At 38.7% G+C, this 72089-nt stretch overlaps 1 protein-coding gene across 1 annotated transcript; it reads right to left on the bottom strand.

The window, feature by feature from the left end:
- Positions 1 to 46718: 46718 nt before the first annotated feature.
- Positions 46719 to 47066, bottom strand: LOC137726778 (uncharacterized). Its single transcript, XM_068465740.1, has one exon. The coding sequence runs from the start codon at positions 47064 to 47066 to the stop codon at positions 46719 to 46721; it is 348 nt and encodes a 115-aa protein (XP_068321841.1).
- Between the last annotated feature and the right edge of the window lie 25023 nt (positions 47067 to 72089).

Below are 72089 nucleotides of genomic sequence, written 5' to 3'. Positions count from 1 at the left end.
TTTTGCTCCTTTAGCCCTTTTGGCCTACAAACACACGAAAATAGCTTAAAGTACTAAAATAACTAAAGAAACATAACGTAAATGCACGAGAACAAGCCATTTAAGTCGCATGAATATGCTCCTATCATCAGGAATTGTCAGGCCTAAATTTAGGGCTTTACTTATAGTGAGATGATTTACAGAATTCAAAATGCTACTTTTACCACTTATTTGTACTATCTCTCTAATAAGATAGATCCCAAAAGTGTTGGCAGACCCTACATCTATTAGAGAGAAGGTACAAATAGGTTGTAAGTGTAGCATTACTCTTACTAGTTTGCAATCCTTTAGAAACCATAGGCCACTGAGGATAAGAATCTAGAAACCATAGGCCACTGAGTCCACATACTATATGACACAAGTAAAAGTAAGAAAGAGTATCCCAAACCAAAATAGTCCACACATGAATGTGGTGTTTCCATTTCAGGTTTCTGCCTCAATTAATATATGAGATGGTACTTTGTCTGTGAAGACTTTGAAATTTCTTACACTGTGTTGAAGTCTTTGTCTCTTATCTTCAAAATTGAAATTGGAAAGCTTGTAGTATTATTTTTACTGTCAAACAAACTTGAAGTATAGCCAGGTATTGAAAGCAATTGGTAAGGTGTATTTAGAATTTTCCAAAATGATAATGGAGGTATCAATGGTCTATTTATCTCATCCTCATTAATTAAAAGTATTTGGTCTTAACGATGAAAAAGAAGAAATTAGAAATAAAATAGAGAAAATAGAGAATAGATAAACTGAACCCTAAACCCTAAACCTAAACCTTTTAGACCTTCTGAACACATGCACCCATACATCGAGAACCCCATTATGATGCTAGATTGTGGTCCTTGGGGTAGTGCTTTTGGTTAAGTTGTGTGTATTTGGTGGTGTACTTGTGACTTAAAGGACACCATCAAATACAAAACTTAACCAAAAGCACAACCCCAAGGACCACAATACAGTGTTCTAAAAATCGGTCTAGGCGGCGCCTAGACGCTAGGCAAAGGAGTACCGTCGTGATTTAGGCCAAATCATCTAGCAAAATCGGGTTGTTGTTAGGCGCCCACCTAGACACTCTCTAAGCGGTGATCCAGGTGGCCTAGGCGGCGATCCAGCGGCCTTCCAGACGGTTATATTTTTTCTTTCTTTCATACTGTTATGTTTAGTCTCCGTCGTCTCACATCTTCGCTAGCTACCAATTTGATGAGAAGAGGGGGGTGGAAAAGAGAGAGAACAATGATGTCGTCGATCGATGAGAACGGTGGATTTGCGAAGCAAACAAAGAGGTTACAATTTTGTTGATGTGCTCTCAAATTGGTGTGAACGACGACTTGATTTCTAAGAAAAGAAAGTGAAACGGTAGAGGCGAGAGAGAGTGAGAGACCGATAAAGTGGGGGTTTGAATGAGAGAGGAAAAAATGGTTCAAAGAAAGAGTAGAAAAATTAATAAAATACCAAGGAAGTAATAAAGCCAAGACCCAAGGCACATAGAAAGAGTGGAAAAATAAATAATATATTAAAAGAATTGATAAAACAAAAAGTAATTTGAGGGTTATATTTTTTTTTATACATAAAACCAGGACAATCCACCCACTATCTTTTGAGAGTCACGGTCAGGTTACGTTTTCTAAACTAGATAGTACAATTTCATCTTTATTTTTTATTGATAAACCAAGACTTGACTATTTATATTTATAAATTATTAGTTTTTTGAACAATGTTTTATTTTTTTATTTTATTTTTTATTAAGTCCAACTTATTTATATAATAAAGATATACAATAAATTACTTAAAAATAGCTAGGCCGCCTAGGCCCTAGCCCACTGCCCGATTATCACCTATCGTTTTTTAGAACCTTTGAGAGACACAAGAGAGAAAGTGGATAGAAATCAAGGTATCTTTCCTTCTTATTATAGTGCCTAGTTATAGGCCTAAGATTTACATAGAAACGATCTCAACTATTGAAATATTACATATTGATCCAGAATGTGAACAACCACATAATAAATATATTACACTACTCCTTGGATTTTCACCAATCAGTGGTGGTATTGCCTCATTAAAATCTTGCTTGGAAAACCCAGTGGGAAAAAACCTAAGTGAAGGAGAAAAATCAAGCATTACGATTATGAAATATTGATATGGGGTTGGACGCACATAATGCTGCCTCGTTTAAACCTTGATAGGAAAATCCACCAGGATAAAAAACAGATCGAAGGGAAAAGAGCACAATGCGCTTATTGCAATATATCATATTGTCAAGACTCCTCATGATGAATAACTCAACTAAATAAGGATTTTTTTTTGGCTTGAAAATCTAGGCCCACTACCTCTCACCCTAAGCCCAAATAACACTAGCTCGTGGGGCTTTGGTGTCCCTGTGCCTGTGATACACTGGATCCCAGCTTAGGTTGGTGCGTCCATGCTCCACCCGTACACGATCGCAGCCTGGTGCGACATACTATGCTGCACAAGATCCATGCCCACTTGGGCCTCTAATCTCTTGCGCCTGTAGCCTACCCCTCTCTGCAATTGGGCCTACACACCAGCCCAGCTTGTTTTCAACCCAATTTTTGGGCTTCGGCCTCACAACATAAATTTGCTCAACCCACCCGTGGGCTTTGGTCCAATTTTTGGGCCACCTAGTTTTAATTGCCTATTTTTTAGGCCTATTTGGGTTTAAAATTTTTCTCCCAAACTTTACTTTTGGCCTGAAGTCTAAATATTTAATTCACTTATAATCATAGGCCCCGAAGACTTATTTGCATGTATTTGTTGCATATATCTGTATACATTTGTGTTTGATTGTAGGAACTTATGAACCTAAAGTTCATGATTCTTTCGAAACTCGAAGTTTTCAAAATACGCCTTGTTGAAAACCTAAAGTTTGTAGAATCCGATCACTTCTCAGGTCTTGTAACGAGGACTTGACCAAAGAGGATCTTTTGGAGAAGACCTATTCGACATTCTCTGCCATCAATATTGTCCTACAGTAACAATATATGGCTTAGAAGTTCACTTAGTTTTCAGATTTGATATCTGTTTTACTTCTTGCTGAAAAGCAGAATCCGCGGTTGATGAAAAATCATCAAGTTTGACCAGTGTGCAATTACTGTGCCTGAAGCATATCATAGCGAGAATTGACCCCCGAAAGGCCATCCTAGGTATGGTAGGGACGGCCAAAATCCACCCTGTCAAGGTCAATAGAGCCAAGGCCCATCTAAGGAGGAAATCGAACCCATAAGCGTTCTAACCTCGCTCTTTTAAGAATAAGAGCAAAGTACCTAACACCATGGATGTGGATATATGATATAGTTGTGGTTCAAATGACCATTGGTCCCGTGTTTGCCGTGCTCCCCTGAAGGTTATAGCTGAATATCATTCTCGTCGTAAGAAGTTTGAATCAAAACTTTATGCAAGTGGATAAACTAGTGGATACAAAGATGGAGGTTTCTAATTTTCAGGAGGCCGTTACCCCTATGGAAGATTAGAATCTTAGACATAGGCCACTTTTAGTTGAATTTTAAACCTTGGGGCCGAATTCCACTAGTGTGGTCAAATCCGCCCTTCTTTGTTTGTTTGGTTTAAGTTTGAAACAAATTTCCTTTATGTTTGGATTATTTGTTGGTGTTTTGTTTTAATTTTGGATATTAATTTTATGAATTACCATCCTTGAATAATTAAATTATTTTGAATGGATATATGTTTTTAGAACTTTTATGCATGTGACCAATTCAAATTAATTTTATTTCTATGTATGACTAGTGGGAAAGTTATTTGTTTAGCAGATAGTACAACCATGCACACCGTTTTGCATCAACGCATTTATTTCACTAACTTCGTACCCAATAAAGCACTTCTGGCAACCCTCTTAGTTCTATCCAATCTGATCGAAGAATATGGTAAGGCCCATGTAATGTTGTCTAATGGCACTATTTTGACCATTCAAGGGGCACTTTATTCTGCACGTTTCGGAAGAATATTGTTGAGGTTTAAAGATGTTCAAGACAATAATTATCACGCTAAAACCTATGTAGAAAACATAGTTGAATTTCTGTGCATCACTTCCTACGAATATGGCCAGAAACGTATTCTAAAGATGATGAAGCATATGCCGAGTGGTCTGTATACTACAACCATACGTTCTATTGAGAGCCACTATGTGGCAGACCCTACTTCTGGGATTGCGCACGAATTTACACTTTGGCATGATTTTTTGGGACAACTTGGACGAATAGTGATGTGCTGTATCCTCAAATCTTCACATAGGCATCCTTTAACCCAAAGTTTAGGTTTGATTCAAGAAGATATCGCATGCCAAAGTTGCTCCATGGGAAAGCTTATCATTAAGCCTTCTTATGATAAGATTCATTCAAATCCTTATATTTCTTTTCTACAAAGAATTCAGGGGGATATATGTGGACCAATTCAACCTTCATGCGGCGCATTTAGATATTTTATGGTATTAGTTGATGAAGAAAGTTGAGGTTCTGCCATAAAACCAATTGGCAATATGGTGAGTAGCCCAATTTACTTATAAGCCCATGCAAGGTCTTTCCTCCTATCAATGTGGGACTCATTCTCAACACACCCCCTTACGTGTGGTGAATTTTCAAGCCTAACATGTGGACAACTCAACGGGGTGATGTGGAGCGCGTGTGGCCATTTAGCATCACATTTAGGACAACCTGGCTCTGATACCATGAAGAAAGTTGAGGTTCCACCATAAAACCAATTGGCAATATGGTGAGTAGCCCAACTTACTTATAAGCCCATGAAAGGTCCTTCATCCCATCAATGTGGGACTCATTCTCAACAATTGATGCCTCACATGTTGGTTACATGTGTGCTTGTTGTCCACGAGGAACGCTGCATTCTCCAAACTGTTGGCTCAGGTTATCAAGCTCAGGGCTCAGCACCGATCAAATCTATTCAATTGAATAATGCTGGAGAATTCACATCGAACACTTTTGATGACTATTGCATGACGGTTGGGATTGAAGTTGAACATCCATGTGCATACCCAAAATAGCCTAGTAGAGGCATTCATTAAGCGCTTACAAATGATTGCTCGATCATTGGTCATACGTACTAAGCTCTTGATCACTGCTTAGGGACATGCAATATTGCATGTAACCATGTTGGTCCGCTTGAGGACCGTTGCAACCCAACCGTATAACGTCCTTTAGTTGATTACTGGATACGAACCCGACATATTGCATCTGTGCATTTTTTATTGAGCTGTTTATGTGTTGATTACGATGCCCTTATGTACAAAAATGGGTCATCAGAGAAGGATGAGAATCTATTTCAGTCTATTTACCAACCGTTTAACGGATTGACACTTCTATGAAACAGTCTTCTGGTCGTTAGGGGGGATAAGAAAGTCCCCATTCCTGAAGAATGATGTGAAGTGACAAGTGCCTCACTTCCTACGAATATGGCTAGAAACATATTCTAAAGAACGTGGTGCATATGCCAAGTGGTCTTTATCCTACAACCATATGCCCTATTGAGAGCCAGTATGTTGTCGATCTTACCATAGGGATTGCGCATGAAATTACACTTTGGCATGATCGTTTGGGATAACCTGGTTGAATAGTGATGCGCCGTATTCTCAAATCTTCATACGGGCATCCTATAACCTAAAGTTCAGGTTTGATTCAGGAAGACATCGCATGCCAAACTTGCTCAATGGGAAAGCTTATCATTAAGCCTTCTTATGACGAGATTCGTTCGAATCCTTATATTTCTTTTCTACAGAGAATTCAGGGGGACATATGTGGACCGATTTAACCTCCCTGCGAACCATTTAGATACTTTATGGTATTAGTTGACGCTGCACACATTAGCTACATGTGTGCTTGCTGTCCACGAGGAACACTACCTTCTCTAAACTGTTGGCTCAGGTTATCAAGCTCAGGACTCACCACCGATCAAATTTATTTGATTGGATAATGCTGGAGAATTCACATCGAAAAATTTGATGACTATTGCATGACGGTTGGGATTGAAGTTGAACATCCAGTAGTACTCTATGTGCATACCCAAAACAGCTTGGTAGAGACATTCATGAAGTGCTTACAAGTGATTGCTCAATCGTTGGTCATACATACCAAGCTCTTGATCACTGCTTGGGGCCATGCAATATTGCACGCAACCATGTTGGTCCGCCTAAGGCCCGTCGCAACCCAATCATATAGCGCCCTTCAATTGATTACCAGATACGAACCCGACATTTCACATTTATGCATTTTTTATTGTGCTGTTTATGTGTCGATTACGCTACCCTTACGTACAAAAATAGGTCTTCAAAGAATGATGAGAATCTATGCTTATGGATTGACTATGATGAAACTTATTCACCCGCTATGGATGTGATTACTTTTCGCTACCTTATCAGTTTAGTACTTTTCACTACCTTATCTTTATAGGGATCTTGATACAAAAATCTATATGAAAATTCTCAAAGGACTTACATTGACTGGTTCAAATAGTTCTAAACCACGGAACGTGCTCTCCATTTGGCTGAAGCGTTCACTCTACGGATTAAAGCAATCAGGGTAGATGTGGTATAACCGTTCGTCTGAGTGAGTATTTGACAAGTCAGGGATAATGTGAACAACGAACTATGCCCATGGATGTTCATTAACAAGTCATATTCATAGATAATTGGAGTTTGAATCGAATGATCTTCAGCTCCGAGAACTCCTGGACCAATCTGCGTCTTTTGCGATTGTTGCAATTTATGTCGACGACATAAATCTCATCGGAACTCTTGAAGAGCTTGAGAAATCTGTCGTACACCTAAAGTCAAATTTTGAAATGAAAGATCTTGGGAAAACCTAATATTGTCTCCGTCTTGAGATAGAGCATTGTTCGGATAGAATCCTAGTACATCAATCGAACTACACCCAGAATATGTTGCATCATTTTAATGAGGATAAATAGAAGAAGAGATTTTGGAGCCCAAAGTTCCTTATCTAAGTGCGATAGGTGCTTTATTGTACTTAGCTCATTGCACTAGACTTGACATCTCATTTGCTGTTAATCTTTTGGCAAGACATAGTAATGCACTGACATGCTGACACTGGATCGATGTTAAAGACATCTTCTGCTTAATCTCATGAGATAGAAATGATTGAGATAACGGTCAAGTATAGATTCATGTTGTGTTGTAATCTTCATCTTTTAGGGAAGTGAACCTTATGAATCGAGTGATCTGTCGTGCTTCAGCCGAGACGGATTGACTGGATATCCATCGATGTACCAGACCATCCAATATGGGTAGCACACCCTTTGGGGATGTTGACTCGACGTCCATTAAGTACGTTTATCCTCACAGGCATGTTTGCAGCTGGTATATGATCTCGTCACTTTAGCTAGATTAGAGGAATGCATCTAGAGTAACATTCTAAAAGCTAGAATACATCACACTTACTTAACACACTTGTGAGGTACGAAGATCAAGATGAGACATAGTGGGCAACGTCTATGCAAATTCACGCCATTCTACAGGAACGTTGACGTTCTTATCTCCCCCTGACGACATGAAGACTATCTCATTAAAGTGACAATCCGTAAAATGAGTGGTAAAAAGATTGCTTGCAAGGGCTCTAAGAGAGTTAGTGCAAAGGAGAATCATAATCGAGAAAGATTCACATCCTTCTTTGAGGACCCATATTGGTACGTTATGGCGGTGCAACTTAGCACATGGAAAGCACATCCAAAATGCATAAGTACAAAATGTCAGGTTCGTACCCAGTAACCAATTGTAACGTCGAAAATGGTTAGGTAGCAATGGGTCTTAAGACAAACCAACATAGCTGCATTGCATGGTGTGTTCACCAACACTTCTTAGCTACTGATGATCTTCTCTGCTACATGTCTGCAATGACAATGATGAACTTTCATTATTAACTACTTACCAACTTACCAATCATATACAGATGCTAATCAACCAACGATTTATTGAGAGAGAGAGAGAGATAGAGTAACTGTGCTTTGGATTTTTAGAACCATTGACAAAGACTAATTTGGATGAGAACGATAACAGTACAGTGATGGAAATCATATAAACAACGTTGGCCTTGTGAACCATATTATATCAGCTTGAGGTACAAGTTTGGCTACTTCGTTCCCATAACTCCTTTATATATAATGCAATGTCTAAACGCTTTAACTTTTTTTTTTTTTTTTGGAAAAATTACAATCCTCTACATTTTTCTAGTACTCTTTAGATTAAACATTGGTTCTATTTTGAAATTTAATTAGGACGCCTAAACAATTTGAAATTTAATTAGGACGCCTAAACAATAACCATGTCAACATTTTTATATTTATTTAGATTACATGTAATTATTGTGTTTTTTTTAGTTTTTTTTTAATTTAAAATGTTAATTATTAAATTTCATATATATCATTTTAAGTTGATATATTTCTGTACGTGGCCTTTTTTTTAGGAAGCCAGTTTCTTCTCCCACGTTTGAGCCATATTGTTTCTTTTCCCACATTAGAATTCTGTGATCCTCATTTTTTATCTTTGAATGGACTTATCCATTTCAATTAGTGGTTGTTTTCACTATTTTATATTGATATCATGTGAGATAATTAGATGTATTCTCTATTTTCGGAGGCTTGAAGCTGGTACGTTCAGATAATATATTTAAACGTACTGAATATGTACCAAGAAGATATATAAAGTAACGTACCAAATATGTTTTTTTTAAATAAATATAAATGTACCAAAATAATATATAAATGTACCAAATACATACAAAAAAGAAATATGAACGTACCAAATACGTACCAAGAAGATATATAAAGTAACGTACCAAATGTGTACCAAGGAGAAATATATGTACCAAATATGTTTTTTTTTAAATAAATATAAACGTACCAAATACATACAAAAAAGAAAACAAACATACCAAATATGTACCAAGAAGATATATTAAGTAACATATCAAATATGTACCAAGAAGAAATCAACGTTTCATGTGTAATTTGAAAGATTTTTTTATTAAAATTGAATACTACAATATTTATCTAGAAGGTCTAAGGAGTTTTGAGATATTATCTAAGAAAATTAAAAGGTATATTAAATATAACGGCAAGTTGCATTTATGTGTATTTTGAAAGACTTTTTATTGGAATTAAATACTACAATATTTATCAACAAGATTTTAGGAGTTTTGATGTATTATCTAGGAATTAAAAGGTATATTTATATAATGGCAAATTGGGTAATTTAAATTATAAAAAAGGCTACTCTAATCCATGTGGCACCTAAATTGTGGGAAGATGTTTAATTAAAACTCTAAAAGGCATAAATGTTTAACCCCCCCCCCCCCCTTTTTTCCTTAGATAATATTAGGGAGACCAAATTTTTTAAACCAAATTTGTAAATTAAATGATGTGGTTATAGATGATTGGATGATTAATTAAGTGTCAATTAATGTGCTTTTTTATTGGTGACACATCATTTGGTTTACAATTTGATTTAAAAAATTTGATCTCTGTTGTAGGCCTATTTGATTGAACGATCTAGGGTTTAGAGAGAGAGAGAGGGGAGCCGGCCACAATAAGAGAGAAGAGAGATTGATTTAATTGTGAGGTGTCTTTGATTCACACCATTTTGCCTTTATTTATAGTAGTAGGATAAGTAAAAACCTTTCCCTTTAGGATTACAACATTTACTAGGTAATCTAATCCTAATAGGAATATAAGATACTTTCCCATATCTCTTAGGATTTACACAATCACATTCCTATTCTAAATATGATTGCAACACTCCCCATTGAGTGTGTAAATACTCAACAAACCATCACATCAGATTTTCAGCAGATAAGGTAGAATAGTTGATGAAGTTATCAGCACAATAGGTGATCGCGAGTCTCAAATTTAAGCAAAGTATGCACTTATAGTAAAACTCACAAAACCTCTCTATGGTAAAACCCAAGGCATGTGAAAACCCACAGACTAAGGAAAAAAGTGAGAAGTATGCATAATGTCTTTAAACAAACGTCAAACTGGACAAAGGTAGAGAAGTCAACGGAATATGATCATCCCATGATGGGTGCCTCATTAAAACCTCGTTAGGTAGCAAAAAACCAGTGGGAAAAAATGCTCTTAATCGTAGGAAAAAGAATACATTAAGATCATGTAGACCCGGCAGTTTCTGACACGACACGATGACACGACACGAAAACGACACAAAAATAACGGGTTTCGGGTCAACACGATAACTTATCGGGTCATTATCGGGTGACCGGTTAAGAACCCGTTAATAACGGGTTCTTAACGAGTATACACGCGGGTAACACGTGGGTAACCTGTTTCGACCCATTAAGAAAAAAATTATTTTGATAATTTTAAAGTTTAATTACTAAAAGATTTATTATAAAATACAATAGCCGTATTAATATATTATATGTACAATATATTTTATATTAAATTTATAGTTTTGTATTATTATTCTATATAAGTTAAAAAATAAAAAAGTTTTTGTCATTATTTATTTTTATTATGAGAGTTCCTTATTATCATTACTAGGATATCATATGGGAGCTCTCCTTCCTTGAAGGAGGAAATTCTAACCCATAGGTTGTCAAGCAAAGGCCAAAGGGTTAGGAGTCCTAACATGCTGCTTCATTTGATTTTATAAAACCATGCGCATTTGATTTTAGGGAGAGAGAGAGAGTCCAACTTATAAAATCAAATATGTTTCCCTAAAAGGCTTAAACCATGCTACTAGAAGGAAACCGTGGGCCAGACCCACCTCAATACCCTTGAAAAGCTTAGGATAATAAATTTTACTTCATATGTTGTTGTCCAAAATTAAAATAAACTAAGAAGACATACATACAAGTATGAAAAATGTGAAAGAATATATAACCACTTGTGCTTCATCATTATTCCTCTACCAGTATATAATGGTTACACTTACATTATCGTTTAGATTTTTAAAATCCTCCAAATCCTCATAAATAATGTTTTTTATTTGAGGGAAAAATTAATAAAGTTAATAATAATTATTGTAGAAGTGTAAAAAATGTAAAAAAAATATACAATCACTCATAATGACAAGCTTTACAACTTTCATGAAGAGGTCAACTTTGAAATCCAACACTATAATCCATAAACTTTAAATTTATATTTAACCGTTGATTGTCATTTACGCCTTATTCTTGTTACTGAATTTCATTTTTAAAATTTTGTTTTTTGAAAACATGATCATCTGGCGGATGTAAGAAGATGAGCGGTTTAGATCTTTAATATCATGTTTCGATATTTACGGTTAATTGAAATATGAGTCGATATCATATAGTTTGTAGAAACTTTATAAACATCAAGCAATATTTTCACTAACCATAAAACTCTGAACATAATATCAACGATCCAAACCGTTCATCTTCTGGCATCCTCTAATAGATCATGTTTTCAAAAAAAAAAAAATCTGAAAAAATAAAATTTGATGAGAAAAATGAAGCGTAAATGTAAACAACAATTAACAGTTAAATTTTGATCTACGATTTATATGATTATAGTGGCGAATTTCAAAGTTAAGCTCTTCACGAAAGTTGTAAAGCTTGTTATTACGAGCGTTTATATATTTTTTCTATATTTTTTATACTTCTACATTAATTAAAAAACTATTAAAGACTTTACTTAAATAACAGCCGTAAGATAAATGAGAGTAAATCTGTACCGTTGGATTATATTTCACTTATATTATTAAAACTTTTTTGGACAAAAAACCCCTTATATTTTCCATTATTTCCATATGACTCCAACTCTGAGTCCCTGACTCACAGTCACTGATCTAGTGATTTGATCAAATCAAAACAAAAGGAAAGCTACTAGACTACTAGTAGTCTTCAAACAAAAAAAACAAAAAAAACAAAAGCCACTGACAAAGCCAGCCCATTGACTTTGAGCCCAGGCTGCCCACTGCTCAAATGCAAATGCCCAGCCCTAAATAATAAATCTAATCCCTTTCTCTAGTGACCTAGTCTCTCGGCTCTCTCCCCTCCCCTCCCGTAAGCCTTAACCCTATCTGTCTCTCCCACTTTAGGGTTATTAGTTTGGGCGTGCAACCTTTTTTTCACGCAAAAAAGTATTATGTTTTTTTATTTAATTATTTATTAGTTTAAAATATATTTTTTTTAACGGGTAACGGGTCGTGTCATATTACCCGTTAATATTATCGGGTCAATTTCGGGTCGGGTCATTTTACCCGTTTATTTTAACGGGTGTTACACGACACGACCCGTTAAGATATCGGGTATGACACGAAAACAACAGGAACACGGGCAACACGACACGAATGCCAGGTCTAAGATCATGTGAGTGTGCTTCTAGATACTCCCCCTGAGTTAGACATAGCTTCTAAATAAGAGAACTATAAGCGATTCAACTTAGATAATTTACGCATATCAATTCCTTGGACAAGCTTCTGAAAAGTAGACTTGGGCAACGACTTGGTGAAAAGATCGGCCATGTTGTCTTGGGAACAGATTTGCTTGACTTCAATGTTCTGTTGCTGCTGCTGGTGGTGTGAGTAAAAGAACTTCGGTGCTATGTGCTTTATGTTGTCTCCCTTGATGTATCCATTCTTTAATTGCTCGATACATACTGCATTGTCTTCAAAGATCGTCGAAGGAAGGTCAACGACTGATGTAAGACCACTAGTGCTTCGAATGTGTCCCATAACTTCTCTCAGCCAAAAACACTCACACGATGCTTCACGTAGGGCGACAATCTCAACATGGTTAGACAAAGTTGCAACTAGCGTTTGTTTGGTAGACTTCCAAGATATAGTAGTGTCTCCAACGGTAAAGACATAACCCGTTTGAGAATGTGCTCTATATGGGTCAGACAGATATCCAGCATCTGTGTAACCAACAAGGCGAGAATCAATCTGAGTACCATAGGGGGCGGCAACATTTGGAGATTCGCAGGTATAGAACAAGCCCAAATCCGTTGTACCTTTGAGATAGCGGAAAATGTCTTTAACACCATTCCAATGCTTGCATGTGGGCGCATTGTTGTATCTAGCCAATAAATTCACAGCAAAGGAGATGTCAGGTCTAGTGCACTGAGCCAAGTACAATAAAGCCCCAATTGCACTTAGGTAAGGAACTTCGGGTTCCAAAATCTCTTCTTCATCCTCCTTTGGATGGAAGGGATCTTATTGAGCTTCTAGAGTCCAAACGATCATGGGAGTACTCGAAGGCTTCACTTTATCCTCATTAAAATGACGCAACACCTTTTGGGTGTAGTTCAATTGATGTACTAGGATTCCATCCGAACAATCCTCGATCTCCAGGCTGAGGCAATATCGAGTTTTCCCAAGATCCTTCATCTTAAATTTCGATTTCAAGTGTGCAGCAATTTCCTCAAGCTCTGCAGGAGTCCCATTGAGATTCATGTCATCGACATAAACTGCAACGATTGCAAATTCGGAATGTGACTTCTTTATGAACACGTATGGGCATAGTTCGTTGTTCACATAACCCTGAGTTGTCAAATATTCATTCAGACGGTTATACCACATCCGCCCGGATTGTTTCAATCCACAGAGTGACCTCCTCAACCTAATTGAGAGAGTGTTCGGTAGTCTAGAACTATTTGAGCCAGTCAATGGAAGTCTTTCTGGAACTTTCATGTATATTTCCGTATCTAAATGCCTATAGAGATACGCGGTTACCACCTCCATAAGCTGCATATTCAATTTTTCGGAATTACCAAATTGATTAGGTAGCGGAACATTATAACGTCTATTATAGGGGAATACGTCTCCTCGTAATCAATCCCAGGGCGCTGAGAGAAGCCTTGCGCTACGAGGCGTGCTTTATATCGCACTATTTCATTCTTCTAATTACGGTTCCTCACGAAAACCCACTTGTAGCTAACAGGCTTCACGTGTGGTGGTGTAGGAATGATAGGTCTAAATACCTTACGTTTCATGAGCAAATCGAGTTCGACCTGGATTGCTTGTTTCCAATTTGACCAATTGGTTCTATGTTGGCATTCATTAATGGAACGTGGTTCAATGTCATCGCTAAGCATGATGTTAGTAGCTATTGAGTACGAGAATGCATTGCTGACGATCATCTCATTCCTATTCCAAACCTCATCCAATACTGTGTAGTGGACCAAAATCACACGATTTTCAGGAGGCCAACATGTTTCATCTGAAGCACCACCGTAATCTAGAATAACCTCATGTGTTGGAACGGATGAGTGAGCGATGGTCGGATTCAAACTAGGGTTACTAGTTGGTGCCATTTTCCCCTTCTGGGGTTGTGAATCCTTTGAACCAAGGGGTCTGCCGCACTTTAGGGTCGAAGCAGGTGATTGGCTAGCCATCAATGTACCTTAACGCATGGAGGGTGCAGCCTCCCCACCTTCAGGGACGGTTCGGCCTTCCCAGGTAGGTTGTTGACGTACGCAGGGTACATCTATCCTTGCAGGTATGTTTGTATCTTGTCACCTTTGCTAGATCATTAAAAGCATCAGACATGCTTTGAGCAATGCTATGAAGATCTATAATTCGTCGCACCTTAGTTTCAAACTGGGCAGTACGGGGATGTAAATGAGACATAATGGGAGCATACCACGACAATTCGTGGCATTCTACGGGAATGTTAGCATGCTTATCTCCCCCTAACGACGGGAAGATTGTCTCATCAAAGTGACAATCCGCAAAATGTACGGTAAAGAGATCTCTTGTCAAGGGTTCTAAGTATCGAACAATTTATGACGAATCATAACCGACATAGATTTCCATTTTTCTCTGAGGACCCATTTTGGTACGTATCGATGGCGTTATTAGCACATAAGTGGCGCACGCAAACACCTGTAAATGCGAGACGTTAGGCTCGTATCCAGTGACCAACTATTGTTGGAAATGTGCCCTAAAACCAATCATATGATGATACTTTACGGACATTTCACAAAGTTAAACTAATGTAGTTTAAATGTAAAGGGCAAAGATTATTGTTTGAGCCATCTCATATAAATGTTATATGCTTAAACGATAAGTCCAAGGAATATGTGATTGGAAGAATGCGATCTAAAGAAGTTAGATTCATGAGACCATTCTTTCGTTGACACATCCTAAATGTTCCTGATCATAGGATTGTCAATTGGGCATTGACAGTTCGTTAAGATCAGTACGTGCTTGATGCGAGAATTATACGCGCACAAATTAAACCCTCTTTTTGACAATTGTAGTATAAGTATAAGTAGGGATCGTTCTTAACCGGGGATTAGGAGGGATTGTTAACCACTTGGATTTGACTCAAAAACGTAAAATAACAATATGAAACACTATACTAGACTCAAAGAATGCAAAACTAAACTTTAAAACACTAAGACAAACCAAAAGACTCAAAACAACACACACACACTCAAATCTGCCTAAAAACCACTTTCTGGGCAGATTTGAGCACAAACACAAATTTGGACGAAATTAAGTAATAACTTGACTCAAGAACGTAAAAACACAATATAAAACACTAAACTAACTCAAAGAATGTAAAACTAAACACTTAAAACATTAAAACAAACCAAAAGACTCAAACATCACCCAAAACACTCAAAACTGCCTTAAAAACACTTTCTGGGCAGTTTTGAGCACTTTGGTGAATTTGGACGAATTTATGTAATAAATTGAATCATAACACTTATAAACACAAACTAAAACACTTTCTAACTAAATTGGACATTAAAGTAGAGGGGGAATTAGATTTGACGAAAATTGAAATAATGAAACAAATTAATAAACTAGACAGAATGTAAATATGGATTTGTGATAGAATAGAATGGATGGATGCTAGCTAAGGGGTTCATCTCCACACATGTTATACTTGCATAATAAAATGATTTCCAATTGCATTTCAATAAACCATGAATTCTCAACACCCCAAGTTAACCGTGATGCACTAATTAACCTTCAAATCTTCCTAACGTTATTGAATTGGATGGGTTAGCGCATACGACAATTCAAAACATTCCCCACAAGTCCTCAACATGAATGCATAGAAGAGGTACAAGCAAGAATCATTACGCTCTATGAAAATTATAAGTGTTGATGAGGCATTCGTTACTATGGATTGCATGAAATTTATGCCAAGAATTTGTTTAACGTGATTGTTTATAAGCAACCTCCACTACTTGTGAATATAAGTTCGTAACTATTAGGTGAAACTCACTTATATTCTAGCGTCATATTCATGCATGAAAATTAAGCGTGCACTCTCAATAAACATACATAAATAAGTTATCAATCAAACTGTTAAACAAATTGAATCCACAACTTATGAAACGCAATTAGAAGTAATCAAATCAAAATGCAAGCATAAACATATATTTCGAATCACCCCTAACCAAGGGGGGTTTAGTTCCTCATAACTTTGAAATCAAAGAAACACCTAAACATTCCAACAACTCAAACTTGAATTGTATGAACGTTTAGGCACTCTTTTCTTCCATTCCTCATACGTACAAAACAAAGAGTATTGAAATTAAACATAGAAATCAAAGAAACACCTAAACATTCCAACAACTCAAACTTGAATTGTATGAACGTTTAGGCACTCTTATCTTCCTCTTCGTTGTAGCACAAGGTCTAAGGATAGTTTGATGGTGTGAATGGTTTGGGGAGTGGTGAAAATGGAAGGATGGTGTTTGGATTTGTAGGGAGACTCACGGCACAAAGGGGGAAGTGTTGGTGGTATGTACAATGGAATGGAAGTGTTTGTGGAATGGGTGAATTTCTGGCACAAAGGCCTTATTTCTGTGGTGAATGGATCCCCCCTTTGTGGCTGCAATGAAGGTTTATTTATAGGTGAAATGGGGGGAACATGACAGCTAGGAGGGTGGTGGAAATCTGGAATGGTGATGGGAGATGCATGTGGCTGATTTAATTGAAGATGCATGTGCAATGAAGTGGAATGACAGCTAGGTTATGATGATGAGTGCATGTGCAATGTTTTAAAGGATGGAATGCATGTGAATATTCTGGAAATCTGATGGGAATGCATGTGGCTGAAATGAATTAAAGAGTGGGAAGTGCATGTGCATGGCAAAGGATGTATTTTCTGAATGAATGAATGTGCATGTGAATTAAAGCTAAAGTGGAATGACAATGGCATGTGGAATGGCTGAAATGATGAAAGAATAAAGGGTGCATGTGGGTTAATTAATTAAGTGTATGATATGATAAGTGAATGATATGATAAGTGGTGAATGATATGTGGTGAATGATATGTGGTGAATGATATGTAATGATATATGGGAGTGTGGCTGAAATGAAGGAGTGGAATGTTGGAATGTTATGCACGGCTAAGGATAAAGGAAAGGTTTAAATGTCCTAAAACTAAAGGGAACAAGGTTCCAACACTTTGGTCTTCAATTTCGTCCAACACTTTGGCTCCAAGCATAAGCTATTCATCCTTAGCCCAAAAGTGCTCCAAAAGTCTCCAAAATGCATCTTTTTGCTCCTTTAGCCCTTTGGACCTACAAACACACGAAAATAGCTTAAAGTACTAAAATAACTAAAGAAACATAACGTAAATGCACGAGAACAAGCCATTTAAGTCGCATGAATATGCTCCTATCAGTGCTATGTCTTCTCTCAGGGAGAGTGACTAGTCTCGAGTCATTGGTGTGTGTGACATCAAGACAAGTACGTAGGTGCTCAATAGAGAATGAGTTCATTGAACACGATCAACGAAGAGTCCTCATATTCATGTCACATGAAAACTCATGGTTGGGATAATGCAAATTAGTCTTTTGACCTGAGGCATCACAGTTGTCTTGTGGTTAGGTCCTTAATCTTTGATTATGTCAAAGTCACTCCATCAGGAGGGTGTCCACGGCATCGTTGGGGTTAAGCCACTTAGCCATGGAGGCAAGTGAATGCGCAACAAGGGATCTTTAACCTTCAAACTGTTTGAGGGAGAATACTCTATGATATGGTTAAGAATCTTTGGCCAAAGTATGAATGAGATTTAGGAATGTGTTCCAAATCACATTCAAGGTAATCATATAAGCACAAGACTCACATTGGATAGTAGACATGAATAAACTATCAAACCAAACAATGTGGTCAAGAGTATTGTATTAGAGAAAGACCGTATTGCATTTGTAATCCTAAAACTGAATAGGTTCTCCACCTCTTCTGATTAGCTTGGGTAACCATGACATGCTGCTAGGCGTCAATCATGGTTTGTGGAAGCCCTAAAAGTGTATTATCACTAACGGGAGAATTGAAAGTAAGTTTCAATTCACAATCGATTAGAAAGAGTTTTAATCGCCCACTGCCTCGCTAAAAGGAACCTAATGGATCGTTCACCGAGTAAGGTAGAGTTTGAAGAAACAACGGAGATGAGTAAGAATAATTAAATGGTTTAATTATTTATCTAAGGCTAGGATTAATTAATATGTTAATTAATCAAACGAATAAGTTCGTTAAAGACCTCGGGTTAGTTTTGGGCCGCAAGGCCCAATGGGATTTGAATGTCAAGCCCATTAACTCAAGTTGTATGACAACTTGAATAAACAAAGGGCTTGAAAGCCCAATAAACCCTATAGGCCGGCCATGTTAGAAGAATAGGGCTTTTGGTTCATTAGGTCACTTATTTGAAGGGACTATATAAAGGACTTTATAGCCTAAAATTCATTAAGGGTTGTTTTTGGGGAAAGGATGAGAACACACGCTCTCCTTTCTCTCTAAAATTTCGGCCACCTTGGAGGGATCATCTAGCAATCAAACTCCTCCAAGGTCACTCATTTCTTCTTCATTATGCCTTGGTGATGAATCATTAGAGGTTCTCAATTTTGGGAACTTTGGAGAAACCTTTTTCATCTATCCAAATCCATAGATCTAAGATGCAAGGAATGAAGGCCCTCTCTTTGGGTGATTAGCCTTTGTTTAAATACAAAGAGGAATCTACAAAGGTATATATTTCAACTCACTTTGTTTTGAGTTGATTATTGGTTCACCATTTTACTAGGCTTTGAACATTCATGGATAATGTTTTGTTTTTAAGTGCATGCTAGCATGATTTCGCCTTTAATTTGTTAATTGCATGCTAATGATGTTGCTTAAATGAACATGTCATCTTCCAAAATAATCCTTCAAGTGGTATCAGAGCCTAGGCCTAGTTTATGGTGGATCCTTTTGGGTTTTGTGATTTTTCATATTTTGTGATTTAAGTGTTGTAAATGTTACAAACTTTGTTCTTGCTTTGAATATAAATTTTGCTTGAAAATTTAGCATCTCAAATGTTGTAGATGTATTTCATTAAAGCATGAATATTGGAACTAAAAGTTGGTGCCAAGTGTTTTGGGATTTTCGGCCAAATCCAAAGGGTGATTTTTTGGGTTCTTGTTAGTCTTGTTAAAATGGTTTTAAAGTGCTTTTTGGAACCCCTAAGTACCCTAGGATATTAACCCTCTTTTGAGTTGTGAAATTTTGAGTTTTTTGGTGAAAGAAAACATCCATGGAGCTATTATGAGTTTTCATGTATGTTCTTCATATTTCTTGAAGTTCTTGCCAAGAACAAAAAGGTTTTGAAGTTTTGATTCAAAAGTTTTATGTTTTTCATAAAGTTTTGTTTTTCAAATGGTGGGTAATAGTTATTGGTGAGATGTGACTAAAAGAATTTTAAAGTTTTATAAAAAACATTTTCTTACAAACCATCAAAGTCACCTTTGTCTCACCTACCAAAAACCACTTTCAAAACTTTAGATTTTTTCAAATTTTCAACAATATGGCCGGCCACCTTTGGAAAAGGTGTTGGAGTGCAATTATATAAAGTTTTGATACTTTTGTGTATTTGCATTTTGACCCCAAAAGTTTTTTTTGTTTTAACAAAGTGACCCAAATTGTTGTGGTCATTGTTTTTGGCCCAAAACAAAATGAGAACAAAATTGTTTTGTCTCTTTAATGAGAATTTGATTTTCATTATATTTAGTTCCATTTAAATCAATTCTATGGATCCAAAAACCAAATGATAATTGTTGCATTCAATTTAATTAGTTAAAGTGTTAATTAATTAAAGGGTGATTATGAACCTTAGCCTACGATAATTGAGCTATGTGAATGGCCGTTTCAAATTTGTTTGAACCATGGGAATGAGTAGATTAGATTTTGGTTGTAATTTGATTTGATCAAATGTTGTAAAAGGGCATAAGCTCTTCTTTACTTTAAAGTAATTAGTTATATTCAATTGTTGTAAAGAGCATAAGCTCATATTTACTTTGAAGTACTTCTTTCTTGCTTTATTTGATATGCATGAAATGAAGTAGTTGGGTCCAACGCCCTAAGACAACACGCCTTAATGTGATTAAACGCGTAACTAAAATCAATCTCCATCCCTAGTCCGAGATTCAACACAAGGCTCGTGTTGGATCTAATCAAAGGTTCATAGTCATCCTAAGGCCCTAAGGCAACTATATAGTCCATCAATGAATGCAAACCTTATGTTAGTAGTATCATATACTCTTGCTTTAAAAACCGTTTTAAAAGCTTAGTGGGAGTATTATATACAACTAAATCAATCATATGGACCAATAGTTGTAATAGGACCAAAATTGTTTTAATTATGATTAAAATGAATATATATATGTGATGAGACCTAAAACCCTCAACAAACCATTATTAAGTTGATAAGCGAGAGATGCTTTGAATATCTCTTCGTGGCCTTCCACCGTGGTGGGCTCCAATCGTTTGTGACTTGTACACCGGCTTCACCCTATCATGGGGGAGTACAAAGTGCATGCTTACACTCAGGAGGAGTCCATAAACATATGATGAGGTAAGTGTAGGCAACGAGGATGGCCGATATCATATCATTGTGAGGCTATTCTTGAACCCCTTCATGAACTAAGCATGGTGGGAATAACTTAACTAAGTGCAATGGTGCTGATATCGTATCATCGTGAGGCCACATTCTCTAGAGGCCAAACTAGATGGGTAATTACAAGAGTTGTAAATGAGTAAAGTGTTATTCTCTCATGATTATTTTTGCTAACCGATATCGTATCATCGTGAGGTGGGCTTGGTAATGGTGAGTCTCCCATACCCCGCTAAGAGTTCAACAAAACTCTCGAATTCCGATGAGGGATATGGAATTTGCCAAAAATAGTGGGTGGTGCTATTTGATTTAAAGACCTGAATCAAATGGCTTAAAATCAATCAATTTATATTCGTTATGTATTTGTTTACCAATATATTTGCAAACGCTATCCAAAAAGAAAAGCCGAATGCTTTAATTTCCGGACTTAGTTCTACAATCCCATAGATTGTCTTTAATGGCTTGTAGATGTAACTAAGTAGTCTCATCCTCACAATCTTCCTATTGATAATGTATCATTGGAAGAATATGTTAGATAAGTCTAACATGAGAAGGACAACACTTTTAATGTCATAATTCTTCAAATACAAATTGTTGTATGAAGAAATAAGAGTTGCTTTGAACAAACCTTAATCAACACAAACTTTAGTGCTTGTTTCTTTGTTACATAAACAGGGAACTTTTGAAGTAAGCACAAGGGCATGGACGCTTTATGTGCCATGATTCTTCACTTACAAATTGTTGTATGAAGAAATGAGAGTTGCCTTGAACAACTCTTGAAAGTTTGTAATTATGTTTAGAACATAATGGTTGGTTGACAAAAATAGTCCATCAACATGGACTTATGATGATTTTGAATCATTGAGTGTTGAAGTGTTAAACCACTTAACGAGACGGAAATTAGGCAAGGACTTCACTTTTGTGTCCCTATCCTAATGGTTCACTAAGTTTATTGTAAACTATATAGTGAACAATAACCACACACTCTCCAAATTGTTTGATTTGTATAACACAATTGAAATAAGTTTCAAGAGAGATAGTGGGAGTTTAGGGACCATGACTATTGTAGTCAAAGGAGAAGTCAAATGAAGAAGGCAAAATAACTCCAAGGGAACAAACTTTCTTTATGAAAGGATGGACATTGGAAGGGGTATTTGCAAGAAATGTCTTGCAAGTGTCAAGAACACACCTTTCGAAGGTGTTGTAATATGTTCTTGAAATAGTTCAAAACAGTTGGTTCTTCTACTTGAATGCTTGATTCCGTATTAGTAACTATGTTTTACAATTGTTGTAAAAGTGTGCTAATAAAAAGTAGAAGATTAATGAGAGAAGAGAAAGTACTTCACATTCGGAAAGTGAATAAAATATAGATCTCTGCGAAAGCGGATTGTACTTACTTCCTCATATGAACTACCAAAGAAATTGGAAAATACTAAAGATTGTCTTTACATTCCAATTTTAAGGAACTTAAATCCGTCACTATAGTAGAGATGGATAAATGTTTTGTTTGGCAAAACATCGTTCTTTATTAATCAATAATTAGATTATTGTAATTTAATTGGTTGTCTCTACAGTAGAGATGATGTGGTAGTTTAACTGTTTAGAATACGATGATGCTTAAAACCCAAAAGGTTGCAAGGTAGTGACTAATCCCAACTGAGTTGTGATACCTCTAAAACATAAGTTACGAGTTGGTCATAGATGGATGCTTTGGATCATTAGATCCGGATCCAATACCTTCTTGTTAAAATTGTATAGAGGCGAAATGTTCGAATCTTTATTCTTTTGGAAAGAAGAAAGAATCACAAAGTTGTTGAGGTTAATTCACTTAGATGTTAGTGGCACTTGTCCACAACATAATACTACTCATGTTGTATGACATTCACCGAAGATCACTCTCGGTTGGACTATAGTTTATTTTGAATAAACACAAGTCTGAATACTTTGCAAAAGGTTTCAAAGAATTCAAGAAATGTAAGTAGATGAGTAAGACGTCTAAAGTATTTACCTCCTTAGATTTGATCCAAGGAAAAAGTAACACTTTAGATTAATTTCCTTGAAAAATATCAAGGAAAGTAGCATCGTAAGATAATGAATTTCTCCATTAGGAGAAGAATGAACATGAATAAGATTTAGTTCGTTGGACATTATCAATTACCCATATATATATGATATATACTTCTAAGACAACCTAGTTCCTATACCACAAGCTCCAAGGTAGTCCAGAAGGATTTATAAACCGTCTCAGTTGAATGGTTTGAACTTTATGACTATGTCATAGAGTTGCACCTCTTAATTCGAAAGAAATAAGAACAAAAATCCTTATGACTACATTGAGTGTATATACGATATATACTCAAGGAAATGGTAAAGTACCATTTGACCCGAAATAATGAAACCTTCATAGCTAATTGGTAGCTTAAGGTGACTACACTCAAAGAGAATGGTTGACTTTGAAGAAACCATCTTTGACGTAGTCTTGGTTTCAATTAATTCGAAGATTGCTAGCTACAACTAAATGGTGATTTAATGTTTTGATAGGAGCATATTCATGTGACTTAATTAGCTTGTTCTCGTGCATTTATGTTGTGTTTACTTAGCTATTTTAGTGTTTAAGGCCACTTTTGTGTATTTTCAGATTATAAGGCCAAAGTGTGCAAGAAGATGCAAATTGGAGTATTTTGGAGCGAAAGAGGAATGAATGAGTTGAAGACTTGAAGAAACGACGAATTCCTACTCCAACGATGAATTCTTACTAAAACGAGGAATCCTACTCAAACAAGGTTTCCTACTTGAAGTAGGAAAGTTAACCCTAAGTTTCCCATTTTGGTAACCTTTCCTAAACTTAAACGTCCGTATTTTCTAGCCACTTTGACGGCCTTGTATGCATTTTAGGACACAAAACCATGGCCCTAGCCCACTTTAAAGCCCAAGTCGTGCCCTTGCACTTTCTTTTCCTTCCCTTGCCGTGCAAGGGGGGGGTATTTAAGTCCATTGTCATTCACTTAAACCCTATTTCCCTCTCCTAACCTAACCCTAGCCTCACCTTGCAGCCATCCCTTTTAATTTCTGATTTTATTTCCTAATTCTAGAAGCTTTTAACTTAATTCTAATTCACCAAAATAAATTAGGGTTTGATTTTCTTAAACCCTAGGTTTTCCACCACCTAGCCGCACCTTAGGGACCTCTCATTATTACTTTTCATATTTTTCAGCCACCAAATAACCTAGCAGCCGCAAGAATCTATCCCATTTTTCCACTAGAAGCCGTGGCCCCCATTTTATCAAAGAACATAAAATCATGCAGCCACCATCCCATTTATTGGGCTCCCAAAACCGTATCCACCCTAATTCTATTCCAGCCGCATTTTGTTCTCCACACCAATTCCAGCATCCCATCCCCCATTTTTACGCAGCCACCATCACCTTTTCTCTCGAATTCTTTCCCTAGCCTCCACCATCACCCACCACTCTAATTATTCACCCTTTTTCTTAAACAGCCGCAGCACCATATCCCATTTTTCTGAACAGCCGCACCTTCCTCCACCTTCACAGCCACCTTCCACACCTTCACACACCATCTACCAACCTTGCCGCACCACCCAACCTCCCTAAATCCATCCCTAACCCAGAAAACCATCCAGAAATTCCCTAAACACTCTCTGCCGCAGCAAGGAGAAGAGGAAAGAGGAGCTTCGACGCGCAGAAATTCAAGTGGATTCGTTGTGCATTCTAGGTGTAATCAATCTTTTGTTCTTTATGTTTAAATTCAATTGTATTTCTCTTTCTGTGAACATGAGAGGCTAAACCCCCTAGTTAGCTAGGGGGTGATTCGAAACCATGATTATATATGTGAAATAAGTTGATTACTTCCAATTATCGTTGCATAAGTTTTGAATACAATTTGCTTAACCGTTTGATTTAAAACTTATTCTTGTATGTTGATTGAGAGTGCACGCTTAATTTGCATGCTTGAATTTGGTGCTAGGATATAAGTTTGTTTCACCTAATCGTTATGAATTTATATTCACAAGTAGTGAAGGTTGCTAGTCACAATCATGTTAAGTAGATTCCTGGCAAGCGTATCATGCTTTTCATAGTTACAAATGCCTTGTCGATGCTTATGATTTCCAAAGAACGTAATGATTCTAACTTATGTCTTTATCATGCTGTTCATATAGAGAATTTGTTAGGAATAATTTGTTTGCGATGCATATTCATCCATTTCAATGATTCTAGGGAAATCTGAAGGTTAATTTAAGCGGACCTAATTAACTTGGAGTATCGAGGTTCATAACTTATTGGATTGATAATTGGAAATTGATTTACGTTGCATATATTTCATGTGTGGAGAAGAACCCCTTAGCTATCCCATCATCCATTGATTCATCCAAATTTTGTCTTAAAATCTACTTTCTTTACAATCTGCCAATTTAGTTTAAATTCGTCCAACCACTATCCCCCCATATTTTGTTGAGTCTTAATCATTCAAATTTGTTTTATTTTGTGTTTTTAAGCATTTGGAGTCATAAACACTTTCAAATTCGTCCAAATTAAGTTCTAGTTTCTGTTTGAGTCAGTTTGATTGTTTTAGGCAGATTTGAGTGTCTCAAATCTGTTTTGAGTCATAGTAGTCTTGTTAAGAGTCTTTAAGCTTAGTTTTTGTGTTTTTAAGTCAATTCAAATTAGATTAGCACCCCTAGTTAATCCCCGGTTAGAACGATCCCTACTTACTTCATTACTACAATTGTCACAAATAGGGTTTAATTTGTGTGTCAACATAATTTTCACACCAAATTTTGGCGCCGTTGCCGGGGATTAGCAAAGTTGCTAATCCCTTGTCTTGAGTCTTGTTTAAATTGTTTAGTTTCTGTTTTGTTTTAATTTTTTTTTTGCACCGTGTGTGTGTGTTTTGTTTTTGTGTCGTGTGTGGCACCTTATTTCCTTACTTGTGCCGAGTCTATTAGGTTGATTGCTAACCTTGTTTGCTCTTGTGTGCAGGTACTAGTTTATGACCCGTGGCTCACAACCTGTTCGTGAGCATATCTCCGACTTTGACGGTGATTTCGAGAGGACTTTGAGAAGGAAAAAGAAATCGCAACCGTCTAATCCTCCTAGTCCCGAACCTGAATTAGAAGAGCAAGAAGTTGAAGTTGAGGTTGAAGAGGAGGCCACGGATTGGGTTGAAGAGGAAGTACCAACCATGGCAGTGGACAATCGAACCATCAAGGAGCTTTCTGCCTCGGGTTTGGCCAATGCAGCACCTCTTTGCATCCAATACCCTAGGGCAGCCCCTGAGAAGACTGATGAATTTGAGTTGAAGTCCAGCTTGCTCCACCATATTCCGAAATACCATGGGTTGGCCATGGAGGATCCGAACAAGCATCTAAAGGAATTCGAGGTGGTGTGCTCAAGTATGACACCGGTGAACGTGGACAGCAACATATTGAAGATGAAGGCTTTTCCTTTTTCTTTGGTGGAGAAGGCCAAGGATTGGTTGTATGAGTTGGCTCCCGGAACTGTCACATCATGGGAGAGTATGAAGCGAGCCTTCTTAGAAAAGTTCTTTCCGACATCACGAGTCATTCTTCTTCGCAAGAAGATTAGTGGAATTCAGCAAAGCCAAGGTGAATCTTTCCCAACTTATTATGAACGTTTTAAAACTCTTGTTGCTTCATGTCCACAGCACCAGATGAAGGAGGAGCTACTTCTTCAATATTTTTACGAAGGCCTTTTACCACTTGAACGGTAAATGTTGGATGCATCTGCGGGAGGAGCTCTAGTGGACAAGACGCCTAGGGATGCCAAAACTCTCATTGCCAATCGAGCACTCAATGCACAACAATATGAAGGTGTTGGGCAGAGAGACACCCCACGGCCACAACATGTAAATGAGGTAAGTTCTATTTCTGAGTTACAATCCCAAATGGCTAACCTTACGTCTATGTTATCGCAGTTTGTTGAAGGCCCTAAGACGCAAGGAACTACAATCTGTGGTGTATGCTCCATTCAAGGACACCAATCTGATCAATGCCCTCAATTAATTGAGAACGGAGGGTGGGAATCTGCCAATGTCGTGGGCTATGGGAATCAGAACCAACCAAGAGGTGATCCTTTCTCCAACACATACAATCAGGGATGGCGTGACCACCCCAATTTCAGATGGAGAGATGCACCACAATATGGCCAACAAAGTGGATTCCGACAACCCCCGGGTTTCTTTCCAAGGCCAATGGCACCACAACCACCTCCTCAAGCACAATCATCCCAAACCAACTCAGGTACGTCTATGAATGACGATAAAACATATCAGTTACTAACCACAATGGCGCAGGGAATGCAGAACCAAGCAAAGGAGGTTAATGAGCTGAAGAAGCAAATGGGCCAAATGGCCGAATTTTTGGGACAAATTCGTGAAAACGGTAAGTTACCAAGCACTACGGTAGTCAATCCCAAGGGTGGTTTCGAATCTGCGAAAGCTATCACACTAAGAAGTGGGAAAGAAGTGGGAAACAAGGAAGATGAGAAGATACGAATCGAAGAAGAGGAGAAAAATCACCCCACGGCAAGGGTGGTACCACCCATGCCACAACCATCTACGACCCTCCATCCATCCACCTCAGGTAAGGTTGTCCCAAATGTTGTGATTTCGAACACTAATCTGCCCGATGTTCCTTTCCCTCGCAGATTTGCGCAATCGAAGAAGGAAGAAAGCGAAAAAGACATTTTGGATACCTTTCGAAAAGTCCAAGTAAACATTCCTTTACTTGATGCTATTAAGCAAGTACCCAGGTATGCAAAATTTTTAAAAGAATTATGCACAACTAGGAAAAGAATTTCAAACAAGGAAGTTGTAAAAGTAAGTGAGAATGTATCAGCGGTTTTGCAACGAAAGTTGCCTCCAAAATGTAAGGACCCAGGGAGCTTTACTATCCCATGCACAATTGGAAACACTAGATTTGAGCAATGCATGTTAGATTTAGGTGCTTCTATTAATGTTATGCCATATTCCATTTATGCATCTATGAACCTGGGTGAGTTAAAACAAGATGGCGTTATAATTCAATTGGCTGATCGTTCTAACGCTTATCCCAAGGGAGTCCTTGAGGATGTTTTAGTGCAGGTCAATCATCTTATCTTTCCTGCAGATTTTTATGTCTTAGAAATGGAGGATTCGAGCCATGCTCCATCATTGCCAATCTTGCTAGGCCGTCCATTCATGAAAACAGCGAGAACAAAGATAGATGTGTATACGGGAACATTAACAATGGAATTTGACGGGGACATTATTCGTTTTAATCTTTCTGAAACTATTAAATATCCAATTGAGGACCATTCTTGTTTTGCTATTGACATTGTTGATTCTTTGGCACAGGTACATTTGAATCGAAGGAACGAAGATGCACTTGAAGTAGCCTTAGTGCACGGCATAGGAGCAAGAAATGAGGGTAGGGGAAGCCTGGCAAGCCACGGCATGGAATCTGACCATATTGCCGTGCCCCCTTGTAGTGAAGTGCTTGAAATGGTCGCGGCCCTTGAGTCATTGCCCTCACACTCTGGTAAGTCTCCACTCTCACTTTTAGATTCAGTTTTGACTAACAAGTTACTTCCATCAATTGTGCAGCCACCTACACTTGAGTTAAAGCCATTACCTAGTCACTTGAAGTATGTTTTCTTGGGAGAAGATCAGACACTACCTGTCATCATTTCTAGTTCACTCACGGCCCAAGAAGAAGACAAGTTGATAAGGGTGTTAAAGGAGCACAAACCTGCCATTGGATGGACCTTGGCGGATATCAAAGGCATTAGTCCCACCACATGCATGCATCGCATCCTTTTGGAGGAGGGAGCCAAGCCATCTCGTGAAGCTCAACGTCGCCTTAATCCACCCATGTTGGAAGTAGTAAAAAAGGAGATTATAAAATTGCTTGATTGTGGTGTTATATATCCTATTTCTGATAGTCGTTGGGTGTCACCCGTGCAGGTTGTTCCAAAGAAGTCCGGAGTCACGGTGGTGAAGAATGAAGAATAAGAGCTTGTACCCACTCGTGTTGTGACAGGTTGGCGTGTGTGTATTGATTACAGGAAGTTAAATGCCATGACAAGGAAGGATCACTTTCCATTGCCATTCCTGGACCAAATGCTAGAAAGGTTAGCCGGTTATAAATTTTATTGCTTTCTTGATGGATATTCCGGATATAACCAAATTGTGATAGCTCCAGAGGATCAGGAAAAGACAACTTTCACGTGCCCCTTTGGCACCTTTGCATATCGACGTATGCCATTTGGGTTGTGCAATGCCCCTGCAACATTTCAACGATGCATGGTGAGTATATTCTCTGATTATGTGGAGAAGATTATTGAGATATTCATGGATGATTTTAGCGTGTTTGGTAATTCATTCGATCATTGCTTGAATAATCTGACCTTAATTTTGAAACGTTGTGTTGAAACGAATCTTGTGCTTAATTGGGAAAAATGTCATTTCATGGTTAAGCAAGGTATTGTTCTAGGACATATTATTTCTGAAAAAGGCATTGAAGTGGATAAATCTAAGGTAGACCTTGTTCGTCACTTACCCTCTCCAACTTCGGTTAGAGAGATTCGTTCGTTTCTTGGTCATGCAGGTTTTTATAGGCGCTTCATAAAGGATTTCTCCAAGATTGCGCAGCCACTATGCCGATTGTTTCAAAAGGAGGTGGTTTTCGAGTTCAACGAGGCGTGTGAGAAGGCATTCAACCACCTCAAGGAGGCTCTCACTTCGGCTCCCATTATCACACCTCCAGATTGGAGCCTTCCATTCGAGTTGATGTGCGATGCTTCGGACTATGCGATTGGTGCTGTTTTGGGGCAGCGAAAGAATAAACAACCTCATGTTATTTATTATGCATCTAGGACACTAAATGATGCTCAATTGAATTACTCAACCACTGAAAAAGAATTACTTGCTGTGGTATTTGCATTAGATAAGTTTCGATCATACTTACTTGGTACTAAAGTTATTATTTTTACTGATCATGCAGCTCTCAAGTATTTGCTCACGAAGAAGGAAGCTAAGCCTAGACTAATTCGATGGCTGTTGCTTTTACAAAGTTTGACATTGAGATTCGAGATAAGAAGGGAGTAGAGAATGTGGTGGCTGACCACCTCAGTCGAATGGTACATGAGGAAGCATCGCCAATTCCTGAAACCTTTCCCGATGAGCAATTAATGTCCATCCAGGTAAGTGAGCCTTGGTATGCAGATTTGGTGAACTTTTTGGTATCTAAACACACCCCTAGCACACTTAATAGGAATCAACGTGATAAGCTGATAAAGGATGCTAGGTTTTATGTCTGGGATGACCCATACCTTTGGAAATTTTGTCCTGATCAAATTGTACGACGTTGTGTGAATGAATCTGAGTTTCAATCTATTTTAACATTTTGTCATTCATATGCATGTGGGGGACATTTTGGCACCCAACGCACTGCACTTAAAGTTTTAGAATGCGGGTTTTATTGGCCAACCATTTTTAAGGATGCTAGGACATTTTGCCTTACATGTGATCGTTGTCAACGAATGGGTAATATAAGTGTTAAGGATCAAATGCCACAAAACCCTATACTTTCTGTTGAAATATTTGATGTGTGGGGAATTGATTTTATGGGTCCCTTTCCTTCCTTCCATGGTTTTATCTATATCTTGTTGGCGGTGGATTATGTTTCCAAATGGGTGGAAGCAAAAGCCACCCGTACTAACGATTCCAAAGTGGTTGCAGATTTTGTGAAGTCTAACATTTTTGCTAGGTTTGGAATGCCTCGAGTCCTTATAAGTGATGGAGGTTCACATTTTTGTAATCGCACAATCGAGGCACTGCTTAAGAAGTACAAAGTTACACATAGGGTTTCGACACCCTATCATCCTCAAACAAGCGGGCAAGCCGAGGTGTCGAATCGCGAGATAAAACAGATTCTTGAGAAGACGGTTGGCCCAACAAGAAAAGATTGGAGCTTGAGGTTAGAGGATGCATTGTGGGCTTATAGGACCGCCTACAAAACACCCATAGGAATGTCCCCATTTCGGCTTGTGTATGGCAAACCATGTCACTTACCGGTGGAATTGGAGCACAAGGCTCATTGGGCCGTGAGGAAGTTCAACATGGATGTAGATGAGGCGGGAATTCATCGTAAGCTTCAATTGAATGAACTTGAGGAGATACGGAATGAAGCTTACGAGAATGCTCGACTTTACAAGGAAAAGACAAAGGCCTTTCATGACAAGATGATTCGCACCAAGTCCTTCTCTGTTGGACAGAAAGTGTTGTTATTTAATTCTCGTCTTCGTCTATTTCCGGGTAAGTTACGTTCACGTTGGATTGGACCCTTTGTTATTACTAATGTTTTTCCTCATGGTGCAGTCCAAGTTCGTAGTTTCAAAACAGGTCAAGAGTTCAAGGTGAATGGGCATCGCTTGAAGCCTTACTACGAGAGCTTTGTAGAACATGATGTGGAGGAGACCACCCACTATGCCGTGGGTTCCCATGAAGGTTGATCAATGTGGCATCGTCCGGCTGCAAGACGTAAAAGAAAGCGCTACTTGGGAGGCAACCCATGCACTCAACAAAGGAAGAACTTGGGAATCGCTCCACACTCAGATTTGCGTCCCTAAACCCTTTTCCTTTGTTGCTTACTTTTTGTTATGTGTAATGTGTTCAATTGTGTCTAAAACATTGAGGACAATGTTTAGTTTAAGTGTGGGGGGGTAACATTCTGTTTTGAGATATTTTTGCATGAAATTCGTAGGGTATTACCACCTAACATGTCTAAACTTGTTTTCCACTGTTTTTAAGTGTTTTTAAGCTATTTTTAGAGTCTTTTTATGTGTTATTTTGAAAAATCCGAAAATCCCCTAAAAATTTGAAAAATTGTTTTGAAAAACCCAAAAAGAGTTGTGTTTGTGTGTTTGTTTGTGTCGTAGGTTACCTTCCAACACAATGATGAGGATTTGGTTTTTAATTGCATGATGGTTAAAGAAAGTTACAAACATGGATGAACGTTTGATATACTCTTTGGTTTATGCTTGTTTGTAGTTATAGTTTACGAATTCACATGTAATCACAAATGATAAAAATCAGTTTTTGTAACATGCTTGAAAGAATGAACTCAAACTAATGCTACATCCCTGTGAGACTTGAGCCTAAACGTTATTTGGAGAGTTAAAATCTGTGCATCATTGTTTTCTAAGTCGTTGCATGATCTCATTATTCTTTGCTTGGTTACTACTTAGAAGGCGTTTCATCACTTAGTTCCAAATGCTAGAACTCATGCCCATTTCATTCAAAGCATGTCATTGATTTGCATAACACATATTAGATGAAGTTGTGTAGTGACCACCATAAAAGCCAAACAGCCATGTGTCCTTCACTCATTTTGTGTTTAAGTTTAACCCCATTGAGCCGTGTTAGCCCATGTTCTTTGTTAACCCACATTATCCTCACCTAGCCTAGAATAGGACCATCCGTACCCTTGTTCTTGAAGCATAGTAAGCATGAATGAATTCCCTTTGATTAATGTGCTGTAGGAAATAAGTGTGGGGGAAGGATTATTGATATGAGTTATGTGTCATAGGCACGGCTAAAAAAAAAAAAAAAAAAAAAAAAAAAAAAAAAGAAAAAAAAAAAGAAAAAAAAAAGTGAAAAAAAAAAAAAAAAAAAAAGAGTTGAAAAGTATTGTTTGGTGAAGTAAGGGCCCAAAACAATGAATTAGGCCCTAAGAGTTGTTTGAATCTCCCCTATTTGTCTAAAAGTTGATTTCTGCATTCTAAGGGAATTCTAGGACTTAATTTCGATACTTTGCTTGCTATTGCTTAAAGAACTTTTGTTTACCCCTACCTTTCCGTGTTAGCCAATACCCCAAGCCCCGTTACCAACCCTTGACTTCTATCTTGAGTGTTGTGCATTTCAATTGTGGAGTTTGAATTTGGTATGAGCATATGGTGTCACTGGTTCTCGCATCTAAGTAGTAGCATTCCATTCATGAGATCATATCTAAACACGTTTAATTACTCCAAAAATTGCTTTCTTTGTTATAACGTATGTGAGTATTAGTCTTTCATGTTTACATCAATCTTCTCACATATAACTAGTGTAGGATGTGTAGTCAGACAATCTGAGTGAAAATTGAGTGTATAACTAGTGAGGAATTGAGGGAGTTCTCTAAGGCATGTTACTACATTCAAAATGTGTTTTAATTGATTAAATGCGAACTAGTGAATGGTGACTATGATTAAGTATATGCTTGAGGGGAGGGAAGACTAAAAGCTATGTGAGTAATGATCTTTGACATGTCATGTTTTATTGGAAATCCCTGAGGCAAACGTTGGAAGGTTTAGGTTATGTTTTGTTTGTTTTGTTTCGTTTTGTTTAGTTTAGTTTTGTTTTGCTCGAGGACTAGCAAAAGTTAAGTGTGGGGGAATTTGATAGGAGCATATTCATGCGACTTAATTAGCTTGTTCTCGTGCATTTATGTTGTGTTTACTTAGCTATTTTAGTGTTTAAGGCCACTTTTGTGTATTTTCAGATTATAAGGCCAAAGTGTGCAAGAAGATGCAAATTGGAGTATTTTGGAGCGAAAGAGGAATGAATGAGTTGAAGACTTGAAGAAACGACGAATTCCTACTCCAACGATGAATTCTTACCAAAACGAGGAATCCTACTCAAACAAGGTTTCCTACTTGAAGTAGGAAAGTTAACCCTAAGTTTCCCATTTTGGTAACCTTTCCTAAACTTAAACGTCCGTATTTTCTAGCCACTTTGACGGCCTTGTATGCATTTTAGGACACAAAACCATGGCCCTAGCCCACTTTAAAGCCCAAGTCGTGCCCTTGCACTTTCTTTTCCTTCCCTTGCCGTGCAAGGGGGGGTATTTAAGTCCATTGTCATTCACTTAAACCCTATTTCCCTCTCCTAACCTAACCCTAGCCTCACCTTGCAGCCATCCCTTTTAATTTCTGATTTTATTTCCTAATTCTAGAAGCTTTTAACTTAATTCTAATTCACCAAAATAAATTAGGGTTTGATTTTCTTAAACCCTAGGTTTTCCACCACCTAGCCGCACCTTAGGGACCTCTCATTATTACTTTTCATATTTTTCAGCCACCAAATAACCTAGCAGCCGCAAGAATCTATCCCATTTTTCCACTAGAAGCCGTGGCCCCCATTTTATCAAAGAACATAAAATCATGCAGCCACCATCCCATTTATTGGGCTCCCAAAACCGTATCCACCCTAATTCTATTCCAGCCGCATTTTGTTCTCCACACCAATTCCAGCATCCCATCCCCCATTTTTACGCAGCCACCATCACCTTTTCTCTCGAATTCTTTCCCTAGCCTCCACCATCACCCACCACTCTAATTATTCACCCTTTTTCTTAAACAGCCGCAGCACCATATCCCATTTTTCTGAACAGCCGCACCTTCCTCCACCTTCACAGCCACCTTCCACACCTTCACACACCATCTACCAACCTTGCCGCACCACCCAACCTCCCTAAATCCATCCCTAACCCAGAAAACCATCCAGAAATTCCCTAAACACTCTCTGCCGCAGCAAGGAGAAGAGGAAAGAGGAGCTTCGACGCGCAGAAATTCAAGTGGATTCGTTGTGCATTCTAGGTGTAATCAATCTTTTGTTCTTTATGTTTAAATTCAATTGTATTTCTCTTTCTGTGAACATGAGAGGCTAAACCCCCTAGTTAGCTAGGGGGTGATTCGAAACCATGATTATATATGTGAAATAAGTTGATTACTTCCAATTATCGTTGCATAAGTTTTGAATACAATTTGCTTAACCGTTTGATTTAAAACTTATTCTTGTATGTTGATTGAGAGTGCACGCTTAATTTGCATGCTTGAATTTGGTGCTAGGATATAAGTTTGTTTCACCTAATCGTTATGAATTTATATTCACAAGTAGTGAAGGTTGCTAGTCACAATCATGTTAAGTAGATTCCTGGCAAGCGTATCATGCTTTTCATAGTTACAAATGCCTTGTCGATGCTTATGATTTCCAAAGAACGTAATGATTCTAACTTATGTCTTTATCATGCTGTTCATATAGAGAATTTGTTAGGAATAATTTGTTTGCGATGCATATTCATCCATTTCAATGATTCTAGGGAAATCTGAAGGTTAATTTAAGCGGACCTAATTAACTTGGAGTATCGAGGTTCATAACTTATTGGATTGATAATTGGAAATTGATTTACGTTGCATATATTTCATGTGTGGAGAAGAACCCCTTAGCTATCCCATCATCCATTGATTCATCCAAATTTTGTCTTAAAATCTACTTTCTTTACAATCTGCCAATTTAGTTTAAATTCGTCCAACCACTATCCCCCCATATTTTGTTGAGTCTTAATCATTCAAATTTGTTTTATTTTGTGTTTTTAAGCATTTGGAGTCATAAACACTTTCAAATTCGTCCAAATTAAGTTCTAGTTTCTGTTTGAGTCAGTTTGATTGTTTTAGGCAGATTTGAGTGTCTCAAATCTGTTTTGAGTCATAGTAGTCTTGTTAAGAGTCTTTAAGCTTAGTTTTTGTGTTTTTAAGTCAATTCAAATTAGATTAGCACCCCTAGTTAATCCCCGGTTAGAACGATCCCTACTTACTTCATTACTACAATTGTCACAAATAGGGTTTAATTTGTGTGTCAACATAATTTTCACACCATGTTTGGACATAATATGGGTTTCCGAAACCATTATTAAGATAGTCTTGATAATATATGTCTAAAACTATAAATCACAAGACAGGTTAGTTGTAGAGATCCATCCATCATGGATCTTAGCAAGCTAGTGGGAGCTATAAGCGTCTTATGAGAAAAGATCAATTGTTTGATTTCTCATAAAGATGTAAATGAATCTTTTTGTTTACTAGGTTTACAAAAGATTAGTGGGAGTTAATCGTATTCCTAAATTTAAATATATATATATATATATATATATGATATATTAATTTTTGGAAATGAAAAGAGTACTTCTTCATTAAAGTTATTCTATAACGATAGAATGTATATGGGAGATATAGTCTATATAATGGAATGGAAATCTATAATGATATATTTCAAGATATAATTGGATTATATCAATCCCTAAAATAGACAAGAGATGCTAGGAAGTTTCTCATTTGATGATAAACTTCAATTAGAATGACAATTCTAGTGAGACTAGGAAGTTGTTCTTCTCAAAGGGAATGTACCCTTTGACTCCCAAAGAAATAATGCGTAAATAGAATCCTTTATGCATAAGCAGAAAGGTGATTTATGTATTTCATATTGTATGAAAAACATTGATATAAGATGTACCTAGAAAGGTACAAGACAATATCAGTGCAAGCCCAGGATCAGAACCATGGCAACTGTCAAGTGAGTCCTTAAGTATTTGAGAAATACTAAAGGATATATTACTCAATAATTGAGAAAGAATTAGAGTAACGTAATGGAAGCGTAAATGTATTAGATTATGAATCTAATCCATCATTGGATATTTCTTCATTATGAATGAAGAGATAAACAGATATCTCTTTATTATGACTAAAAAGATATTTGGATGGAAACATTAAAGTAATGACTTTAGTGTGTTCCATTATGAATGCAAAATATATTGCCATATAGAAGTTTACAACAATGTTGTTTGGATGGGAAAGTTCATTTATGAACTCTCTATTCGGTTCCAACCAGAAAGTGTATGACACTAATGGGGCGATAGCTCAAGCCAGGGAATCAAGGTCTCATCAAGGTCCGAACTCAAATGAGAGACTAAACCACATGATTAGGAATCATGAATAATGGTGACGTCATTATTCTCAAGGTTGCTTCTATGGATAACATATAGATATCCATCTTGTTTAGGCCTACTACTCAGCCATTTATGAAATGAATTACAGAAGAGGTATCATCACTGATAACCAAGCTGATTGGCTCTAGTGCAAGTGGGAGATTGTTGGAAATGTGCCCTAAAACCAATCATATGATGATACTTTACGGACATTTCACAAAGTTAAACTAATGTAGTTTAAATGTAAAGGGCAAAGATTATTGTTTGAGCCGTCTCATATAAATGTTATATGCTTAAACGATAAGTCCAAGGAATATGTGATTGGAAGAATGCGATCTAAAGAAGTTAGATTCATGAGACCATTCTTTCGTTGACACATCCTAAACGTTCCTGATCATAGGATTGTCAATTGGGCATTGACAGTCCGTTAAGATCAGTACGTGCTATGTCTTCTCTTAGGGAGAGTGACTAGTCTCAAGTCATTGGTGTGTGTGACATCAAGACAAGTACGTAGGTGCTCAATAGAGAATGAGTTCACTGAACACGATCAACGAAGAGTTCTCATATTCATGTCACATGAGAACTCATGGTTGGGATAATGCAAATTAGTCTTTTGACCTGAGGCATCACAGTTGTCTTGTGGTTAGGTCCTTAATCTTTGATTATGTCAAAGTCACTCCATCAGGAGGGTGTCCACGACATCGTTGGGGTTAAGCCACTTAGCCATGGAGGCAAGTGAATGCGCAACAAGGGATCTCTGACCTTCAAACTGTTTGAGGGAGAATACTCTATGATATGATTAAAAATCTTTGGCCAAAGTATGAATGAGATTTAGGAATGTGTTCCAAATCACATTCAAGGTAATCATATAAGCACAAGACTCACATTGGATAGTAGACATGAATAAACTATCAAACCAAACAATGTGGTCAAGAGTATTGTATTAGAGAAAGACCGTATTGCATTTGTAATCCTAAAACTGAATAGGTTCTCCACCTCTTCTAATTAGCTTGGGTAACCATGACATGCTGCTAGGCGTCAACCATGGTTTGTGGAAGCCCTAAAAGTGTATTATCACTAACGGGAGAATTGAAAGTAAGTTGCAATTCACAATCGATTAGAAAGAGTTTTAATCGCCCACTGCCTCGCTAAAAGGAACCTAATGGATCGTTCACCGAGTAAGGTAGAGTTTGAAGAAACAACGGAGATGAGTAAGAATAATTAAATGGTTTAATTATTTATCTAAGGCTAGGATTAATTAATATGTTAATTAATCAAACGAATAAGTTCGTTAAAGACCTCGGGTTAGTTTTGGGCCGCAAGGCCCAATGGGATTTGAATGTCAAGCCCATTAACTCAAGTTGTATGACAACTTGAATAAACAAAGGGCTTGAAAGCCCAATAAACCCTATAGGCCGGCCATGTTAGAAGAATAGGGCTTTTGGTCCATTAGGTCACTTATTTGAAGGGACTATATAAAGGACTTTATAGCCTAAAATTCATTAAGGGTTGTTTTTGGGGAAATGATGAGAACACAAGCTCTCATTTCTCTCTAAAATTTCGGCCACCTTGGAGGGATCATCTAGCAATCAAACTCCTCCAAGGTCACTCATTTCTTCTTCATTATGCCTTGGTGATGAATCATTGGAGGTTCTCAATTTTGGGAACTTTGGAGAAACCTTTTTCATCCATCCAAATCCATAGATCTAAGATGCAAGGAATGAAGGCCCTCTCTTTGGGTGATTAGCCTTTGTTTAAATACAAAGAGGAATCTACAAAGGTATATATTTCAACTCACTTTGTTTTGAGTTGATTATTGGTTCACCATTTTACTAGGCTTTGAACATTCATGGGTAATGTTTTGTTTTTAAGTGCATGCTAGCATGATTCCGCCTTTAATTTGTTAATTGCATGTTAATGATGTTGCTTAAATGAACATGTCATCTTCCAAAATAATCCTTCAACTGTAACGGTGAATGTGGTTGTGTAGCAGTAGGCCTCAAGCGGACCAACATAGCTGCGTGCAATATTACATAGCCCCAAGCAGATATCAGCAGTTTGGTTCTCATAACCAAAGTTCGAGCTATCAATTGAAGGCCCTTTATGAAAGCTTCTGCCAAGCCGTTTTGGGTGTGAACATGGGGCATAAGATGTTCCACATCAATCCCTATTGACATGCAATAATCGTCAAAAGTCTGTGACGTAAACTCTCCAGCATTATCCAGTCGAATCAACTTGATTAGATAATTAGGGTGGTGAGCCCTTAGCTTAATGATTTGATCTAGGAGTTTAGCAAACGCGGCGTTGTGTGTGGACAACAAGCAAACATGTGACCATCGTGTCTATGCATCAACCAACACCATAAAGTATCTAAATGGTTCGCAGGTTGGTTGGATAGGTCCACAAATGTCCCCTTGAATCCTTTGAAGAAATTTAGGGGGGTCGTGAATAATCTTTGTATATGAGGGTTGAGTATTCAACTTCCCTAAAGAACACGCTTTACATGGCGGGAGTCCAACATAGGGATGTAAGTTATGCTCGTGTGAAGATTTGAGGATACGGCACATCATGTCATGTCTAGGATGTCCCAAACGGTCATGGCAAAACAACAAAGTGTCCAGGAACTCAAGCATAGGGCCGGCCACATTGTGGGCTTCTATGCTGCGAATGGTTGTGATGTACAACCCACTCGGCAAACATTCTAAGTTCTCGTGAATATGCTTCTGGCCATATTCATACGAAGTGATACAAAGAAATTTAGAACCATGATCTTCAGTGGTTTCAAGATGGTATTGATTATCTCGAATATCTCTAAAACTCAGCAACGTTCTTCCAGAACGTGGAGAATAGAGTGCCTCCTTAATGGTCAGAATTGTACTATTGGACAACATGATACGTGCCTTTCTGTATCATTCAATTAGGTTGGATGAGACTGAGAGAGTTTTCAAATGAGCTTTCTTGGGTATGAAGTTAGTAAAATAGTGTTTTTCACGCAAGATGGTGTGTGTGGTTGCACTATCTGCCAAACAACTAACTTCCCCACTAGACATACCTAGAAATAAATTGATTGAATTGGTCATATGCATAGATATAAGTCCATTCATTCAATTAAACAATTCGAGAAAATAATATCCATTCAAATAACAATCCATAATTCAAACCAAAACCAAACAAATTATTCCAAATACTTAGGAAAATTGTTCAAAATTAAATCATAAACCTAGCAAAATAGGGGGTAGGGCCGGCTACTCTTAGTGGGTTCGGCCACTAGGGGTAAACACCCTAAAAACATGTCTAATTTATTCATCCATAAGAACTTACGCCTCCTGAAAATCTGATATCTCCATTGATGTAGTTGCATCTTCTGAATGATCCACATGTGCAAAGTTAGACTCACAACGGGAATGATACTTGGAAATAGCCTCAAGGGAAGCTCGGCATACGCGTGACCAATGATCCCATAATCCACAACGATAACACATGTCTTGTTTAGTAGAAGCGAGCTGAACGGGAGCTTTGCCCTTGTTCTTAAAGTTTGGGGCCTTAAGGGCAAGTGGTGGACGCTGTTGGGTCACATTTCTTCCCTTAGGTGCGACATTCTGTTGACCTTGGGCTTGTGGTTGGACTTGTCGCCCATTGCCACGGCCACGACGATTCTTTCGTCGTTGATGGTTGCTAGAATAGGTCTCATGCGCTTCAGGCGTGGTGTTCGAGCTAGTGGGTCGAGCTTGATGATTCTTCATAAGAAGCTGGTTCTCTTTTCAGTGAGAAGTAAAACAGAGATCAAATCTTAAAACTTGGTGAATTTCTGTGCCCTATATTGTTGTTGCAGGACAATACTGGTGGCACGGAAGGTCGAATAGGTCTTCTCCAAGAGATTTGATTCGGTTAGTTCCACTTTGCAGAATTTCAACAAAGAACAGATTTAAAGTCCTGGAAACGAAGATGCTGCCAGTCGTGTCTTGCTTCAGGCAAGTATATGTCTTTCTAGTGATCGAAACTGTCAGCTAGAGCAAGCTAGAGGGTGTGTGGGTCCTCCTCAGCGAGATACTCAATCTGCAATGCATCATGGATGTGTCTTTAAATGAAGATCATTGCAATAGCCTTCTGAGCTTTGTCAACAGGTTTGTTGGCGATAGGTGCCTTGATGGTGGCTCTAACGCCCTTTGCAGTTAAATGGAGCTTCACGTCTTGAACCCACTTTAGATAGTTTCTTCCAAAGACTTTTAGAGCGGAGAAATTGAGCTTGTTGAAGGTTGACATATCCCTAAAATAGAGGGAAAAATGTAAGTAGTCATATGGTAAGCCGTAGACCTATATCGTAGAACATACAGGTTTTATAGACATGTATTAGTTTAATTTATGCATGAAAAATACAGCTTTCATGTGGTATGTTTTGAATGAAAACTTCAAGTTTCAAAGGCACTAAATTTGAAACTACAGGTTCAATTTAGTTTTATGAACAATTAGTTCATAATGAGAGGTTCCTGCAAGAAACACAGAATGCAATATACTAATTTGAATATAGTGGATTTAAGGTTCTTCGGGAACTCAAGTGTGAGAGCTTCGTTACTATGAAAGTATGTGATGGTTTAAAGTATAAAAATAAATTATTGAATCGTTAATGCTCAAAAGTGATCTTCAGGTCAATAAGTTTGGATTCATTATCAGATTAATAGACTGCATGTCACTTTTAATTAATTCAATAAATCGGGCCATACAGGGTCGATCGCAGAAGCTAGATGATATTAAAATAATATTATTGGATAAAAAATATAGCCCTAAAATAATTTGGGCTTGGTGTCGTGGGTAAGGGGCACGGATTGGGTGCCTTAAGTATAAGGCAAGGCCCAAAAAAAAAAAGGACCTTGGGTTATGGCTGCAGGCCACGAGGTGGAAGAAATCCCGCAGCCACAACTGGGTTTTCGTTTGGGCCGAATGAGGGTGCACGGGACAAGGCCCAGCAAGAGTTGGCCTTATGGGTGATGCACGGGAGGACAAAAACCCAGCCCCGTGGGCTGGCATGTGGGTTTAAGTGAAGGCCCAACCACAAAAAGACTGGTGTCAGGGCTGCGGGCCAATGCAGCAGGATGGGCATGGGACTTCAGGTCTTGCCAAGGTGAGTGCCAGGCTGAGGCCAGGTGGTGACTTCCACGGTGATAGTGCGGTGGTATGCTGCACCATGTCCTATCCCTCCCCCTCTTTTCTTTTTTTCCAAAATCCCTTAGGGTTTAGGAAAAACCCTAAATATGCTTCTAATTTATTTTGTATAGTTTGACTCACAAATTTCACATAACAATTTAATTGTACGATGCATGAAACAAATATATATATATATATATATATTGACAAATATATAAACATATACAATATATATATATCGAAAGGAAAATATAAACATAGAGGGGTTCATGCATTATAAGGAATGTTTTCATGCTTCGTGGACATTTCAAATATCTTCTTTTATTTTAAGCGTACCTGATTAGCAGAAAACGAATAAACCTTTGATTTTGGCGGATGATAGCCTCGTCCTACGATGCGTCAATTCCTCATCTTCTGGCAAGAGCGTGCTGATAAGGTGTTGTAGGCCTATTTGATCGAACGATCTAGGGTTTAGAGAGAGAGAGAAGGGAGCCGGCCACACTAAGAGAGAAGAGAGATTGATTTAATTGTGAGGTGTCTTTGATTCACCCCATTGTGCCTTTATTTATAGTAGTAGGATAGGTAAAAACCTTTCCCATTAGGATTACAACATTTAATAGGTAATCTAGTCCTAATAGGAATATAAGATATTTTCCCACATGTCATAGGATTTACACAATCACATTTCTATTGTAAATATGATTGCAACAATCTCCCTATTATTATTATTATTATTATTATTATTATTATTATTATTATTATTATTATTATTATTATTATTATTTGTACATGTACTTATTAACCTAGAACTGACCAAGTCAAGGGTTTTGTCCATTATGATTGTATGAGTTTTCCAATCGTCCATACATCAGATTTCTCTGAGAGAGTAAAGTGTTTAAGGCTTTTTAGGGTTGCAAAAGCCCTGAAAATTTGGTAGAATATGGGGTATTTATAGGGATAAGGCCAGCCATATAGTGTTTAATGGAGAGATATTCTCTAAATATTTCCAAGATGTTTAATAGGAGATAATATCTTGAGATAATGGGGGTAATTATCCCTGATTGATTTAAATTAGGATTACTTACTTGATTGGAGTTAATCTTCAATTAGGAATTTATTAAAGATAAGGATTTGGGTAATTAATCCTTATCTTTAATTCCTTGCCAAGGGCAGGTGAGCTCTGGGCAATCGTATTCAATTGCTGAGATCTCCAGGGATGTGAGTTGCACGTGGGAGCATCTGAGAATCCTACCCATTTATTGAGGGCAATCTTGTATTTCTTGAATAAAAGTCCATGTGTCGCCTCTAGAATTTTTGGAATTATTTTAGGCTCCACAAATGCCCCCACACCTACTGTGCTGCACGTAGGAAAATGATTGTAGGTGTAAGAATCCCAAGCTGCTTAGGCTTGTGAAATTGTTTCCTAATTTGAACTTGATATTCTTTCTCGATTTGGAGATAGACTTCTTCTAGGAAAAGGAAAATAATTACCCCCAATACCTATTTAATTCTGCCTTAAGTCAGGTGATTAAATAAGTTTGGAGAGCAATCTTTATTTTAACAAGGAAGAGAAGCTAGAGGAAATTTTTATTCCCCTTCCCCTAGCGTTCTTCTTTTCTTGAATTTTTTGGGAGTCTTGGGACTTGAAAAAATTGGCTTAATAGGGGTTGTGGGTGTGAGTGATACACGACAAGGAGCCACGGGGCTGCTTGGTGGCGTGACATGGGTTGGTTGGAGCGCGGGGACGCTAGGCTGGGCGAGCCATGGGGCTCTAGCCCCTCTAAGTGAGCTCAACACGGGCCAAATTTAGTGGAGCGAACTTGGGTCTATTGTAGCAGGCGAAAGGAAGCGAGAGAGGTTAGGTCAAGAGGCCTTAAGCCTCACTGGCTTATAGTGGAGAGGAAGAGAGGCGCGAGGCACTCGCCTCCTCTCTGTTGAATTGGGCCGTTGGCTTTAGCGCTTGTTTGGAGCACCTGGCGCGTGAAGAAGAGGAAAAGGAGGAGGCACGAGCCTCTTCTTTCGCTGGGCTGCGTGGGTAAGGACTTGGGGCCCTCGGGCAATGCGATCCTCTTTATATATATACACATATAATATTATTATTATTATTAATTTTTTTGAATTCTCTTCTCGCGAGCTGCCCTCTGAATATTTTTCTTCGTGTTTTTTGCAGAGACTTTGAGATGTCTTCATTCGATCGCAAAACTGATGAATATCCTCCACCTTTGTACTGTCATAGTGGTTCTTCCGGCAAGGTGGGCTATTCAAGGCTACAGATGTTAAGATTAACTCCGACGAGCTGTTTCGGGATTTTCTTAAGGCATACAAGCATGTGATTCCATTTAGGTTCGCGTCAAGTGGGTGAAAGATGATAGCGGTCATGAACCATGCGTCGAGGGTGCCTCTGCTAGGATTCACTTTTCCCATGTCGGATCTTTCTCGATAGATAATCTGCTCCATGAAGTGTGCACCTGCTCAATGCTCCCCAAATGCAGTTTGTACAATAGCGGAGTTCTCTAACTTGAGTAGGTTCTTTGATCTTGGTTTGACCATAAATGAATTCTGGTACTTCTTTGAGATCGACCACCAGGAAGGTGTGGGGCAGCTGAGGTCTCGCCGTAGGCTGTTTGATGCTATAAGCAAAGGTGATCATGAGTGGGTGAGAGACACCTTAGAGGTGAATGGAGAGTGGGAGTTGGACTCTTCTCCTGAGCTGCATGCCCCGACTATGTTTATCAGTGGTAAGTGAACTGTTTCATTCTTGTCTTGCTTAAGTTTTTTGTTGAGCTGTTCCATGACTTTAATTTATTGATCATCGTCTTTCTTGCTTTGTGTAGAATCGGAGTTTGGCTCAATTCTAAGGACTTCGGTAGATATGAAGAAGGTGCATGTCGCCTTGGGCATTCATGCTGAGTACCTTGAGTAGCACTGGCTGTTCAGCCCTTTTCACTGGGAGAATGGTGGCTTACCTTTGAGGGAAGAGATAAAACGGATAAAGGATGAGGCATTGGCTCTCCCGATCACAATTGTAGAGCCTGCTACCAATGAAGGCGGAAAGAAAAGATCTTCCTCACCTGCTTATGAGTCTTCGATCGAGAAGAAGCCGATGACTTCTTCTGTTGCTCGTGGGAGTTCGTCTACTGCCGAGAAGCTTGTCATTGATCTAACTTCCCCCAAGAGGGCGAAGATGACCGTTGAGCCTGAGTCTGTGAAACCTGCTGCTCCAAAGGTGACCGCATCCATTGCTGAGAGACTTGCCAAGAGAAAAAGTTCGGTGCCGCCTCCGATTTCCTGGTTTGTATCGAAGCGTCTGTCTAGAGCTAAGTTTGGTTTCGCTTCTGAAAGGCTCACTGCTATGAAGAACGGGAAGGTGGATTCTGCTACTAAGGTGGCGCCTAGGCTTGCTCTTCATTCTATCGCGACTAACTCATCTGCTGAAAAGGGGAAATCTGCCCGTACGAGCAGTTATGTGAGAGATCTATCGAGTCTGAGACTGGTGAGTTTCCCGAGGTTTGTACGCTGCTGAAGGTTGACCTGCTTAATAACGTTGATGCATGCGCCAAGTTTGTTAATAATGTTGGGAAAGTTGTCATATGCTCAAACTCCTTTGTGAAATGTTCTGCCTACTCGAGGAGGTCCTCCCTGATTGCTACAATGCATAAGACTTTAATCCTGGTAGTTGAGTTTATGCACGTAAATCAGGATGCTGTCAAGTTGGCCAAAGAGGCCGAAGTGGCGTTGGTGGCTCAACTTCACTTGGTTGCTGAAAAGATCGAAAAGCTCGAATCTGAACTCAGTCGTTTTGAAGGGGTCTGATATCTTTGCCCCCACTTATCTGCAGCTGGAGATCACTCGTAAGAAGGTTGCCCATTTAAATGTTAGGCTTAGTGCGACCCAAACAATGTTGGAAGTTGTAGAGAAATAAGTCAGTCGTGTTTCTCCAGTGGTTGAGAACCTTGAGCATGTCAATTCGAAGCTACGATCCGCTTGTTTTGCCAAGGATGAGGAGCTTATCTTCATGTATGCTGAAGTGTCTCGTCTTAAGGTGCGTTATCTGCTACAAGAACCTGAAAAATGAACTGAATGAGCCGAAGGGTGCTTACATTGGGCTTGTCGAGGAGAATGTTCAGCTGAAGAATGAGAAAGCTGGTCATAAAGTGGCACTTGCTTCCTGTCTGCCCCAAGTAGTCACTGTATTCAGGGGAAACTGAGCAGTCGTACCACCCATCCACGTCTGGATATTCCATATTAGTTTGACCTCTCACATTGGAGAGCAAACCCATGTGGATGTCGGGGAATTAGTTTACCCTATCGCGCTGGAGAGTTTACCCATGTAAGTGTCGGGAAATTAGTTTACCCTCTCACGTTGGAAAGCTTACACCATGTCTGCGGTGCAGCGGGCGTCTTCTGCTTGTCACAGGGTAGGTCAGTTTGTTTATGCATTTGGCCCAGGTTTTTGAATAATTCATTCAATCTTCATTGAAAATAGAGCCTTTTATTAACTTTGCTTGTAGGCAATAATGGCATAACAACTGATAATTCTTGGCATGCGAGGTCTTGTTCGTCGAGTTGCTTGAGTTTTCAAACTTTTTCGTCTTGAACGAGGTCCAAGAACTGGTGGGAGGTCACATGTAATACTTCCTCAAGTTGTAAGCATTCCACTGTTTGTCGATTTCTTTGTCGCTTATAGTGGTGAGGGTGCAGCTATCCCTTTTGCCTACTCGGGTGATTTTGTAGCCTTCCTAGATAGGAGCCATCTTTTTAGAGCCTTCCCATCAAGCAGTGATAGAGGCTTTTCTAAGGACCAAGTCTTTTGGCTAGAACTACCAGATTTTTGCCCTCTTGTTGTAGCTAGAGAGGAGCTACTGCTGATGGGCCTCAATGCTGGTGATAACCTTTTTACGCTCTTCCACTACCAGGTCTAAGTTGGTGACTATCTCTTTTTCATTCTGCTCGAAATTCGGCAGTATAGTGGTGATGCTTGGCACCATGATGTTGGGATGAATAATCGCCTCAGAATTATACGCCAGGGAGAATGGACTTTCATCGGTTGCTCGTCTTTTTGTGGTGCGATATACCCATAGAACACCGAGGAGCTCATCTGGCCACTTGCCCTTCTTGTTGGAGATAGTCTTCTTAAGGCAGTCGAGGATGGTCTTGTTGGATGGCTTGACCTGCCCGTTGCCCTGCGGGTATCGGGGCATGGACATGTGCTGCTTGATGCCATATTTTTTGAAGAACCTCGCCAAGCTTTGCCCATGAATTGCGGACTATTGTCGGTGACGGTGAAGTGTGGGATGCCGAGCAGTAGATGATGCTCTTCCATATGAAGCGTTTTATGTCCCTTTGGGTAGTTGTAATCATGGGTTCGGCTTCGACCCATTGTGTGAAGTAGTCGGTCGTTACAATCATCATGACTTTGCCCCTAGTAGCAGGCGGCATTGGTTATACCAGGTCAATCGCCTTAGGTTTGGTTGGTTCCTCATCTATGCTTGGCTTTTCCAAGTATTGGATTGGGATGGAGCACATGAGTTGATGGTCTAGCGCTAAGCCCAGGCTTGCTAGTGCGTCTATGTGGGCATTTTCTGCTTGTGGAACCTAAGTGAGGGTGTACGTTTGGAACGTCACTAATTGTTCTCGTACCTTTTCTAGGTATTTGGCCATCCTTGGATGCTTTGCTGCGTACTCCTCTGAGGTTTGGTTAAAGCATTCAGACAATCTTCATTTTTTCAAATAATTGTTTTAGTTCTTTCCATGAGGATAAAGAACTTTGTCATTATTTTGATACGGTTGGAAAAAAGTAGATACTCTTCTTAGAATTGATTTATCCGAATCTATAACCACATTCTCTCATTCTCGACTTTTATACAAAGTGAAATCGGTTATTAAGGTAAGGATGGTGATTAGCTAGGAATTGGAATAGATCTTGAGCTTTTTCATCACTAGGTCTTTTGCCAATCAGAGACTTGCTAGTGGGCTTTATACTATGCTTTGTTGTTTGATGCCTTGAAGCTTAGAGTGATGGCTTGCTCAAGCATTGAGCCGTTCGAAGTAGTAAGAACTAGGCCTTCCCCCGGTCCTTGGTGGTTGGATGATCCATTGACTTGCAAGCGCCAAAAATCCCCATCAAGAGGGGTTGGCACGGCTATGGTGTGCTTGACTGCCTCCTGGGGGTTTTCGAGCTGTGTTGCCGCATTCTTCAGGCTTGGTGATAAGAGCATATTTATGCGACTTAGTTAGCTTGTTTTCTTGCATTTACATAGCTAATTTCTACTTATTATAGTGTCTTAAACTATTTTCGTGTGTTTTTAGGTTCGAATGACAAAGTTGGCAAGAAAGTGCAATTTGAAGCATTTTAGAGCAGTTTTGGGCTTGGAATGGATAGCACATGCATAGAGCTAGGTGGATGGACGAATTTGAAGTTCAAGAGGCTAGGAATGTGCTCAAGAGTTGAAGAAATTAATTCAAGATCAAAGAAGATAAGGAATCAGCTAAGAAGAAAGAAACATTATCCAAAATACCTTATCTTATCCAAACATTATCCAACCTTATCTTATCTTATCCTATCCTAATCTTATCCCACCTTAATTCCAGCTGCAAGGAAGACATCTAAATGACATTACAATACCTACAAATCAGGTTTCTAGAAGCCAAGCCCTCTCCCTAAATCTATGCCGCATACACCCCTTCTAGAAGTTATGTTTCCTGCTGCAAGGACCATTCCTTTTCCTCCCTGGAATCTGATTGAGAAGTGTCATTCTTCCTTGTTGATTTGGAGTCCTAATTCCCTTCCTTTGCAGCCTATGCCATGCCTTTTCTTCTTCCTATAAATACATGATGCCACATCACTCATTCACCACCTATTATTCACCATAATTCGCACTACACATCCATCCTACACAGAAATCACCCTTGTGCCGCAGCTTTGCAAGGAGAAATGAGAGGAGACCATTGGAGCCGTGCCCTGCCATTCAAGCTTTTGGGATTGCTAGAACGTTCCTAGGTGTATTCTATCTTTTGTTTTCAATGTTTAATTTAAGTTATCTTTGTTTAAGTGCGAACATGAGGAACTAAACTTGTTTTAGCTAGAGGTGGATTCAAGGCCTTGAACATATATGTGATATGAATTGATTTCCTCCAATTATTATTTCGTAAAACATGAATGCGATTTACTTATCTGTTTGATTGATAACTTATTCTTGTATGTTGATTAAGGATGTATGCTTAGTTTGCATGCATGAATTTGATGCTAAAATATAAGGGAATTTCACCTAATCGTTATAAACTTATATTTATAAGTAGTGGAAGTCACTAGTCATGATTGAGTTAAGTAAATCCGTGGCAGGAGTATCATGGAGTTTATAGTTACGAATGTCATGTCAATGCTTATGATTTTCATAGAACTTAATGATCTTTGAATGTATCTCTATCATGCAATTCATATAGGGAACTTGATAAGAATAATTTGAATGCGTCACTAAGTCCAATTCAATGAATTTAGGAAAATCTGATGATTAATTTGTGCAGTTCACGGTTAACTTGGGGCATTGCCTTTCAGGGTTTATTGGAATAATAATTGGAAATCGATTCGTATGCATATGCGTCATGTGTGGAGATGAACACTCTAGCTAGCCATTCACCCATTAAAACACCCAATTTCGTCAAAAGTTACTTAGAGTCTTTAAATCTGTTTGTTTTTACTTTAAATTCGTCCAAAACCAAATCCCCTTTTATATTTCGTGTCTTTTAGATAAGAATCTGTTCAAATTGGTTTCTTTTTAGTATTTTGAGTCAAAATAAGTTAGAATTAGTTCAAATCACCTTTTAGTTTCTGTTTTGAGTCAATTTCCTTGTTTTGTGTTGTTTTGAGTCATTCTAGTTTGTTTTGAGTCATTAGAGTCTAGTTTACTGTTTTTGAGTCTAGTTAAGTGTAATTGAGTCTAATTTGAGTAAATTAGCAATCCCTCTTAATCCCCAGCCTAGAACGATCTTTACTTATCTATACTACAATTGTCAAAAGAGGGTTTAATTAGTGTGCTAGTTTATATCACATCACTTGGGGTGAATTCTGCTATGAAATTTGCCAATGCTTAGGTTTTTATCGCCGTGCCGGGTTGGTATACTAAGCCGTATTGGCCTAGTTCCAATGCCCACTTCATCACTTGTTGAGAAGCGTCTGGACTATGCATAACTAATTGCAGTGGGTATTGGGTCATGATGATGACCGAATGCCTTTAAAAGTAGGGTCTAAGCTTCCGAGTTGCAACAACTAGCGCCAAAATTAGTTTTTCAATCTTCGGTTATCTGGTTTTTGCATCGAGGTGAGCTTTAGATGTGTAGAATACAGGTAGTTGGGTCTCCAACTCTTTTCGTATAAGGGTACAGCTTACTGCTATTTCTGATACCGCCAGATAAATGTATAAGTTCTCTACTACTTCCGGCTTGGATAATAGTAAAGGTGATGTCAGGTACTGCTTCAGGTTCTGAAATGCTTTCTTGTACTCATCGTCCCACTTGTCATTCTATGCCTTTTTGATTGCCTTGAAGAAGGGCTTACATTGGTTGGTGGATCACGAGAAGAAACAATTGAGTGCGGCTACTCATCCGGTCAGACTTTGGATCTCCTTAAGAGTCGTGGACGATTTCATGTCCAGGGTCGCTCGAATCTGCCTTGGATGAGCCTCGATTCCTCATTGGGTTACAAGGTACCCTAAGAATCGGCCTGAGGAGAAGCCAAAAGTGTACTTGGTTGGGTTGAGCTTCATGTTGTATTCTCAGAGAATGTCAAAAGTCTCTGCCAAGTTGCGAATGTGGTCTGACCGCTGATTACTTTTCACCATGAAGTCATCAAAGTAGACTTCCATGATGACTCCGTTCTGCTTCTTGAACATCGTGTTGATGAGTTGTTCGTAGATTGCTCCCGCATTCTTGAGGCCAAAGGGCATGACCTTGTAGTAATACATGCCTTGTTCGACCACGAATGCTGTATTTTCCTTTAGCAGTATGTCCAAGAATCTGAGCAGCTGGTTCTCAGATGTTGAGTCAACGAGTAGGTCGATCCGGGAAACCGTGTAGTTGTCATTAGGGCATGCTTTATTGAGATCGGTGTAATCTATGCATACTCTCCATTTGCCCTTCTTTTTTTTTCATCACTAGCACGACGTTGGCCATCCATGCTGCATGTGCCACTTCCTCAATGAATTCGGCCTCCAATAACTTGTTGATTTCTACCTCAATAATCATCACTCGTTGAGGAATGAAATGTCGCCTTTTCTGGATCACAGGTTTGGCAGCGGAGTCAACGTGCAGCTTGTGGCAAGTTATCGTTCGATCAATGTTGAGCATAGCAAAGGGTGACCAGGCGAAAACATCGCGATTTTCCCTAAGGAAAGTTGTGAGTTCTTCATTCTCCGTCGAGCTTGGACGTGAGCCAATTCTAACTGTCTTTTTCGGTTGGTGAAGGTCAAGAATGATGTCTTCGATGTCCTTTTTGGGTTTCGATCCTAACTCATCTTTCACGGCATTGTTGACCTTGACGCCATCTTCTTGACCTGCCTACGGTAATTGTTATTTGGCGAAAGACTATTGTTGGGGGTGAAAGGCTTATTCTTTGACTCCTTAAGAACTTGTACAGTGCATCGCCTGGACATGGCCTGGTCGTTTTTGATCTCTCCGACTGCTCCTCCCAGGATACGAAATAAGATTTTTTGATACTCGATCGAGGTTATAGCTCCAATCTTCTTTAGCCAAGGTCGGCTCAGTATCCCGTTATGGGGAGATGGGTCGCTGACGATCATGAAGGTTTGTGATGAAATAATCGGTGGGCTGGTTACGTCAAGTGTGATAATGCCAATGGTGGTTGAGGTAAGTCCGTTGAATCTGGTCAAGACCTCTGCCTTCTGTTGGATCATGTTTTCCAGGCCCATCTTCTCGATGACTGGCAGTTGTAGGATTTTGACTAACCTGTCGTTGTCCACCATAATTCTATCAATAATGGCGTGGGCCAGTTGAACAGAAATCACCAAGGCGTCGTCGTGGGGAAAGTCTATTCCCTCAACGTCCTGCTCAATAAAGTCGACGATTGGTCCAGGTACAACATCTGTAGCTTGAACCTGATAGACTGATCTCGCCTGCTGGATTTTCCTTTTCTTGGAGTTGTTGGTGACCCCCAAATGCTCGGATTCGGCAAAGATTCCATTGATTCGGATTGTCTTGGTTAGGGGTTCAACATTGGCATCTGCTTCTCGCCTTAGTCGGGCAGCTGATCTGTTGGCATACTAGTTGCACTTGCCTTCCTTCATAAGCTGCTTAAGGTACATTTTCCACATGGTGCAGTAGTTGGTTACGTGCTTAGGACCTCTATGGAATATGCAGTACTTTGTCTGGTCATTCTTGAAGGTGTTCCCCTTTATGGGTGTTGGCAGGTTGAACCACGGTTTGTCCTTGAGATGACCAAGGATCTGGTTGATTGGGATAGAGAACTTGGTGTATGTCTTAGGTGTTGTGACTCCCTTTGTTGGGGACTGGACCCTGCATTTGTCTCCTGGCTTGCTTTTGTTGTTGAGTAATTTATCGCTCGCCTTTTTTTGAGTCGGTTCTATGTCTCTACGTGGCTGCTTTGGTGGCTTCTGGAAGCACTTTTCTTCGTCTTAGAGGGAGTGGTTTTCTATCAAAGCAAAATAATGTTTCAGGGATAAGTTCTCGCCCATAATCAATTCTTCGAAAAGTGGGTGATCTGCTGAGAACCCCTTTCAGAATGCTGAGCATGTCACATTATCTGCCTTAAATCTGTTATTGACGAATATTCCTTAGTGAAAACTAAGGAAATTTCACTGAAGTTTTGGATTGAACGTGGCGGCAGGGTGTGGAACCAGTCTTGCGCCTTGCCTTGGAGTGTCGTGGCAAAGATCTTGTACATGAAACTTTGTCGTTAGCGTAGAGTGTTATGGCACTTCGGTAATGCTCAAGTGCCTGTCCGGATCTTCATCTCCCTTGAATAAGGTGAAATGTGGCGGGTTGAGCTTCCGCAGTGTCTCCGTCTGCTCAATCTCGTTTGTAAAAGGTGACCTACTTAGGTTGGCCACGTCTCTATGAAGAGCATCGTCGTTAGTATCAATGCGTTGGAATCCAAGCAACTATTCTGTTACGAGCTTTTGTACTTCATCCTGGATTTGCGCCTGGTAAGGCAGCAGAGCTTCTAATTGCCCCTAGTGCTGACCTGCCGATTCTTGTCGCTCTTCGGCATGTCCTGCTTGTTTGTGTCGCAGTGGTTGTGCATTTAGTTCACGTTGTGTTGCTCGTCGTCGTGCTTGGCAAGGGCTGCCAGTAGAACTTGAGCTACACTGTTCTCGTGCTCTTCTCTGGGCGTTATGCGGCTGCTGCCTACTCTGTTGCTTCGTTGGTGGATCTTCTTATAGGCCTAGCCTCATGTGGACACTTCTCTCGGAATGTCTTGAGTGCTCGTCGGAGTGTGGACCTAACCTCGAATGCACACTGACTCGTGAGCCAAGTCGAGAATGAATGCTTCTCTACGCATCTAGGTAGGAGAAGACGTTTTCCCAAAGGCCCAAACGAAAGTGCACACTACTTGAATGCACGGTTTGTGGTGGGCTGAGCGGCTCTTTGCCGGGATGTCGCTGGAATGAGTCACGTTCTTCAGCCCTTGTTCTACTTTGGGATGCCTTGTTTAGGGTGCGCTACATCTCGATACGCTCAAGGAGTTGGTTCACCAAGGTAGTCTATTATGCGAGGGCGTTTGTCAAAGTGGCGATCTGCTTGGGCAAGTGATGCTCACCATTTGGATTGGAAGAGTCTAGAAAATGGGTCTCTCCATGTGTGGTGGAAGTATAGTGGACTACAGGTACAAAGCTTGAGCCCAAAGTGGGCATCCCTGCAGAAAAGCAAGGTGAAAGTAACCCTGAATCGATCGCGAGACTTGTGGTCAGTATCTGGATCGTTGGAGATGGCCTCATAATGGATTAGGCCACTACCGAGTCGTCGGAGTAAGCCGCGAGGCGTAACCTAGCTGGATGGTCGGCATATACACAGGGGTGCGTTGGCCTTGCGCGTGTAGTGACTAGCCTTGGGCCTACGCTGTGCATTGGGCCGCACCTTGCTCCTTGCGGGTTTGATCTTGGTTGGCAGGTGGCTGGGCTCAGCTGGTAGCTAGATGGGCTCGGCTGCCCAGCTGGTAGCTAGATGGGCCCGGCTGGAAATTGGCTGGGCTTGAGCTGCTTGCCCAAGGACTTGGGCTTCCTGCCCATAGGCTAGGGAATGGACCAGGGCCTCCTACCCAAGGTTTTGGTCCATGAGCTGCAAAGGCAGCGTTGGTGGAGTTTGGGTCGTGGCCTGGTGGCCTTACCGCAGCTGCTAGGTCACGACAATTGTTGTGGTGCAGCTCCCCGGCGATGGGGCTCCTCCTGCCATCGCGTTGAGCCTTAAGGATCGCCATCGTGGGGCTATGTCCTCGTCTCCACTCTCCAGTCAAAATCCTTGTATGTACGAGGTTTCGTTCATCGCAGTTTCTGAATTTCCTACCATTGTATCCTTTCTCCAGGGATTAATCAAGAAACTTTTCTAGGAAAAATTAATTGATACAACATGTGAGAAATTCAACGTAATAGAAAATTCAAGAAACTAATGTGAGAGGCTTCTTCGAGTATTTTGAATTAGCTCTCAATGAAAGCACTAATTTGTCGATGCAAATTTCCACCGTCTTCAGTCTTGGCAAAAATGCACCAACACCTTTGATCAGAGACTTAAGTCTCACGCGCCCACAAGGTGGGGGGGGGGGGGTGGTTAGGTCAATGAATCTCTGATGCCTAAGTTAGTTTCTCTAAGAGAGCAAAATGTTTAAGGCTTTTTAGGTTTGCAAAAGCCCTGAAAATTTGGTAGAATATATAGGGATAAGGCTGGCCATATAGTGTTTAATGGAGAGATGTTCTCTAAATATTCCCAAGATATATAATAGGAGATAATATCTTGAGATAATGGGGTAGTTATCCCTAATTGATTTAAGTTAGGATTACTTACTTGATGATTGGAGTCAATCTTCAATTAGGAATGTATTAAAGATAAGGATTTGGGTAATTAATCATTGTCTTTAATTCCTTGCCAAGGGCAGGTGAGTTGTGGGCAGTCGTATTCAGATGCTGAGATCTCCAAGGATGTGAATTGTGTGTGGGAGCATCTGAGAAGCTTGCCCATTTATTGAGGACAATCTTGTCTTTCTTGAATAAAATCTCACGTGTCACCTCTAGAATTTTTGGGATTATTTTAAGCTCCACAAGCCCCATATTTTCTGCTATTTCTCTATACATTTGAGGTTAGCTTTTGCTCCAAGTGTAAGGGACCAATAATTCTCACCCTCAACTTTATAATTTGTTAAACTTTTGTATTTCTTTGAATTTCGTTTTTGCTAACGATTTAGGAATTATTTTTTTGTAATCTTTGTTTTTTTGTACGAGCATTTTGATGTAAAAACATTGTTGATATATTTTTTAGTTTTTAATGGATAAGTGAACAAATGGATAGGTAGTTATAAAGTTTTGAAGAAGTTTCGGTGTTGGATCTGATTTGGATTAATTAATGTTTTACATAACCAAATGTATGTAAAATTCCAATTTCAATGGTTCTATAAAAAGACTAATCAAGCAAACAAGAAAATATCAAAGAGCATTAACTTATACTCCAGATTTAGAAATTATTGTTGCAACAAGAAAATCGATTCTTCGACCCAACAAAAAATAAAAGATGTATTTATCACATCAATCTTGCATCAAATATCCCGATACAAAATATCAAAGATCATTAAGAAGTTACATGGAGAAATCCATAGCAGAAAATAACAATTTTGAGAGAGAAAAAAGACATTCAAAATTGTGGGTTTGTCCCAGACCTTTTATAATTACAAATTTCATATATTGGGTTTTTTTTTAGATTTAATTCGTGGGTTCGCTGTCATGACATAGATTCGGAGTCGGTAGAAAAATCAAATTCGATTCCTGATCGCAAGTTGAAAGTAAAAATAAATAAATAAAGATAAACTGAAAGATGTTGTAGGCCTATTTAACTGAATTATTCTAGGGGAATAGAGAGGAGGAGGCCGGTGACAATAAGAGAGAGAAGAGAGAGATTTAATTGTGAGGTGTGTATTGTATCACCCCATTGTGCCTTTATTTATAGTAGTAGGATAGGTTAAATCCTTACCCTTTTAGAATTAAAACTTTAATAGGAATTAGACTACTAAAGGAAATATAAAAGATTCTCCTAGATACACTCGGATTTACACAATCACATTCTTATTCCAAATATAACTGCAACACTCCCCCTTGAGTGTGTAAATACCCAAACAAAATATCGCATTAGATCTTCAGCATATAAGGTAGAACAATTGATGAAGTTGGCAGCACAACAGATGAATACGAGTCTCAAATTCATGCACTGGTAGTAAAACTCACAAAACCTCACTATGGTAAAACCCAAGGCATGTGGAAAACCTATAGACTAAAGAGAAAAGTGAGAAGTATGCATAATGTCTAAAACAAACGTCAAACAGGACGAAAGTAATGAACTCAATGAAGTATGATCATCCTAGGATGGGTGCCTTATCAAGACCTCGTTAGGTAGCAAAAAACCTAATGAGAAAAATGCTCCTAATCGTGGGAAAAGAGTACATTAAGATCAAGTGAGTATGCTTTGGATATTCCCCTTGAGTTAGACATAACTTCCAAATAAGAGAACTACAGGCAATTCAACTCAGATAATTTACGCATATTGATTCCTTGGACGAGTTTCTGAAAAGTACACTTGGGCAATGACTTGGTGAAGAGATCGGCCAAGTTGTCTTGGGAACGGATTTACTTGACTTCAATGTTCTGATGTTGTTGTTGCTGGCGAGAATAAAAGAACTTCAGTGCTATGTGCTTGGTGTTGTCTTCCTTGATGTATCCCTTCTTTAACTACTAGATACATGCTGCAGTGTCTTCAAAGATCGTCGTAGAAAGGTCAACGATGGAAGTAAGACCACTTCTACTTTGAATATGTTCCAAAACTGTTCTCAACCAAAACTACTCACGCGATGCTTTATGCAAGGCGAAAATCTCAACATGGTTTGAAAAAGTCGCAACTAGCGTTTGTTTGGTAGACCTCCAAGATATAGCAGTGTCTCCAATGATAAAAACATAGCCTGTTTGAGAACGTGCCCTATGTGGGTCAGACAGATATCCAGCATTTGCGTAACCAACAGGGCGGGAATCAATTTGAAAACCGAGAGGGCGGCAACTCTCAAAGATTTGTGGGTGTAGAACAAGCCTAAATTCGTCGTACCCTTGAGGTAGCGAAAAAAATGTCTTTAACACCATTCCAGTGTCTGCGTGTGGGCACATTGCTGTATCTAGCCAAAAGAGTAACAACGAAGGAGATGTTGGGTCTAGTACATTGAGCCAAGTATAATAAAGCCCCAATTGCACTTAGGTATGGAACTTTGGGTTCCAAAATTTTTCCTCATCCTCATTTGGACGGAAGGGAACTCGTATAGCATCTAGAGTCTAAACAACGATAGGAGTACTCAAAGGCTTTGCTTTATCCTCATTAAAACGTCGTAACAACTTTTGGGTGTAGTTCGATTGATGTACTAGGATTCCATCCGAACAATGCTCGATCTCCAGGCTGATTGATATGACTTCTTTATGAACACGCATGGGCATAGTTAATTGTTCACATAACCCTGACTTGTCAAATATTCACTCAAACAGTTATACCACATCCACCCAGATTGTTTCAATCCGTAAAGTGATCTCCTTAATCTAATAAAGATAGTGTTCTGTAGTCTAGAACTATTTGGACCAGTCAATGGAAGTCCTTCTAGAACTTTCATGTATATTTTTGTATCTAGATTCCCATAGAGATGTACAATTATCACATCCATAAGCTGCATATTCAGTTTTTCAGAAACTACCAAACTAATTAGATAGCAGAACGTTATGACGTCAATCACGGGGGAATACATCTCTTTGTAATCAATCCCAGGACGCTTTCACGAAAACCCACTTGGAGCCCACGGGATTCACATGTGGTGGAGTTTGACTTGGATTGCTTGTTTCCAGTTTGACCAATCCGCTCTACATCAGCATTCATCAACGAAACGTGGTTCAATATCATCGCTAAGCATGATGTCAGTAGCTACTATGTACGCAAATGCATCGTCAACGATCATCTCATTCCGATTCCAAACCTTATCCAGTACTGCGTAGTGGACCCAAATCTCATGATTCTCGGGAAGTCGGGTTGTCTCATCTATGTCATCATAGTAATCTAAAATAACCTCATGCGTTGGAACAGATGAGTAAGCAATAGTCGGACACTAGTTGGTGCCGATTTCCTCTTCCGAGGTTGTGAATCCTTTGAATCAAGGGGCCTACCATGCTTCAGGGTTGGAACAGATGATTGGCTAGCCACCAATGTACCAGGTCGTGTGGAAGTTGATGCCTCCCTACCTTCAGGGACAGTCCATGTAATGCCTGCCCTGAAATATTTAGTTAACTACTATTAAACACAATTCCTTACTTAATTACCTTAATTCCTCATGAAAATTGTGAAAACATTTATTTACCAAAGCATAAGGCTAAAACTCAATTTATTCACCAAATTCCCTTTCTTATTTCAATTTCTCAACAAAAGATTTATCTTGATTACTTAAGGCTGCATCTAAAATTTGTTAGACTGCCTACGTATCCTGGAGCGGGATCAAGCCTTTCGTAGTTCACAATTTAATTTCAATCCAATTCACCAAGATATCACTTAATCCAAGATATTCGACATTCGTGTTAATAATCGAAACACGTCAATTAGATACCAAAAACATAATTGGAATAACAAAATTCGCATAAAAACACAATGTTAGCTTCCTGTCCGTGCGCCGTTGCACCCGCTACCGTGAGTGGCGGTCGGCAGCCCCGACTCTCCGGAAAATTTCACTATTTTTACAAAATTCTCAAATTTTACATGAATGTAAAGCTCAATGAAAGGAACAACTTTCATACCTGGGCCGAGTCCAATTCAGCTGGGAAACACCTGAAATCAACCTTGGATCGTCGAAAACCCTAGAAATAGGTGTTCTCGATTCAACCTCAAAACACACTCCGACGCCCCAACCATTGCTTGGCCATTGTTCCTGACATTGAGGGGAGACTATTGATGGTGGTAATGGTAGGAGTTAGCTTCGGGTTTTGGTGAATCGAAGCTAAAACCGCTGCACCCATCGTGCGGTTCCTCTTAAAATCAACCCATTTTCTTCAGTTTTCCGGTACCGTCGTCAACTGTGGTCGGAATCGAAAGATCCGACCGGGTCAAGTCAGAGGGTCGATGAAGGACCCGGTTTTCTTCCTCCTCTCTTCCCTCCTTTTTCTCCTTTCTTTTCTCCCTGATTGGCTGGTTCCCCTTCCTTCCCTCATTTTTTTCCTTTCTCTCATTCCTTCTTCATCACAGCCACCCACGTGGCATCCCAGATTTTGCTCCAAATATCTAGAGCCTTCCAGAAATGATAAATTGACCATTTTATCCTCGACTTGCGCCCACACGCTCGTGAAATCGTCCTCTATCCAAATATATCAAGAAACCTGATAAAATATATGAGGATAAAATACATCCTCGTATAATTACTTTAAACCAAATAGGTCATTTTCGTCATCTTCCTCTTATCATTAAATTTTATGACATAAATTATATAAATTTCTGGAAACGAAACTTTAAAAGTTCTCAATTCAATTTTCCATACCCATAAATCGATTTATTTTCGATTTTTCTCCACATATTCATATATTTAAATTTTCAGGGTATTACATTCACCCCCAATTAGAATAAATTCGTCCCCAAGATTTCCACCATTGAGTTACGAACATAAATTAGGACTATTGCCACCATTCCTTTTTACGGGGAATAAAATTAGAATCTCAGTATACGATTTTATTCAAGTTTCAAGAATAAGCAAATCAACGAATTAATAATTGTGATTATCACCTACATTTTCAATTTCCCAGATACATTCATTGGTAGAAAAATATCAGAGTTTCTAGCCATACCCATTGGCAAAATAAATATCCACATCAAGCCACAATTTCCATGGCCTAACATAAATACTAGATTACCAAAACCACATCTGCCATTGGTTAGATAAATACTAACATAATAATCACAATCTTTTGTAAACCATTTACCATCATTGGCTATACACAACCGTAACCATTATCCGCCAGATATTATCGAAATTTCCAGCCATAATCATCAGTGGCTAAGTGAATATCACCACTTCAAGCCAAACCATTTGCTTTGGCAAATCAAATATTAAAAATTCCAACAAAAACATTGGAATTTCGAATCACACTCACTAGGTAATGGAAAATTTTGAAAACAAAACAACAATACCATTCACATTGAACGAAATCAAATCCCATTCTATGATTTCATTCATATCCACAATGTAAACTAAATTACCCATAGTAAATTTAAAAACTTTTTTTTTTTTTTTAAATTTTTCTTTTTAATTGTTTCTCTTTTAAATTGCTTCTAAGTGCAACCACATATCGCGTAAATTAGTGACTCACACTTCCAGGGTACTATTCACATTCCATCAACCAAAGGAGAGAATTTATATAACACGACCCTAACGGTCAACGAAATTAAACTTTACTAATCACATAACCAGGATAATATGTGCTCATCATTAGTTTTGTTCGGAATATCAAATCCAAGATTAACAACTCATCACTATGGCAACCAATACAATCAAATTGTAATTATACACATTCCCCATCAATTCTTTTCATCAATCATAAAATTTTCATGTATGCCACAATTGAAAATTCATTTATATTAAACGAATTCAAATCTCATTTCATAATTTTATTCATGTCCACCAACAATAAATGGATGAATTTTCATAGTCTTTCCACCATTCCAATTATATGGTCAACCATAACCACAATTTATAAATTTTTTTCCATTAAATAAGTCATCACAACTTTAATAAATACTAAAATTTTCAACCATAATTATCATTGGCCACAAAATTTTAAAATTTCTAGCCATACTTATCATTGTCAAAACAATGATTCCACCACCATTATCTTTTTAGCTCAAACGAGAACTAGTAGGCTGGAAAAGATTGTAATATACCTGACCACTTCACACATTTTTATCAATTCCATAATTCATTCTCACAGCCCACACATAGAGCTTCTTCCCGAAAACATTGGGTCTTTGTGCCCACACATCTGTTACTTCACATTTCACGGGTCATTTCACCCAATTCATCATTCACAGGGCAACTTTGCCCAATCACAAATCCTCGGGCTCTTTTTTCTCACATCACACATCCTCGGGCTCTTTGGCCCATATAACACATTCCCCCCTATTCCACGGGCTATCACGCCCAAATCGACATCCACAAGCCTTTTTCGCCCAATTCCACATCCACGGCATTTTCTGCCCAATTCAACATTTCTCATTGGCCCAAGTATAATACAACTCTTGCATCTACTTCTCACAATTCCATTATCATCTTAACATTCAAAATTTCCATAATGCATCACATAATGTCAATCCAATTCCCTTCATTTCATGATGATTCACAACATATATATGTATTCCACATAACTTTCTCACTATGCAAAGAACTTAGTGAATAATGCAATATCAATGCAAATCATAATTCCCATTCACGAAATTTCCATAATCACCATGGAAATTTCACCACAAACACAATGCAAATCATATATGTATTTCACACACACGCGCGCGCGCCCACACACACACACACACACATATATATATATATATATATATATATATATATATATCACATGAATGCAACTTTATTCACAACAATTGTGAAATCATACAACCACAATGCATATCATAATTCACACTAACAAGACTAGAGAAATTTTGCATTCCGTAGAGCAGGATCATTCGCTCTAATACCATTTGTAACGGCCCACCTCGAAATATTTATTTTCGGGAAAAAATATCGGTGATAAGGCCCAAACTAAATTATTATTTAGTTAACTACTGTTAAACACAATTCCTTACTTAATTACCTTAATCCCTCACAAAAATTGTGAATACATTTATTTACCAAAGCATAAGGCTAAAACTCAGTTTATTCACCAAATTCTTTTTCTTATTTCAATTTCTCAACTAAAGATTTGTCTCGATTACTTAAGGCTGCATCTAAACTTTGTTTGACAGTCTACGTACCCTGGAGTGGGATCAAGCCTTTCGTAGTTCACATTTTAATTTCAATCCAATTCTCTAAGAAATCAATTAATCCAAGATATTCCATATTCGTGTTAATAATCGAAACACATCAAGTAGATACCAAAAACATAATTGGAATAACAAAATCCGCAGAAAAACACAACGTTAGCTTCCTATCCGTGCGCCGCCACAAGTGGCAGTCGGCCGCCCTGACTCGCCGGAAAATTTCACTATTTTTTTAAAAAATCTCAAATTTTACAAGAATGTAGAGCTCAGTGAAAGGAACAACTTTCATACCTAGGCAAAAGTCCAATTTGGCTGGGAAACACCTAAAATCAGCCTTGGACCGCCGAAAACCCTAGAAATAGGTGTTCTCGATTTAACCTCAAAACACACTCCGACGCCCCAACCATTGCTTTACCTTTGTTCCTGACATTGAGAAGAGACTATTGGTGGTGGTAATCGTAGGAGTTAGCTTCGAGTTTTGGCGAATCAAAGCTAATACTGCCACACCCACAGTGCGGTTCTTCTTAAAATCAACCCATTTTTTTCAGTTTTTCAGGTGTAAATGGGAGAGAGAACAACTGGGTTCAATGTAGGGATCATTTTGACACCAGTATCGTCATCAATGATGGCCGAAATCGGAAGATCCGACTGGGTTAGGTCAACGGGTCAATGAAGGACCCGGTTTTCTTCCTCCTCTCTTCCCTCCTTTCTTTCCTTTCTTTTCTCCCTGATTGGTGATAGGAGCATATTCATGCGACTTAAATGGCTTGTTCTCGTACATTTACGTTATGTTTCTTTAGTTATTTTAGTCCTTTATGCTTCTTTCGTGTGTTTTTAGGTTTATATGGCTAAGGAGGCAAAAAGATGCATTTTGGAGCATTTTGGAGCAAAATCGGACTTGGAATGGATAACTTATGTTTGGAGCAAAAGGAATGGACAAAACTGAAGACCAAACTATCATAACCACCTATCATACACTTAACATTTATCATCACCACATATCATTCATTTATCACTTATCACTTATCATTCATTTATCACTTATCACTTATCATAACCATACACTTATCATCACCACATATCATTCATTTATCACTTATCATAACCATACACTTATCACTTATCATATTCATAATCATCTACACATTTCAACCATTTAAACACATGCATTTCAACTCACATGCACACCCACCTCTTTCCACCTAATTCACATGCATTCTCACTCTTTAATCACATGCATTCCCATTCTTTAATCCAATTCAGCCACTTAATCATTCAAATTCCCATTCACACATCAACATTTCCCCTTGCCGTGTCTTCCCCTTCATTTTCAGCATTTCCCCTTTGCATTTCCACCTTCCCACTTCATCATTGCACCATATTCTCCCTCTTTAATCCACATGCATACACATGCATCACAACCCCAAAACCATCAAGAAACTTTCCTTGCCGTACCTACCCTTCCCTTTCCAGCTTTTCCCTTTGCATTTCCCTTTCATTTCAGCCACATGTATTCATCATTGCAGCCACATTCTTCCATTCCCACCTCAATCATTCACCCTAGTTGGCAGCCACATGCCTTCCCATTTCAATTTCATTCTTCCAAAAACAAACAGCCACATTCTCCCTTCATTGCCGTGCCTTTCCATCAATTCCAGCATCTACACACCTTGCCACATGCACATGCATTCACTCATAATCATTCACCAAACTTGCAGCCACATTTCCACCTATTCCTAGCTGTCATGTTCCCTCTTATTTACCTATAAATAAGCATCCATTGCAGCCACAATTCATTCATTCCATTCACCACAACACAACACACAACACACCAACACAAAACACATCTTGTGCCGTGCAAATCCCCTTCCATTTCTGCACCATTTCTTCTCCTCCATTACAGCCACTCCAACCATTCCCCACTCCATTCCACATACACCTAAAGCCTTAAACATTTCCTTAGACCTTGTGCCACAACAAAGAGGAAGAGAAGAGTGCCTAAACGTTCATACAATTCAAGTTTGAGTTGTTGGAATGTTTAGGTGTTTCTTTGATTTCAATGTTTAATTTCAATTCTCTTTGTCTTGTAAGTATGAGGAACTAAACCCCCTTTAGCTAGGGGGTGATTCGAAACTATGTTTATGCTTGCAATATGAATTGATTAATGTTGGTTGGAATTTCATAAGTTGTGGATTCAATTTGTTTAACCGTTTGATTGATAACTTATTTATGTATGTTTATTGAGAGTGCACGCTTAATTTTCATGCATGAATATGACGCTAGAATATAAGTGAGTTTCACCTAATCGTTATGAACTTATATTCACAAGTAGTGGAGGTTGCTTATAAACAATCGCGTTAAATGAATTCTTGGCACTAGTTTCATGCTTTTCATAGTAACGAATGCCTCGTCAACACTTATAGTTTTCATAATGCTTAATGATCTTTGATTGTATCTTTATTGTGCTTTTCACGTAAAGGACTTTTGGAGAATGTTGTGAATTGCGTTGCGCAAACCCATCCAATTCATTAACTTAAGAGAGAACTTGACGGTTAATTTAAGCGGACCTAATTAACCCGGAGTGTTGAGTTTAATAATTTATCGAAAGACCAACTGAGAATCAATCTTGTATGCAAGTGTAACATGTGTGGAGAAGAACCCCTTGGCTATTCCATCATCCATATTTTCATCACATTCATATTTACGTTTTGCCCTTAATTATAATCTGTCCATTTAATTTAATCTCGCCCAAACACATTTCCCCCATATTTCGTTGAGTCTTAATCATTCGTATTTGTTTTATTTTTGTGTTTTTAAGTATTTAGAGTCTTGTGTACTTGTTTTGAGTTCTTGTTAAGAAAGTTAAGTGTTTTAAAAGTTAGTTTTATTTATTTGAGTCAAGTGTTTAGCACCCCTAGTTAATCCCCGGTTAGAACGATCCCTACTTACATCATTACTACAATTGTCACAAATAGGGTTTAGTTTGTGTGCGTATAAATCTCGCATCAATTGGTTGGTCCCCCCTCTCCTTTCCCTCCTTTCTATCCTTTCTGTCCTTCCCTCTTCATCACAGCCACACACGTGGCATCCCAGATTTTGCTCCTAATATTTGGAGCCTTCAGAAATGATAAATTGACCATTTTGTCCTCAACTTCAATTGTTAATAACTCTTTCGTTGTAACTCCGTTTCACAAACAATTTGCGCCTACACACTCGTGAAATCGTCCTCTATCCAAATATGTCAAGAAACCCATTAAAATATATGAGGATAAAATACGTCCTCGTATAATTACGTTAAGCCAAATAGGTCATTTTCGTCATCTTCCTCTTATCGTTAAATTTTATTCTGTAAATTATATAAATTTCCGAAAACAAAACATTAAAAGTTCTCAATTCAATTTTCCATACCCATAAATCGATTTATTTTCAATTTTTCTCCACATATTCATACATTTTAATTTTCAAGGTATTACAGTTCGACCTTCCCAGGCAGTGTTATAATGTACGCGGAGTACATCTATCCTTGCAGATGCGTTTGCAGCAAGTATATGTGATCTTGTCACCTTAGCTAGATCAGTAACAGCATTCAGCATGCTCTGAGCAATGCTCTAAAGATCTATAATTCGTCGCACCTCAGTTTCAGACTAGGCAATGCGAGGATTTAAATTAGACATAGTAGGAGCATACCACGATAATTCTCAGCGTTCTCCAGGAACGTTAGTATGCTTACCTTCCTCTAATGACGGGAAAACTGTCTCATCAAAGTGACAATCTGCAAAACAAGCGGTAAATAGATCTCCTGTCAAGGGTTCTAAGTAGCGAACAATTGATGGTGAATCATAATCGATATAGATTCCTATTTTTCCCTAAGGACCCATTTTAGTACATAGTGGCGGCGCTATTGGCACATAAACTGCGCACCCAAACACACGTAAATGCAAGACGTTAGGCTCATATCTAGTAACCAACTATAACGGTGAATGAATGTAGACGTATAAATTTCATTGCATACAAATGATGCATCACAAAGCTCCACATGGCATATGACTCATCATAAATGAACAAGTCATCAATGACATGTGGAACAAATCAAGCAAATGAAGTGTAAAACATTCCCAAAATTTGGTAGAAGGGGGAAAATCCCCCTTTAAAATCGGCAAGGGGCCCAAAATTTCTCAAAACCGAAAAGAAAGCCAAAACATATTCACAAAATAAGCAAGAATTGAAGATTGCTCACAAATAGGCAACAAGGCTTGTAAATTTCAGCCAATATGAGGAAGGTGACTGAAATTAAAGATACAAAACATGCCTAAATTTTCTCATGGACGAATCAAGACATAAATCAAAGCCAAATCCATCCAAAGGCATGGCTTGGGAAGTCTACAAATACAAGGACCCAAGACACACAAAGGGGTCAAAAATTTGAGAAGAACCTCTGCATAAGTCTTTAAAGACTAATACGCTGCCAAAGCTCTCTTCAAAGAACGCGCAACCAAAGGCGAAGCTTTTTGTCGACCAAAGCCAAAGCACTCCCTTAAAGAATCAACAAACACTTGTACTGATTCTTTCAAGACTTTGTTGCAAGCTCAAAACTTGTAACGACGTTCGTTTCAAGATCAAGTCATCAAAGACCGTTGAAGCAATGAAATCCTGCATCAACATCACCTTTTGCCGCAACTTTGAGGTGAAGACTATCCATGCATTGTTTCAAGCTCAAAACTTGAAGCAATCATTCAATCGTTCATCTGAGATCAAGGCATTGCAACCCTTGGATCAACAACATATGCATCTACGTCAAATTTGAAAACCAAATCAGAGGAAAGTTGTAAATAAAGATTGTAACCCTACAAATTCATCAATACAAATCTACTTTGTACACGTGTTCTCGTTTCATTCGTTATAGAATTTTCATGTTTACAATGAGGTTGGGTAGTTGTGGGCCTCAGGCAGACCAACATAGCTGCGTGCAATATTGCATAGCCGCAGCCAGATACCGGCAGTTTGGTTCGCATAACCAAAATTCAAGCTATCAATTGAAGGCGCTTTATGAAAGCTTCTGCCAGGCTGTTTTAGGTGTGAACATGGGGTACAAGATGTTCCACTTCAATCTCTACTAACATGCAATAATCGTCAAAAGTCTATGATGTAAACTCTCCAGCGTTATCTAGTCGAATCGACTTAATTGGATAATCAGGGTGGTGAACTCTTAGCTTAGTAATTTATGCTAGGAGTTTCGTAAATGGAGCATTGCATGTGGACAATAGGCAAACATGTAACCATCAGGTCGAGGCATTAACCAACACCATAAAATATCTAAATGATCTGCATGTTAGTTGGATAGGTCCACAAATATCCCCTTGAATCCTCTGAAGAAACTTAGGGAGGTTATGAATAATCTTTGTAATTGAGGGTTGAGTATTCAACTTCTCTAAAGAACACACTTTGCATGGTGGGAATCCAACATATGGAGGTAAATGATGCCCATATGATGATTTCAGGACATGATGCATCATGTCATGTCCCATATGGTCATGCCAAAGTAGCAAAGTGCTCTAGAACTCAAGCACAAGGCCGGCCACCTAGTGGGCTTCTATGTTGCGAATGGTTGTTATGTACAACCCACTCGAGAGACGTTCCAACTTCTCGTGAATATGCTTCTGGCCATATTTGTACGAAGTGATATAAAGAAATTTAGATGTATTATCTTCAGCTGTTTCAATATGATATTGATTATCTCGAATATCTCTAAAACTTAGCAACGTTCTTCTGGAACGTGGAGAATAGAGTGTCTTTTTAATGGTTAAGACTGTAACATTGGATAATATGATACGGGCATTTCCATATCCTTCAATGAGGTTGGATGAGCTTGAGAGAGTTGTCAGATGGGTGTTCTTAGGTATAAAGTTAGTAAAATAGTGTCGCCTCACGCAATATGGTGTGCGTGGTAGCACTATCAGCCAGACAACTAACTTCCCCACTAGACATATACCTAGAAATAAATTGATTGAATTGGTCACATGCATAAGTATAATTCCATTCATTCAATTAATCAATTTGAGAAATAATATCCATAAAATAATCATCCATAACTCAAAACAAACCAAAACCAGACAAATTATTCTAAATACTTAGAAAAATTGTCCAAAATTAAACCATAAACCTAGAAAATAGGGGGGGTCCGGCCAATCCTAGTGGGTTCGGCCACTATGGGTAAAACACCCTAAAACATGTCTAAATTTATTCGCCCATAGGAGTGTATGCCTCCTGAAAGTTTGATATCTCCATAGATGTAGTCGCATCTTTCGGATGATTCACAAGTGCAAAGTTAGACTCACGACGAGAATGATACTTGGCAAAAGCCTCGAGGTTAGCTCGGCATACGCATGACCAATAATCCTTTGATCCACAATGGTAGTATATGTCCACTTTAGTGGAAGCCGATTAAACTGTAGCTTTTCCCTTGTTCTTAAAGTTTGGGGTCTTAGGGGCAAAGGGTTAGCGCTTCTAGGTCAAATTTCCTCCATTGGGTAGGCCTTGATTATGTTGACCTTGGGCCTGTGGTGGGGCTTGCCGCACATTGCCATGGCCACAACAATTTTTGCATTGTTTGTGGCAGCTAAAATTGGTCGCATGCACTTCAGGCGCAGCGTTTGAGCCAATAGGTCGAGCTTGATGATTCATCATCAAAAGCTGGTTCTACTTTTTAGCGAGAAGTAAAACAAAGATCAAATCCAAAAATTTGGTGAACTTTTGTGCCCTGTATTGTTGCTGCAAGACAATATTAGTGGCATAGAATGTGGAATAGGTCTTCTTTAGGAGATTTGATTCGGTTAAGTCCACTTTACAGAACTTCAGTAATGATCAGATTCTACAAACTTCAGAGTTGTATTCATTCATGAACTTAAAGTCTTGGAAGCAAAGATGCTGTCAGTCGTGTCTCGCTTCAGGCAAGTAGATGTCTTTCTGGTGATCAAAACGATCAGCCAAAGCAAGCCAGAGGGTGCGTGGGTCCTTCTTAGTGAGGTACTTAGTCTATAGAGCATCATGGATATGTCTTCGAATGAAGATCATTGCAGTAGTTTTCTGAGCTCCGTCGATTAGTTCCTTGATGGTGGCTTTAAGACTTTTTGCAATAAGATGGAGCTTCACGTCTTGAACCCACTGATAGGAGCATATTTATGCGACTTAATTGGCTTGTTCTCATGCATTTACGTTGTGTTTCTTTAGTTATTTTAGTCCTTTATGCCATTTTCGTGTGTTTCTAGGTTCATATGGCTAAGGAAGTGCAATTTGGAGTATTTTGGAGCAAAATTGGGCTTAGAATGGATAGCTTATGCTTGGAGCCAAAGTGTTGGACGAAATTGAAGCCTTGTATGCACTTTAGGACATAAAACAAAGGGCCTAGCCCAATCAAACAAAGCCTTAGAACCAGAAATTCCCATACACACACCAACACATCCCTTGCCGTGTGTTACAATTGCATTTCCCTTTCATTTCAGCCACATGTATTCCTCATTGCAGCCACATTCTTCCATTCCCACCTCAATCATTCACCCTAGCTGTTTTTCACATGCATTCCCAACAAATAAATCAGCCAACACATGCATTTCAAGCACCAAAACACCCTTTGTCGTGCCTAACCTTTGCCTTTCCAGCTTTCCCCTTTGCATTTCCAGCATCCCACTTCATCATTTCAGCTTTCCACCATCAACAAAGAACCATTCATTAACCATTTACTCTTTAATCATTCACTCACATGCACCCATCACCCAAAAACCTCCCTTTGCCATGCACTCCCATCCCATTTCCAGGTTGTCCACTTCAAATAAATCACTCACATGCACCCATAATCATTCACACCTTGCAGCCACATGCATTCCCCTTTGCATTTCCAGCTTTCCACCAAGTTCCTAGCTGTCATATTCCCTCTTTTTCACCTATAAATAAGCATCCATTGCAGCCACAATTCATTCACTCATCCATTCAGAAATTCATTGATACACACTTCACACCAAAAACTACCTAGCCGCAAGCACCAATCCATTCCAGCAACATCCTTGTCGTGCCTTCCCCATCAATCCATTCTTCCATCTCCAACCACTCCCCACTCCATTCCACATACACCTAAAGCCCTAAACATTTCCTTAGACCTTGTGCCTCAACAAAGAGGAAGAGAAGAGGGCCTAAACGTTCATACAATTCAAGTTTGAGTTGTTGGAATGTTTAGGTGTTTCTTTGATTTCAATGTTTAATTTCAATTCTCTTTGTCTTGTACGTATGAGGAACTAAACCCCCTTTAGCTAGGGGGTGATTCGAAACCATGTTTATGCTTGCAATATGAATTGATTACCTTTGGTTGGAATTTCATAAGTTGTGGATTCAATTTGTTTAACCGTTTGATTGATAACTTATTTATGTATGTTTATTGAGAGTGCACGCTTAATTTTCATGCATGAATATGACGCTAGAATATAAGTGAGTTTCACCTAATCGTTATGAACTTATATTCACAAGTAGTGGAGCTTGCTTATAAACAATCGCGTTAAATGAATTCTTGGCACTAGTTTCATGCTCATCATAGTAACGAAGGCCTCGTCAACACTTATAGTTTTCGTGATACTTAATGATCTTTGATTATATCTTTATTGTGCTTTTCACGTAAAGGACTTTTGGAGAATGTTGTGAATTGCGTTGCACAAACCCATCCAATTCATTAACTTAAGGAGAACTTGACGGTTAATTTAAGCGGACCTAATTAACCCGGGGTGTTGAGTTTCATAATTTATCGAAAGACCAACTCAAAATCAATCTTGTATGCAAGTGTAACATGTGTGGAGAAGAACCCCTTAGCTAGCTTTCATCCATATTTTCATCACATTCATATTTACATTCTGCCTTTAAATTACAATCTGTGCATTTAGTTTAATTTCGTCAAAACCTCAATTCCCCCCCATATTTTGTTTAGTCTTAGTCATTACAATCTATCTTAGTTTGTGTTTTTAAGTATTTGGATTCTTGTGGACTTGTTTTGAGTTCTTGTTAAGTAAGTTAAGTGTTATAAAAGTTAGTTTTATTTATTTGAGTCAAGTGTTTAGCACCCCTAGTTAATCCCTGGTTAGAACGATCCCTACTTACATCATTACTACAATTGTCACAAATAGGGTTTAATTTGTGTGCGTTTAATTCTCGCATCACCCACTTCAGGTAGTTTCTTCCAGATACTTCCAGAGCGGTGAAATTGAGCTTGTTCAAGTTCGACATGTCCCTAAAACGGAGGGTACAACAAAATGTGGTTAGTCATATGGTAATCCATAAACATACATCATAGAACATTCAGGGTTCTATAAACATGTATTGATTTAATTTATGCATGAAAATTACATTTTTCTTATGGTAAGTTTTGAATGAAAAACTTCGGGTTTCTCAAAGGCACTAAATATGAAACTACATGTTCAAATTAGTGTTATGAACGATTAGTTCATAAAGGAGAAGTTCCTGCAAGAACACAGAATGCAATATGCTGATTTAAGTGTAGTGGATTTGAGTTGCTTCAAGAACTTAAGTGTTAGAGCTTCGGGACGACGAAAGGATGTCGATGGTTCAAAGTATAAAAATAAATTATTGAATCGTTAATGTCCAAAAGTGATATTCAGGTCAATAATTTTGGATTAATTATCAGATTAATGGACTACAAGTCATTTTTAATTAATTCAATAGATCGGGAGCAAACGGGGTCGATCGTGGAAGCAAAATAATGACAAACGGGTCATATTAGCTTCGGTTGGTGATAAACCAAGTGATAATTAAATTAGAACTAATTAGCGTAAACCAAAGGGCCCTAAAAAATATTTTGGGCAGGATTTATAACGCAAGGATGCCAAAAATTGACATTGAGTAAAAAAAAAAAAATACAGGAATGGGCTTTGCAGGTACAGTTGTAGGCTAATTAGGCCTCGAGCCGTGTGGCCTAG

Source organism: Pyrus communis, chromosome 1 (assembly GCF_963583255.1).
Source record: "Pyrus communis chromosome 1, drPyrComm1.1, whole genome shotgun sequence".
Classification (NCBI taxonomy): Eukaryota; Viridiplantae; Streptophyta; class Magnoliopsida; order Rosales; family Rosaceae; genus Pyrus; species Pyrus communis.
This window is presented reverse-complemented; position numbering and strand designations above follow the sequence as displayed.

Coding starts and splice junctions, on each gene's coding strand:
- LOC137726778 (XM_068465740.1), bottom strand. CDS start 47,066: ATGTCCATGCCCCGATACCCGCAGGGCAACGGGCAGGTCAAGCCATCC.